Below are 70,686 nucleotides of genomic sequence, written 5' to 3'. Positions count from 1 at the left end.
GCATAAAACAAGAAAAGGGAAATCAATATTGTAACTGTCAGCCTGGCTTTCACCCACGAGACTGCTGTTTGTATAAAGTGTTCACTTGTTTATTTTGACTATTTAAATTGTCTAAATTTCCATGACATATAGTCATTTGACAGTTAGTTTGAACTTGAAACCAAGAGAGGATTGTTGTGGCTTGGTTTTTAGGTCCATTTTAAATTTACTGGAAATTCAAAGAACTGTTTTGGCTTTGTGGGGCATTCGGTGGTGAGCTTTGTCCATCCGTCAGATGATTGCTAGCTCACGCCTAAAGGTACTATCTGTTGAGCCAGATGACACAGAGACTGGGAGTCCATGACAGCGTTATCATATCACGGAAACAAGGAAGGGAGAGAGGGCAAGAGTGAGGGAGGAATGTAAGTAGGAGTAACTGTAAAATTAAAAAAGATGATTGGGAGAGAGTAGGACGATAGAAAAAGAAAGCAGAGGGCGAGAAAGGGTTAAAGAAAGGACACACATGAAAGAAGAAGTAGGAACGAAAAGAACAGACAAAACAAAACAAGCAAGAAGGGAGAGATGAAAAGAAGTGTGCCCGACTTGACTAAAAACAGGTAGGAGGTGAGGGAGGAGAGAAGAAGAGCTGCTGTATCTATGACGGATTGAGGAAGAAAGGATGAAGAAAGAAAAGATACGGTGGCAGGGAAGAGTGGGTAAGGAAAACCGAGGACGGGGAAAGTGGCGTTAAAATGAGAAAAGATTTGCTCGGCCGTGCTTTCCCATTCTCACAACTGTACACACACTACACACACTCACACACACACACAAACACACAGGGTGTAACTCTCTTTTCAATTACATGTGACAGCTGCTGTCCTCCTGATCCATGCAGTTACTGTGGCAATGGTGACAGGAATTATGGTGGAGCAGGCAGGTGCAAAGGTGGGGGTGTGGGGGGAGGGGGGGTGTAGACGTGGTAGAACGACATGGAAACGGAGCAGAGAGGATGAGCTGAGGAGGCTTTCGTTGGAGAGAAAGCATTTCTGAAAAACCCTTACAAATAATATCAATTGTAAATAATGCATTTTTTTAAATAGAAGGTGGGATAAAGAATCAAGTCAAATGAATTTTCAAAAAAAGAAGCATAGATTTAGAAGGTTGATGCAGAAGGCAAATTGGAGTTTGGTTTTCACATTTGAATATCAAAATCAAAAATCAGTTAGACTGGTGCAGATTTGGCAAACAAAACTACAAACTGTTACAAAAGAAATGTCAACACAATGATATGTCATTGTTTGGGTCCATGTCCTTGTTTTATTTGGTATTGTCACGTCTCTCGTGTCCCTGGGGTAACTTGTGATTGTCTGACCAGTCCGTGATTGTTTCCACCTGTGTCCAATCATCTGCACCTCCCCTGTTTATTTAAGCCATGTCAGTCTCTTGTCCCTGTGTGCGTCATTACATGTTATGTTCGTCTGCATGTTGTCAGAGCCATTGTGTCCTTAGGTTTTTTCCCCTTGATGGGATTTTGATTTCTTGGATTTTGGATTATTAATGTCCTGCCTCTGCCTACAACAGCCCTGACATGACATGCAAATATGTATTATGTGGGTACGCGTTGAATCATAAAAACTTCTTCTGCTTCTCAAATCCAAAATTCACGTTAGTACTTTAATTTTACTGTACTTTTATTATTCAAAGCCGTATTTGAAAAGGACCAGAATTTCCTTGGAACCTTTAATATTTTATCATTAGTGAGGTTGTCTCTGATCTTGAGCGGGCGCAAATATTCAATGTTCAAGATTGGTTCTTAATTAGAAATATGGAGGCCGTGTGACAATATTAGTCTTTCATGCAACTTTTATGATTCAGGCGTCTCATCTTATTAAACAACATGGAGACTCAAACTGTAATGAATGCCTTTATACATTGAAAGCTTCTATCAAGCTTTTAAAATGAAGCACACAAGGTCTTGTCATGTTATGTTCAAAAAATGAAGAAACACCAGACGGACGGTAGACATCTTGGAATGAACAATTTAAATTAAAAGTATTTAATAAAGGAAAAGGTGTTGTGCTAAAAAGAACATCTCAGCTGAGAGCCACTGGTCTCCACAAGCCAAAAGGCAACATGGCGTCCTTTGACCATCCTTAGTGCCTGTCTGTTGCCTTCACCATCGAACACGAGAACAATGGCTGCCTACAAGTATTTATACTGATCAGTAAAGGTGTGAAAGTCAGTGGCCACGCCCCCTGGGAGTGGTCTCCTGGTGAGTTCAATGTAGCTCGGATTTCAAAGGCCTCTCAGTCAATATCAGTTGTGGCGTTATCAAGTATTACATGAATGCATTTCGGTAGATTACTGTATATTACATTGAATACAATCATAACTGTACATTGGTATTATTCTTTTCGATTACAGTTTCAAAATTACAGTGGTTTTACAACATTCCCATTACTTTAATACATCACCAGAATCATGGTTGTATTTTGGTGTACACTTAATGCATTTTATTCATAGTTACTTCATGAACCTGGTCGTCAATTTATTTTTTAATATCCTACATGTTTCATGACATTATTCCCATAAAAGATGTAATTTTGTGTCTTTGTGACCACATGAATGGGATTTATGATGCTGTTAGATTGTTGACCTCCCCATTAATACAGGTGTGCACAGGAGTGTAAGTTGGTTCAGGCCGCAGCTAAAATGTTGTTTTTGAAGGGTTAATAGACTAACCCCATACATAAAGCACCAGTTACATGTTTGGACATGTTTTCTCATTGAATTGAATGAGAAATGTAGGAGTGCTACGTTGCTTGCTGTTGGTTGAATTGAGAGAGAAAGAGAAGGTGGAAGCAAATATTTGGTACAGCATTCAGTGTTTGACCGTTTCACTACTGCATAAAGTCCTTGGTGCTCACAAAATTAGTATTTTTCTATCTTCATAAAAATGTCCATGCGATCGACACTAAGGGCATATTATGAAGTGTTAGTAGCAGGTTACAAGGCTCAGAGTTGACATATTGCCTTTAACACAACAACCAAACATTCTACAATCTTTAGACCCGTATGATTTCTGACCGAGGGATTTACACTGGTTTGGTTTACCCTTAACCTTGTGTCAACGTTGTGATCGGTAAACTCAATCCCTAGATTGTAGGCTACTTCCCCTTTTAAAGAATGAGCATCCAGCTGCAGCACAGCTTTAAACCCTTTGTTCCATGTTGGATCATCCCCTCATCCTCAGCTCCAGATGTCCATCCCTCGAGTTACTGCTAACTAGTATCTGTTAGAGTAGTGTATCTGTATTGTCACATGGGAAGTGCATGGAACTGAAGACATGATTCGGTTCTGGTAATTCAATCAGTTGTGTTAGCGGTGCCACAGTGTTAATCCCCTATTATATCCAAAGAAGGCCCATCTTGCTCCTTGTTCCACATAACTTAGCTTTTACCTCACCGACACGTCGGCATCAGTGCTTTTTTTAAATCGTCTTTTCTCCCACACCGTAGCATGTAGTTTGGGGCATTTGCTAAACACATGACATTTGTCACCTCCTTCCGCAGCTGCTTTCTAGAGGTCATTAGAGAACACTGTGTTTGGGTTGCTTTGGTGCGCTTGACTTTGTTCCTGTGTTTCTGGCTGTTCCTGATTGGACCATCCAAGAGTCTTTGATTGGTTGCCTGGCTACCTTGCACCTTTGGATCGGTTTACCACTTCTTGACTCACTGCCTATTAAGAATTGTGAGCGAGCTGAGCTCTGAGAAAGCCTCATTTGACCAGTCTGCATTTGCATAGAGCGTTTTACTTTAGGGTCTAAGCCCTTTAGCACATAAACGTAAATGTGTCTGTGTGTGTGTGGTGTTCGTGTGTTTCAGGGAGAGCAATGTCCACAGTCACACAAAGGCTATAGCAGATTAATGATTCCTGAAAATCAATGAGGCATGTCAGTATCAGCAGAAAAAAAGCTGATACCGCATAGTTTTGGAAACCTTTAGGTAGTTAAATGAACATAAAATGAACAAGTTCGAAAGTGTATTCACCTCGATGATTTTGTCTTCAACAGCTCATTGAACAAACATGCTCTGCTGGTTGACATTAGAGAACCAGGTTGTGACGCTAGTTACCTTCTGTTAAATACAACTTAGGAATCACAGAAGAAAACATCCACATGTTCAATCTGTGCTGGATACAGAAGCAAGTGTTCAAAACACGGAGGGACAGACAGAGTGTGAGAGAAAAACGACACCTCTGCTTCAAACTTTGTTCGGCTCATAAACAACACAAAGTAAGCAGCGGGGAGGGTTGGCTGTCAGCTGTTTCTATTCTACGTTAGAGAAAACCCACATTGTGTATATGTGTGCACACATGTACACAATCATAAAGGGACTTGAAGAGGGTGAACAGTTTGCTCGTTAATGGAAAGTTTTCTGTCCACTTGGTGCATCAGAGTGTGTTCATCGTATGTTCAACCCACCAACCTCCAGGAGGCTTGTGTGGGGTTTTAGAAAGGGATGACAGGATCAAAAATAAGTGTGGCATACAAGAGCTGCACACCTAGATAAACACATGTTCATGAGCACACACACAAACCCTGAAAAATAAGTGACTGCTTGAACCTGCTCCCCGGGCTGCCTCTAGGCCCAACAGCATTGTCATCATTAGCAGGCTCTATTTTAAGGTCAAGCCACAAGAAATAACATTTTCTAAACTCCTGGTTTCCTTAAATTTGTACATGCTAAATACATTTCATTCTTCAAATGTAATAATAATAATACATAATAATTTATTCAATATTTACCAAAGAACTGCAAATGAAAAAATGAACAGCATTTAAAAAGACATTGGTCTGATATCTAGCATCACACCAGATAGGAAACTTTGAACATATCCATTAAAAGAAAATCGACTTGAAAATCGACTTTCTTGACTATGTGGTATTGAAATAAAGGTAAAAGAGTACTAAAAGTGGAGGTGCTTGTGGGGAATTTCACATTAATTTAAGTCTTCCTGCAATTCCAATGCATCCATCGCGCAGCATTACACACAATGAGGGTCACTGCAATATGTGGTTACAGCGATCAAACTCAAACTTGCTTCTGAAATGCTGCATTTGGTTGCATCCTCCAGCCTTTGGAGGTTTAATGGGTGAACAAAGTGAATTCATTGATTTAACTTTGTTACTGTGAAATTGCCAGCAATATGATTATGACAAAAAGATGGGTCAATTCAATCAATCGAACAAATGCCTTTATGATTAGGACAGCGAAGGCATGAAATCAAGCACAGTTTTTTCAGGTATCACATTTAGCTTGAATCTTCTCTTCATTTTGGTACATGCTGTTAAATATCAATATCATGCATGATTATACAATGATAGGAAATAATTTTCCACATGACTGTTTAACGTTAGGTGGCTCCAAAAAGACTTGCACTGTAGGATTTGGTTTTCTACTTGTACTATTGTACAAACTAAACCATTTTAAGGGTTCATTCCAGTGTGTTTTTATCAAGTATAATAATGACACTATGGCTACTTCATCCTTGCCAATACATTACCATCTTTTCCTGCATGGTAAATATATATCGTTAATGCATCCGGGAAAATATTCTATTAAATCTACTGTGTTGTGTGTTTTCTTGAAGAAGACACCGACAGGGGGTTTATCATATCGCAGATAGGATGGGAGGCAGGGCAAGAGGGAGGGATGGATTTAAGGACGAGTAATTGTAAAATAAAAAAGGATCATTGGGAGAGGGGATGAAGATAGAGGCTGTGCATGTACAGGATGATTTACATGATGAATATTTAAAATGTTACAGGTATTATGAAGTACTGCAAGATACCGGCATAAATCAACCGTTAATTTACAGTGTAATAATAGCTCATGTGTTCATATTTTCATATGCGCTGAATTAATATCCCTTGGTATACAGTTCCCTACACAGGTTGGCCACTGTTTTATTCTCATAAATCCTTTTTACAAATATTAGACCTCACACAGTAACGTCCAGGAGAGATAACAAAGTGTGCAGTGAGATGTTGTGACCTACCCTGTTTATGAGCAGATGTTATTAATTGTCACCTCTTGCAGGATTTAATCATTCACAAAGACACACTCCAAACTCACACACACACAGGAATGTACTCGCAGATTTTCTCCAGGTGGAGCAGGAGCAGCAGCATCCAGGAGGACTGGCTAAATGATCGCACCGTTGGCATGGCGATGGCCCGATGGAGAAAATAGCTACTCCTCCTCCCCAGCTGAGCTCCTCTGAGCTGCCAAGGACGAGATCCGAGTGAATGACGGAATCCCATAAAGAGAGCGACAACAGCTGAAAACCAGGTAGGCCCGGGTACTAGACAAGAAGCAGATGAGGAAGAGATCGAGCAGATGCCATGATGGATGAAAGTAGCAAAGATGAAGCAGCTGGGAATTTTTCATGAGCATCTGGGGCTCAGTGAGCTTCCGTAACGTGATGTGACTGAAAGAAAAAGAAAATAGTATTAAATGTTAGGTTATGTTTTATTCCTCATAGCAACAATTGATTCCACATTATTTTTGGTTGATTGATTTCACATAACATTCACCCTAACACCCCACTTAACAAATTCCGACGCTTCGTCACAGGCCCTAGGTTTCAAACTAAGACACTCTAGGAAAAAATCTTGGGTTGTTTCTCACTGGGACGGGCTCTTACAACTCAGAAGAACAAGTAACAAGAAAGGACAATTTTCATTAAATAAGCAGTTTCAAAACATGTTATAGAAAAGTGCCATTATAAGTAAAATTTTAGTGCTACCATTTGTTAGTGCTACGGTTTGCTAGTGTTTTAGTCAAGGTAGAGTCTAAAGAGGTGTGTCCTGAGTTTTCGGTGGAAGATGTAGAGGCTCTCTGCAGTCCTGATGTCATCAGAGAGCTCGTTCCACCATCTGGGAGCCAGGACAGCAAAGAGTCGCGATCTCGCCGAGTGCTTTTCTCTCAGTGATGGAGGAACAAGCAGCTTGGCAGATGCAGATCGGAGTGTGCGGGTTGGGATGTAGGGTTTCACCATGTCCTGGATGTAGACTGGACCCGATTCATTCACACTATGGTACGTGAGAACTAATGTCTTGAACTGGATGCGGGCAGCCACTGGTAACCAGTGAAGAGAACGGAGGAGTGGAGTAGTGTGGGAGAATTTCGGAAGGTTGAAGACCAGTCGAGCTGCTGCATTCTGAATGAGCTGCAGAGGTCGAATGGCGGCAGCAGGGAGACCTGCCAGGAGAGAGTTACAGTAGTCAAGAAGATGACAAGAGCCTGAATCAGTACCTGCGCTGCCTTCTGAATGAGAAGGGGTTGAATTCTCCTGATGCTGTAGAGCGTGGACCTACAGAATCGTGTTGTTGCTGTGATGTTGGCAGTCAGGGAGAGTTGGGAGTCAAGTGTCACACCAAGGGTGTGAAATAAACTAACGCAAGTTTACTTTTCAATTTACTTACACAAAAAACTACTTGGTTACTTTTATTAGGCATCAAAACTACTTGGTTATGCTGAGGCCAAGTTGGTGGTTTGGCTTAAAATGAATTTTAAAATGATTTAGACAAGTATGTGCAAATATTACTACTTGTCTCACGTAGCGTTTGTTAAATGTGAAACGTTAAAAAACTATTGTGTAAAATGACACAATATTGACTTTGTTTCAAACAGGACACAAACAACCATCTCCTTATTAAAAGTAATCTGTTAGTTTGACCCAGATTTGTGAGTTTTATTATCCTCTATACTGTTCTTATTATAGTATGCCGATATTCTAGGGAAAAAAACACATCCACACGTCTCACTTGACAGCCAGTGTCATTGTCTTCTTTCATTTTTGAACCACTTCCAAACGTTGAAATACTCATGTTTTTCAATATAAACATAGTCATAACATTGAATCAACAGTTTGCACAAAAATCCCAAAGAAAACAGTGGTACATAGGCACATTTATTAGGCAACAATTTAAATAACTAATTACTAATTTGTTACTAATCTCTTGTATGTGAATGCATTAAATAACATGCATTCAAAAATGCTAGAGATAGATATTATCAAATATTTGATTTCATTTATACATACAAAACATACTGTATCTACAGATGTAGGTGCGGTAGAAATTTCCGCCTGGAGCACAAGTGAAAAGGCTGAACGAGAGGACAGAAATAAACCGTACTCCAGTTGAGAGAAGTCAAATAAGCAGCACTGGGCCACAGGTGGGAAAATGCTTCAGGTTGGAACCTCAGAAGATTGTACCCATTTGATTTTGCTGTAATGCACATACATTATCTTGTGATTGAAATCTCCATGGATACAGGTAGGAGTATCTATGAAGCACTGGTATGTGTGTGTTTGTGTGTGTGTGTGTGTGTGTGTGTGTGTGTGTGTGTGTGTGTGTGTGTGTGTGTGTGTGTGTGTGTGTGAAATCAGGTTCTTTAAAAGGGTATTTTCTTGATTGGAAAGTGCTGTAAGAACAGTTGGTTCAATTACCCACCTATTACCTCACATTCAGACTGAGTGAGGCCTTTCTTTGATGTACTCTTAGTTCAGACTTCAACACTAGCCTGCCTAGGGAACCATTTAAGAGGAAAAACGACAAAGAAAAGGCCTGTACTCCTACCTCATCAAAGCCTCCACAGCAACCCCCCGCTTCTTCCGTTCCCAGGTTGCTGTTTCAAATAAACCAGTGTAGACTCTATGATTTGCCTTGTCTGTCTGTTGCTTTTGTAGATAACTTTGGACCAATCCACGAGAGGAACCTCATGTCTTCTTTGCCCCAGCAGCTCAAAAAAGTAAAAAGAAGTCCGCTCTGTGTCTCCTGTTCCCCCCCCATCAGGAGTCAACTTTGGTTTAGCCTTCCTAACTCCTTGCTTTACACTACTAATTGGGGAGCAAAATAACTGAAGGGTTGAAGCTAATTTTCACCTTTCGAGTGGGTGTGTGCAAATCCAAACATTAAGCGTCGTAAAGGCCCCGGAACACTGAACAGGAGGAACCTTTAATTGTTGACCATTGAATCAAAGCAGGGGGAGAATTAGGAGGCAATTAGGTTGTATCCGGACCATTTAATCAATGATTGCATCTGAGTTATCATCATGAAAGTCAGTTTATTATTTCTTACCTTGTTTACTCTTTGGATTTGCATTCTGATGACAAGACGCTCAGAGTCTTGTGTCTCAGATTTTAGAAAATATTCTTGTTCCATCCTTCAAATGTAAATGAAGGTCCGTGGAGACAGTGTCTTCAAACGGAGCCTTTTCTCCCTGCATGCATTTCCTGTTGTGACACAAAACAAAGACTCTATTTTCAATGCACTAAAGCAAAAATGTAGACTTTAGTCCTCTATAATTGCTCTTCAGAAGGGAAATTTCATTTTTTTAACTAAGAGAATTGTCTAAAACTCCACTAGCATCCCCTTCAGGACACAATGTTAATTACATCCCATGAATAATAAATTATTGGATAGATATAAAATAATCAACATACTGACCCTTTTGTTATCATTAGTGAACAATATACATGTTTTATTGAGCAGATATTGGAGCAAAACATTTAATATGTTTTACTCAAAAAAATGGTGGCCTTGAAAAACAATTTCAAGTATGGTGGGAAGAAGAAGGGTCAACAAGAGGAGAGCATTTAAGGGGGGACAGACTTGACCGACCGACGGGAAGGAAGACACGAGTTGCTAGACAATTAGCCGCCTCTTGACAAAAAAAGTACAATTGTTGTGAAAAGTCTGATTATTTCTTTCTTTCCTTCCACGTTTTTCATCCTCGTCTCTATTAAACCCCCTTCTCCCCTATCTCTGTGTCTCAGACTTGGTATCTTACACCTCTAATGGTGCAGAGACAGATTTGTTCAGTTTGCTTCATCTACACCGATGTGCCCTAACGACACAGAGATATGACAGTGCACTCGCATGTAACTGCTGCACACACACGCACATGCAAGCACACACACACACACAAACACACTGTCTGACAGCTCACGGATACGTGCGTGCCTATGTGAAAAGCATTTAACGCACACAAATGCTCAGTGGAAAACTGCATAGTGACTCATCGTGTCACACTCATGCATGCATTTCCCACACGTACACAAGGGCGAGTCATCTATATGGGCAGCCAAATGGACTACCAAGTGCTGCCTCACCTCCCGTAAAGCTGCCACGAGACCTCTGCGACTCTGACAATCGACCGATTGGTGTTATAACAAGGCAGGTACTGTATGTGTGTGTGTGTGGATGTGTGTTTTCTTTGCATGAACTGAGGTGGACAACTCACCTCAAACTGCCGCTGTTGGATACATAAAACCAAAATCAAATGTTCTGGAATCAAATATGCAATTATGCAATATTATCTTCACAGATTTCTCATTAAGACTTTTGTGTTGCTAGCTTTGGATTTTTTTAAATAAAGGTGTCCTCACTTTGGACTTAATCCCTCCCTTAAAAAGGGAAATACAGTTGTGTCTATAGCTGTCTCTACAGGATTTCAGAATTGGGGCTCATTCAATCGCCTGAGCATGCCGAACCCATGGTGATGGGCCTCGCCGTTCAGTCAGTAAACAAAAGGAAAATGACTAAACAGGTGACGCTAGGTCAGAACATGTGTCTAAACCACTGGGCTCCCTCCCGCGTAGCCCTGGAAAACCATTTATTTATGGACCCTTGCTTAAAATATCATAATCAATATTGCATCAGCAGATTTAAGTCCTGCAGACTTTTCAAAGGCTCACGTGTAGATCCCAAAATAAAGAGGATTTTGCACACAAAAAATATTAAAAGCTATTAATCATTTCAGCCTTTTTTTTTTTTAGCTGAAATATATTGGTCCTAGTCACCTAGCCTAACCACCGTCAGGATGGCCGAGCGGTCTAAGGCGCTGCGTTCAGGTCGCAGTCTCCCCTGGAGGCGTGGGTTCGAATCCCACTTCTGACACAGTTTTGCAGGCGACCGTGGCGCGTGGTTAGAGAATGTGCGCCCTCACCTGCTCCATGTCATGTGTCCCTGAGCAAATGGATCATTAAAGGTTACCTTCATATTCTTTAAACTTTGTCATAGATATGGACATTATTTACATGATCGTTAACAATGTTTTTTTTTATCTTTCGACCTGTTCTCACAATTTCTCACTGTTGTAATTGTGAAGGCTAGGTTTCTCCCCCAAGTTCATGTATCTGGTTACAAAGTATTGGACTGTTTACTAAAATATTCGACCCACTTACTAACCGCACAGGGGTCTGTAGAGTTTCTTTATTTGTGGTAAATGCCTTTGCATAACTGGACAAGCCGTTGCTGCCAAAATGCACTCTAACAAACTGTAATGAGATCAGGATATATTTTATACTATATTTTGGCATTAACTGACCAGTAGGTTGTTATTGGTCAGTTCATAGAGATTAAAAAGTTGTTGTTTGGGTGTAAAAGTTGTTGTTTTTGTACTGTAATTGTTTGGGTAAATGTACAGCAGTTTCAAAGGTCTTATGAGAACCTAGCTCCTTCACACACATCCACACACACACACACACACACACACACACATTAGCAACCTAGAGATGTAAATTTCCTTTGCTCATATTATAAATTGTTACACTCACTCTTACTGCCTGCCTTCCACTCTTTCTTTTAACAGCCTCTCTCAAGCAAAAAACTCAGAGACACACTCAATCGCAACGACCCACGGCAATTTCAGTGCTCCCCAGAGTGGACAGCTCCATCCATTGTGTGTGAATAATGTCCAAGGTCACCGTGTACTCAGAGGGTGATCATAAAAAACATACTGCTTCTAACCACAGGCCCAAGCACTGAATTAGACGGATGCTGGGAAAGACAGGAGCACAGAAGTAGGAGGTCTTTTGTGTGTGTGTGTGTGTGTGTGTGTGTGTGTGTGTGTGTGTGTGTGTGTGTGTGTGTGTGTGTGTGTGTGTGTGTGTGTGTGTGTGTGTGTGTGTGTGTGTGTGTGTGTGCGTGTGCGTGTGTGTGTATGTGTACCATGTAGACATGCATATCAATTAGAAGAAAACAGTTTGGTCTTAAACTGAGCTCCATTCACATGATGCTTTTTAGATCACCGTTGAATACCAAAATAACATTGACACTGTCTTCCTGTTGTTCGTCTCTCCCAAAGCAAAGAAAATAATATTGATATTATTCATATTATGCATTAAGACTTGATTTGCATAAAACTCCAAATGTCTCAGTGAGCTACCTCTGATAGCTACATAACTTATTTCTTTTGCCAGGCAAGTGTATGAAAATGCAATAGTAATTTGATTAATAGTCACTGATGATATCTGTTAAAAAAAGTCGTTGGACATTTTGGGAAATATGCTGTTTTGGTTTTCTTGCAGAATTATTCAAGAAGATTATCACATCCACTTCCATGTCTCATTTTGAATTCAACTCTTTTACCTGTCCATTTAAAATATAAAATATAAAGCTAGTCAGCAACCGACCTGGTGACCTGCTAACCACTGTAACTGTATCAATAAACATCATTCTATTCTATAACAAACAAGATAAATGTGCCACTAAGAAGGCAAATGTGTTTTTTGTTTACTCTTGCCATTTCCTTATGTCCAAGCTAAGTTAAAGTTGGGTATTGATCTTCTCATCTAAGACTCAAAATATAAATGCAGAGCAGAGTTGCTGTGGTGGCATTTCACAGGGCTTCAGCAGTCGACAGGTAAGTAACACAAGGAGCGAAAGGCAGTGTCTTGTAGTGTGGACCATGCATAGAAGAGGCTTAATAAAGGTTGACTTCCAGTACTTTCTCTGATTCTTTTGGAGCAGGAGCTGGATGCATGGTCAGATTAGTTTAACTAATATATTGAGTGTTTGTCAGTCAGCACCATTAGTGGCCTGAAGTTCATATACATGGTTTCTGGTACATACCTATACTGTATATATACATCATCCTCATCATTTATTTTTTTATTTATTTATAAATTCACATGTTTTCCAAAATTATAAATTGTTTCTTTAAAAAGGCATCAAAGTCTTTGTACACCAGACCACATGATTTATCAACATCGAACCTGAACATTGACTTAAGATTCATTTCAGCGTCTGTCTGAGAAACAGCTGGCTTACTGTCACACTCTCACCGGGCCTCCTGTTCTCTTCCTCTATGCCTTCTGTATCTGTGTGTGTGTGTGTGTGTGTGTGTGTGTGTGTGTGTGTGTGTGTGTGTGTGTGTGTGTGTGTGTGTGTGTGTCTGGTACCGGCATTGGGGCAGGGCCCCTGATCTCCTACAAGCCCTGTCCTGATTGCTGCTCATACCTACTTAGCAGCCTCCCATCTTCTCATCACTGCACATTATTATATCATCCCAGTCTCTCTGCCACTCTCTGCCATATCCTTGTGAAACCCTCAGTGTTAAACACTTTATAAACAATAAGAACCAGTATTTTCAACTGTGTTGCAACTATTTACTTGTCTCTACAGCTCTGGATCATTCTCTCAGTTCTCCCTGTCCGCCCTGCTCCAACCCGTCTGCTCTTCCACCTTTGCCCCCCTGCCCTTGTCACCCTGCCATTCATTACTATTTCCCCCTTTGTTGTGTGCTAAGAATAAAATCGTATTTTTCCCCTCACTTCGTGGCCTGTGTCCACACTTGGGTCCATCGCCACACCATGTGACACTAATAACTACCCCCACTAACTATTTCAGGACAAGAAATTGGCTAAGGGAGGTTGGATGGGTCAAGCCAAACACAGGATTTTTAATCAGGGTACAGGCGCAAAAATAGTTTTGTTTGCCTGACCATCGCGGTGTCTACATCAAGAAACTAGAGTAGTATAACGGTGTGGCATTACAAAGATCCACCCCTCTCTAAAGAGCTTCATTGTGACTATTGGCTATTTGGTTGACTCTCTCTGCCCTCGGAGTGTTGCCTTTGGCCTCAACACTTTCCACTCAGCACTAAACGACTGAGCGAAAGCAACTAGCTGGTGAACACAGTCGAGTGTTTAACAGCAGAAGCTGTTCAGCCATCTGCCGAAGCCACAGTTTTTGAATGGGTTAATGGATTCAGCGTGTCGTTTGAGCGAGATCAAATGCTTTAGTTAAACATGTCTCTTTAACAAGCTGTGTAGCTATGTGTCCACTACCATGGATTCAGTTCATGTTTTTGACAGGTGACCGACTCAGTGTTTACCTTGAAGCATCATTTCAGACTGATTTATATTTTCATGAGCCAACACATGCAGCAGCAAAATAATTCATTGGTGTTTTGGGATGTGTAAAAGAACTGGGTGAAAATAATACAAAATCAGTGATGATCAGTGATGTGTGTGTGTGGTCTGCTTCTCTTCGGTTCCCCATGCACCTAAACGTAATTAGTGTCTTCTTGGTAATGTCGTCTAATGGCTTCACAGGAACACTCTGAAATGCTGATGAACATCTGTTTGCCAGAAAACTCACACACACACACACACAGACACACACTGCCTCTCCATCTCTCTATTCCCAGGAAGTAACAAACTTCACTCAGCCTGTCGTCCAATCAACATTGTGTGTACTTAAAACGGTGTGAAGGATGATAATGTCATGTACCTAAGAGGATGAATTCAGTCCAAAAATTCAAAACACCTGTAATTACAGAAACATCTTTGCATAACATTTTGCATTGCACAGCAGCTTTAATTAGCATTTTAAACAGTCCCATGGTTCAGACACAGACTCACATACACACTCGGGACAAAATTCTGCCAGTTGTTTATCCCCAAAATGAGGACAAAAAGAGCTGGATGCTGGACTTTTTCCTTTTTAACATACAATAAAACACACACAAACAAACCAACCTGAGGAATTCATACAAGGTCAATGATAACATGCAGTACCATTTACATGGGAGCAGATGGCTTGTTAGGAGATGTGTGCGTGTGTCTGTGTGTGTGTGTGTCTGCTAAGGCTGTACAGTTTCCTGCCCCTACCAAGGTCATAGAACATCTCAGTGTGTGTGTCTGGCAGAGACCCAACCTGCTATCAGTGTCGCCCCTTCTCTTGGCAACGGATCTACTGACTAGTTGAGGAAGCAGTGAATTTGACCCCTCCTCGATCCCTTTCCTACCCCCCTCTTCCTGCTCTCGGTCTTGCCTCCATCACTCTCTCTCTCTCCCTCTTTTCTTGTCCTCCCATCTATCGTCGAAAATCCAACATATTCAGAGGCACCGGAACCGGCACCTATTGCTCAACTGACATTCATTTACCGTCCTCCTCTACCCCCAGATGAAGGGACGGTGGGATGGAGTGATGAAGAAGAAGAGAGGTGCCAAGAGAGGGAACCATCTGACGGCACAAGCTCCAACAAGCTGCCTAATTGGGCACGAGAGGCAGAAGTGAACTTTGGTGGCGAAACGCTTCAAAACAACTTCTAATACCGTGTAAACACATCCAGCAGAAAAACATACAAGGGTGTGAATAGTTTTACACACTCTTACAGAGACCCTTGTTCACAAATGCAGAACAGAGCCACAGAATGATGGAGTCATCAAGTTGAATACGGTGACAACTTAAAGAATTTACAAAAAGCAGCAGAAAACCCGGGCTATTGACGAAGTGCAGAGTGTTACAATGCAGTGAGTTGGGGGATTTGTGTCTTCCGATGACACATGTATTAGCCTCCTAGCACATTCACAGACACACAAAGAGACACACACAGACTTAATATAATAGGAGTCCCTCAGAACCCAAAGCAGTTGCATTATTTAACAGCAAGACAAGGATAGCCTCCAGAGCAAGTGTGTGTGTGTGTGTGTGTGTGTGTGTGTGTGTGTGACTCTCCTTTTACATCTATAAATACACCTGCATCTGAGAATCCCCCGGTTCTCTCCCTGTTCTCCCTCTTCACTGGAACTTTTGAACTATACAGCGTTTCATCCAACATTTTAAATATTTCCCAACTTCCATATAAATGTCACTTGGCATAAAAGCAGAATTCCGTATCATGGGACATTACAGAGAGAGAAAGTCTGGGTTACCGACTGCTGTTTCTTATTCAAAACCAGCCATCAAATGAACTGTATGGTTTCCTCACATGAGGAGAGAGGTGATTTTACCTCTGCCTCCTGTGAAGTGGCTTGTTACCTCGGCATCACAAATGATCGAGTGGCTTAAAGAGACCATACGAAACAGACTGCATTAAGCAAGAGGGTGAAGAAAGACAACTTTTTCCTCTGGTTCTTTCGCTAATGTTGTCGGACACACAATTTGAACCCTTCCAGGCAACTGCAAGCACTTTTGGTACATTGGCGGTGAGAAATATGAAATGATGTCAAATTAAATATATTCAAGATATTTCTGTCCAGCGTTTGAGGGCCCACATGAGTGTGTAATGCTGAGCCAAAAACAGCAGGGTGCGCAGCTAGTTCAGCTCGTCAAATACTGCCACTTTGTCACGCCCCTTGATTTTTGACGCCCAGACACAAGCATTACTTCCATGGTCACAGGGTCCATTTCAGCTGTGTCAGATGTAAAGAGGTCATATTTTACGGATGAGAAAGAGTTGCTACATTGCTGTCTGGTACTTTGTGTGTGGATGTTTTCCGGTCTTTCCCATGCTGCTCTTCTTCTCTACTGTGTGCAGAAGGCTGCTATGGGTATCTTAAATTAACGGACCATGGTGGTAAGCCACACACACAGCAGACAGGATGAAGCCTGTCCTTCAGCTGCATTTATTCATAATTTGGCTACGAAGCACCTTCCTTCCAACTTTGTCCAAGTGTTCAATTGTGCTTTCGCAACTGAACGTCTGTGAATCAGCAAATAATCTTTCGTTCATCTGATTTACTGCTTTGTTTTTGCTAAATCGACCCTTGATGTCCTCTCTCTCTTTATGTCCAATAAAGTGCCAAAAGCGTATTTTTTTCTGGGCAAGAGACCAGGCAGTGTACCTCAGACTTGCTCCTCGTATGTGGTCAGTATCTTTGTCTTAATTCTGGGCTCCACCATGCACAAATTTAAGCACTGACCCTATTAAGAGTTACAAAGGAAATTAATTAGCATATAAATGAAGATTGAAAAGTGATTGAAAAACTTTAGAAATAACCATAACATTCAAAAACATGGTTTAAAAACATTGTTTAAAGGTTTGAAAAGAATAAAATCTTTTCAAACCTTCTATGACGTTCCCTTCTTGACCAAAACAATCTAGTACACCGTCTGCACCAGTCTGATGACACAACTCACCCAATGCTATTTCATTTTTCGTTCAATTCTTTTTTAGAAGAATATGCACCGCAGAAGGGTCTTGGTTAAGGGTTAAGGAAATGTTAGGACAGGAGAACATCACCAGCGAAGAACAGAGATTCAATCAACGCCTCAATTGCACTTTCTATAAAAATCAGTAACAGAGAAGGTGTTAAATGGAGACTATTTATTGAATGTTTCACTGAATCGTTCTTGGGTATCTTTTCGTCAACTAAGTACATGAAAATCAATCTAAATGGAGTCAACATGGCTATAGTTAATGTGACACGAGGTACCCGAATTAATTTTCACTCAAGGGACAGAGACATCTTTACCGTACAAAACAATTTATTAAGACAATACTATAATTATGTACAATGGATATTTATAAAAGCTTGCTACCAGAAAATCTATATACTCGCCCGGTTCCCTAGCCACAGCGAGGGTAGGGCGGCCGTCTGTGTGGGGACAGCGAATCTCCCCGTACAGTAAAACACCCAGTGCCACCTGTAAACATGCAACAAACACACACACAAACACGGCACACTCACTACAAACCCACTCGCACAATGACAACAAGAAAAATTAGAAATAGTTCATGCAAAGTCAACCCGAATGTGCCCGCGCCACTCCTCCACACAGCGAGCACCCCCCGCTCGAAATCAATAAAATAAAATAAGGCGAGTACACAAAAAAACGGAGATCAACAGGAACAAGGAAACGCACAATATAGCAATACAATCACGGTTAACAACACTCAGTCGTTATTGTGCAACCGTGAAAGAAAACCTGGGGCAAAACAGCAGCTGTGCGCCACCTGAAAATTAAACAGATTCGGTCAAATAAATATTGTTTGTCTGCGGTGGTCCTATGATCCTTTTACCTGGAAAGGCTAAGGCGTCAGACCCTCCCCGACGAAGTTTAACGGGACTCCACTCCGCCGGCCAAACCTACAAAAATATTTAGCAAACTGACATTGCTGAAATAACACTAGACCCGCAAGTTAGCAACCTACCTACCGATCTCCCTTTCGCTCACGGTAAGGAACCGGGGGACAGCTGGGACAAAGTGGGTGTCGCCTGCTAGTTAAATAAGACGCTCCCTGATGACGTCAGTCTATCCCGCAGTGCTACCTGTCACAATCTACCCCCACCACTTTTATCCTCGTCCCGAGGGTAAAACTCACCTCCCTGGCCTAAGGGTACCTATTTTATGGCACACCCCGCCCACTCACGGTTGTCTCTGGCAAGCGATGGAGATTAGAATGTTTGCCCGCTGTTACTCGGGTTGTCCGTCGACACACTGGTTCTGGAGGGAGGTTTGGCTGGCCTGTCCCTTCCACTGCAAGGTGGCCTGGTGATCGCACTTGTGGGTTGGGAGTCACTCCAAACTGCACTTCCTCCGTTCTAGCAATGCTGCAAGGATGTTCCACTCCCGCTGGGTTGGCACCGTCTGGGGCAAGTGGCCTCTCCCTCAAAATCCAAACCTCTTCAGGTTCTTCCTCTTCCTCGGTATTTTCTACCGTGCTTTGCTCATCCCGGGGAGTTGGAACATGAAAAGCATTTCGGGGAACCAATCTAATCATTGTTCGATGCACCTGCTTAGTTTGGTCGGGTTTGTCGACGGGGGCCACAGTATATACCGACCCACCATTTGTGGGCGCCTTCAAAATTCTGTAGGGTCGTGGGTTCCAGTGATCCTGAATCTTGTTTCTTCCCCTCGCACTGTGGTCCCTCAGATACACCAACTGATCGACGGCCAGCCCCTCATCAACATTTCGGTCATGTCTCTCCTCTCTCCGTTGTGCAGCCCCCTGCATCCGATGTCTTGCCCCGTCGTAAGCTGTTCGCAGTCGCCTTTGATGTTCGCCAAGCCAGCCGTCCACCGTACCAGCAGCGGGCTCTTTAACTCTCCCTAACAAGAAGTCCACCGGCAACTGTGGATCTTGACCAAACATCAGCAGATACGGTGACTCACCAGTTGATTGGTGTGTGGTGGTGTTGTAGGCGAATGTAAGTTGTGGGAGGTACAACGTCCAGTCCCTCTTCTTCTCCACTGGCAACGTACGCAGCAGATTATGCAACGTGCGGTTGAACCGTTCACACTGCCCATTTCCTTGTGGCCTGTAAGGCGTGGTCCTGCTTTTCTGGACCCCGTACAACTCACATAGTTGCTGGATGAGTACCGCTTCAAAACTTCTCCCTTGGTCGGAATGGATCCTAGATGGAACCCCAAACCTGTAGAACCACTCATGTACTAGCAGTCGGGCCACCGTAGGTGCTCGTTGGTCTCTGGTGGGGATGGCCTGCGTATACTTAGAAAACACATCAGTCATAATCAGAACATGTTCTCTACCATCTCTAGAAGGTTCAAGCAGGGTGAAGTCAATGGCCAATATCTGATTCGGCCGGGAGGCCAATAAATGGCCCATGGAGGCACGAACTTTTGGTTGGACCGCTTTTGCCAATGTACATCGTTCACAGTTCTGGCAATACTCTTTAATCTCATTAATCATACCGGGCCAGTAGCATCTTTGTCTCACCAGGTCAGTTGTTCTTTCCACACCTTGGTGTCCTTGGCCCTGATGTAACTGATGCAATACTTCCTCTTTTAGTTTAGCAGGTAATACTAGCTGTTGTCCTTCTTCCCCGCCATCGGATCTAGATACACAGCGATACAAAACTCCCTCCTCCTTGGTCATCCTCTCCCATTGGCGAAGCATTTCCAAAACCGGTTTGGGGAGGGTCTGCCTCTCCTGCTGATCCGGGCCCCGTTTCCGATCCCAAAAAGCCAGGAAGCAACTGATGATTGGATCGGCTTCCTGTAACGCAGCCAGATCTGCAACAGAGTGGGTAGGGAACGCTGACACGGTTGATTGAGTTACCTCCATGTTTGGTTGTGTACTGAGTTGTGCTATCATCTGGGGGATGGCACTGCCCGGCATCAAGGCACCACATCCTTCGGCAGACGTATCCGTTTGATACTGCCGGGATAATCCGTCTGCGTTACCATTGACTCGGCCGGGTCTGTACTTAATGGTGAAATCAAAGTCAGATAGTTGAGCCGCCCACCGCTGCTCGAGGGCACCCAACTTAGCCGTGGATAGGTAGCTTAAAGGGTTATTATCTGTAAACACCACACACTTCTGACCCAGGAGATACTCCCTGAATTTCTCGGTCATGGCCCACTTGAGCGCCAGGAACTCCAATTTCATGGAACTGTAATTTGTCATGTTTCGTTCCGTTGGCTTCAATCCTCTGCTAGCGTAGGCCACTGGTCTCACCTTACCACCCTGTTCTTGCGAGAGCACTGCTCCGAGACCACTGTAGCTGGCATCGACCTCCAGGATAAAGGGCAGGGAGAAGTCAGCATAATTTAGTACTGGCGCAGATACCAACCTTGCCCTCAGATCGTGGAAGCTTTTGGCGCATTCGTCTGTCCAAACCTCATTGAATGGGCGGCTGGATGGTTTTTTCCTTTTGGATCCCGTCATTTCAGCTACTAGACGGTGCAGAGGGGCGGCAAGAGTAGCAAAGCCATTGACAAACCTTCGATAATAACTAGCGAAACCCAAAAAGGAACGTAATTCTGATGTGCGTTTGGGTGGGGCCCAATTAGCCACTGCGCTGATTTTCTCTGGGTCTGTGGACACTCCATCCTTTGAAATAACGTGGCCCAGATACTTCACTTCGGGCTGAAAGAAGTTGCATTTCTCCAATTTGACTTTCAGGCCTTCTTGGCGAAGCCGACGCAGTACTGCCTCCAGGCGTTTCACATGCTCCTCTATGGTAGAGGAAAACACCACCACATCGTCCAAATACAAAAGTAATGACTCAAAATGTTGGGCCCCAAACATTCGTTCCATCAAGCGTTGGAAAGTGCCTGGTGCATTACACAAACCGAAGGGCATACGGTTAAATTCAAACAACCCAAAGGGCGTACAAAAAGCTGTCTTGTTCTTGTCGGCCTCTGCCACGGCAACTTGATTGTACCCACTGGCCAGATCCATGGTACTGAACCAGCGGGCACCCGACAAGGCATCCAGCGACTCTTCGATGCGGGGCAAAGGGAAAGCATCTTTCCTTGTTTTGCCGTTAAGTTGGCGATAATCCACACAAAGACGTATGCTGCCATCTTTCTTTTTCACCAGGACAACCGGAGAGGCGTAGGGGCTGCTACTTTCCCTAATAACCTGGTTTTCCAGCAACTGGTGGATATGAGCTTTGACTGCCTCATAGTCCGACGGCGGGATACGTCGATAACGCTGCCTTACGGGCGTGTTATCCAGTAAAGGTATGTCATGAACAATGAGGTTTGTACAGCCTATGTCACCCTCACATGCGGAGAACACTGACTCATATTTATGCAAAAGGGACCTCACCTTGCCTTGTTCATGGGCGGGTAGACTGGACAAGTCGATGTCCCCGATGGCATTCTGTACTGATCTCCCCCCAGCAGCTTGGACCGAGGACGTTGCCACAACTCCTTGGTCCGACATCCCCTCAATTTCGGTAACACCTGCAGGTAGGCTCACAATCTCTACCTGGCACACTTCTCCCACCCTAATGCGGGGGGGAAGAAATATATCAACAGTGCTTACATTGACGAATGGCAGGTACACAGTACTTTGTGTGACCTTTACGATAGCTGGTGCCAGCAATAAGCCACCGGGGAGGTTGCTATTCTCCGGGGGTTGGAATAGTACCGAGCAGCGAGAATTAAAGGCTCCTTGGGAGCAAGTGGTTGCCACTAGCTTCATGGTGCCAGCCGGGACACATACTCTGGTCTTACCCCTAACTCTGACTGTCCCTACTTTCTCAGCCTGTGGTGTGAGGTGCACTTGATGACAGTACTGCAAGGCCTGGTGCCAGGTGCTATTCGCACCCTTAATAGCGGGAAGGTCGAACATACCCAGTCCGTGCTGACCAAACAGTTCTTCAAAACACTGACCAATAATGTTCATTCCCAAGACCCCTGGGTGATCTGGTTTGGGTAAGGATTGCGGGGGGTCTTTAACAATGAGAATGCCACGTTTTGGAATCACTTTGCCCAGCACAGTGACGTCTAGCTCTAAATAGCCAACATAGGGGATGTCTAGATGGTTAGCCGCTCTGAGCTGCAACCATCTGCATGACTGCAGCCTCTCCTGACCCCACGACTGGAAATGCTGAATAAAGAAGCTTTCAGTTATAGTGGACACCATTGATCCAGTGTCCAACAGACAGGGGACCCCCACCCCCGCTATATGGACAACAACGTGGGGGCATGGATGTACCAACTTAGAGATTGATTCAGGGTCGACCGGAACTATGCTATTCGAGCCTAGCATGACCCCATCTGATTGGCGGCTCTGCCCGTCAGAGGGTGTCAGTTTTCCGACGGTGGCTGCGTGAACCTTGACCCATCCTGTCCAGATCGATGGAAATGTCCAGGTTGGGGAGCTGCCCGTTCATTCTCACAGTCCCTAGCGAAATGACCTGGCAGTTGACACCGCCTACAGATGACTGCACCCCTAGATTGAAACTGAGGGCGCTTAGGGGCGCTTAAGGCCAACAATGTTTTGGAAAACTGCATAAACTGCTCCTGCTGACTTTTTAGCATTTCCCGCAGCTCAGCTACCTCAGACTTCAAAGTAGCATGGGGAACCATGCACTCTGGTCTACCTGAAGCACCCTGATGAATGCTATAAACAGACGGGACGGAATAGCTTCTCGGCCTCCCTTCCCACGGTCTACCTTCTCGCTCCCATCGGATGGCTGCATCACGGATGTCATGGAGATCATAGGCGGGGTTAGTGCGAACAAGTTCTTTTAGCGCACGGCTAAGGTTGCCATCTGACACAAACTCCACATATTGATCACGTAAGAGGCTAGCCGCCTGTGCAACCCCATCAGGAGATTGTTGTATAACAATATCCATTAGCGAGAATAGCGCATTTGCATACTCACGCAATGTCTCCCCTTCTTGCTGTTTCCTAGAGTGGAAATTCTGCAATAAAGCAATAGGTGAGTCTGCACAGCCATACTGAGTCTGAAGGATGGAAAAAATTAGTTTGGGATCTTCCCGAACCTGTCTAGGACGATACTTAATCTCATCTCTTGCTACTCCTCCTAAATGGTCATAAATGAAATGAGCCTGTTCTATCGTAGACATCCTACGTGTGCGTAATTTCGACTGCACCTCATCCACCCATTCCCTCACTGATACCTCCCCTTCCCCCGTAAATGTGGAACACTTATCTTTAGGGATGTAAACCACACGTTCAACTACTGGCATCGACCTAGTAGAGGTTTCCACACCAAGAGTTGGTGCATGGTCAGTATTACCACTGCTGGCAGAGGGAGGTGTGGTCGAGGGCCCCGGGACCGGGTTCAGGGCCTGTCTTTCTTGTGACAGCCGCTCATTATCTGCCTTTAACCGCTGCACCATTTCCCGAAGTTCTTGCATCTCCTCTTCCATGTTAACACCGTATCGTCTCCAAAAGCTGCTGGGAGCGCTGTTTCAGGGGCCCTCTGGCAGACAGACTGCTGTTTTGCTCCAAAATACACAAACAACAAAAAAAACACCATACAAAAAACAAGCTTATCGTCAAATGTATGATTCCTTTAGGGAACCAGCTTCACGGTATATACAAACATACAATAAAAAAAAATGACTGGCAATGACTGTCTCTGTCCTTGATCCTGCCAGCAACGCCAAATGTGACACGAGGTACCCGAATTAATTTTCACTCAAGGGACAGAGACATCTTTACCGTACAAAACAATTTATTAAGACAATACTATAATTATGTACAATGGATATTTATAAAAGCTTGCTACCAGAAAATCTATATACTCGCCCGGTTCCCTAGCCACAGCGAGGGTAGGGCGGCCGTCTGTGTGGGGACAGCGAATCTCCCCGTACAGTAAAACACCCAGTGCCACCTGTAAACATGCAACAAACACACACACAAACACGGCACACTCACTACAAACCCACTCGCACAATGACAACAAGAAAAATTAGAAATAGTTCATGCAAAGTCAACCCGAATGTGCCCGCGCCACTCCTCCACACAGCGAGCACCCCCCGCTCGAAATCAATAAAATAAAATAAGGCGAGTACACAAAAAAACGGAGATCAACAGGAACAAGGAAACGCACAATATAGCAATACAATCACGGTTAACAACACTCAGTCGTTATTGTGCAACCGTGAAAGAAAACCTGGGGCAAAACAGCAGCTGTGCGCCACCTGAAAATTAAACAGATTCGGTCAAATAAATATTGTTTGTCTGCGGTGGTCCTATGATCCTTTTACCTGGAAAGGCTAAGGCGTCAGACCCTCCCCGACGAAGTTTAACGGGACTCCACTCCGCCGGCCAAACCTACAAAAATATTTAGCAAACTGACATTGCTGAAATAACACTAGACCCGCAAGTTAGCAACCTACCTACCGATCTCCCTTTCGCTCACGGTAAGGAACCGGGGGACAGCTGGGACAAAGTGGGTGTCGCCTGCTAGTTAAATAAGACGCTCCCTGATGACGTCAGTCTATCCCGCAGTGCTACCTGTCACAATCAAGATAGAGATGAAAGAACCTCATCCAAATGTGTGTGTAAAATGGGATACTCACAGTAGGTTTTTAAGAAATCCTCAAAAGTAGGGACTCTGTGACCAGCGTCTGTCACCAGCATCTTGTTGAATCTAGAATATTTCAGGCCGTTCTTAACAGAAAAAAGGAGTCGTATTCTGGGCACAAGATGTACTTAATGAAATTGACTTTGAGTGCAGATGAATCGATGCTGATTATACTGATGAACGTGATGCTCAAGTCACATCGTTGCTGAAATTTCCTCCTTCACATGACCAACTATTTGTTAAGGCAATTAGAACAACATTAATTTAAAGTACTTTTTGTTTATAATCAAACCATAACGTTGACACAATGCAAACTAAAAACACCTACTTTACCTGGACTAGTTAGCACTTTGTTAGCATCACAATGGCCCTTAACTATGCACTTTGTAATTTGGCTTTCTTGATGAAATTGTGCTTGATATTTGTTGTTCTGGTTTAGTATCCTCTTGTCCCTTTGGACAAAATCGTCGGCTAAATGAAAAATGTCAATGTAATAACGTCTTTCAACGGAAAATTTCATCGAAAGAATATCCACACACGTCTGGAACACACAGTCAAATCAAGAACATTCTAGCGGAAGATCAGGGACACAAAGGACACATGCGATGTGAACAGCCTGTTTGATTAGGAAGCACACACAGCTGCACTTGAGAAATCTCATAGTCCAGCAGTGGGCAAAAAATGAAAAGATTGTCAACAAGGAAGGGAAGGGGTGTCTTATTGTCCTTTTCCTCCATTTATTTCTTTTGCTTCCAAATCTGACTCACCAAAGAGGTTGTATAAAGCATCAATAAATATCAAAAGAAAGTAAAATAAAGAGCCTTCCTTTTATAACATTGTACTTTGGAAGATTTGATAGCCTTAAGGTAGTCGTATACGACATGTCATGTCATTGCTGTCATGTCATACGTCATGTCATGTCATTGCTTTCATTCACGAATGAGGACGTGTATCTGAGCTGGAAACATATTCATGAAATAAACTAATTCCACATATCATAACATATACAGTCTGAGCTTATGTGTGATGAGCAGGCATCGTACATCACCAAGCTCACGGAAGAGTTTTCCCGGTGCCTTTACATGGTAGTTATTCGGGTCCAGCTGTTTCTCATAAAGACACTAAAGGCTGCCATGTGTGTCGGTATCAGAATCAGAACTCATTCAACATGCCAAAAAGTCTAATGGGCTATAAACATTTTTCATCTTTCATCTTGTCTATCCACACCTACGCAAACATGGCTGCATGTACTGTATAGCAACTGAACATTGCATATACCCCCACAGAGAGCCTGTGTTTTTTACAGGGCAGTCTGGTGTTTGTTAACAGACCCCCTTTGAAGCCTCCATTACAGCACAGTATGCATGAAGCCAAACAAACACCCCGGGAATACGTGAAGGAAACAGGAGCTGAGCGCCCTGCGACCATTTAAATCACAACATGGGCTCTGTGCTGTGTGTGTGTGTGTGTACGCATGTGTGTGTGTGTGTGTGCGTGTACGTTTGAAGGAATGGACTACTGGAGGTTAGCAGACAATAATTCGAAAAACTTGATTTAGCGTAAAAGCAGTGTATGTTTTGGTGTATCACAGGAGAATGTGGGTGAGTAAATGGATCTGAGGGAAAATTGCATTCATGACTTAAAGAGCATTTATTTTTCTACATTTTGCAGATGTGCTGCGGCCAAGTGATTCATCATCGTCCTGCAGCCGACGAGATGAGGCTCTGTCCGTCAGCTCCATTGTGTCAGGATAACACCCTTGTCTCCTGCTGATAATTATCTGCACGGCTGCTCTCCTCTACTCTTCTCGCCTCACGTCTGAGTGGCAAAGACAAAGAGCAAGTTTGTAAAAGAGCCTGAAAACTTAGTTAGGTAGTAAGGACGTGGAAAAAGGCGACATTCGGGGGGGGGGGGGGGGGGGGGGGGGCTAGGGGTGGGGGTTCAGGGGAGGGGCAGGCAGCCGAGCAGACGGAGGAAAAGAGAGGAAGGAGAAATGATGATGATGAGTGTGGATAGGCACGGAGAATTGAATCTTTTAATCTCCCAAAGTGGGAAGAAAGCGACCCGAGGCATTTGTGATTGGATTTACTTTAAGTCCACAAGTAGGTCAATAGAGCTAGCATTGCTCATTAGCAAAGAGGGAGGAGAGGCGTTGGGAGGAGAGCAAGGGAAAAGTTTTGTGTCGATACAGTGAGCATCGTTCATTTGCCCTTTCCTCAGAAGACGAGGGGGAGGGGTACGTTTTCCTTTGTGGATTTTTCTTTTTGTCAGTCTGAAAAGGGTAGAGGAGAAGTCGGAGAAGGCCGCAACTACAATATAGTGAAGTCTTGCAAAAGGGCATTTACAGTTAATATCAATCAAGATTCTGATATCTGAAACCGAGAGGCCTTGATAAGCCAAAAGAAAATGACCTGAGATCAGCAAAGCAGAAAATACATAAAACTGAGGCTGCATTTGAAAGTCTCAAATGTCTATCCTCTAAAATACTACCACCTCCGTTGCATATGAAAGCATCTGGTTTTGGCATAATAATAATAATAATAATGATAATATCAAGTGCTAAAAGCTTGGTTTAATTCATCTTTCCCAGATTTCTTTCTGCATAATTAGGTCATATTACTAAAGCACAATTAGCGAAAGGGTGCCACAGGCAATGGGAGAGAGGAAGTAACAAGGTGGCAGAGCTGCGGGAATCAATGAGAAGAAACTAAAAGGTTAAGTTGAGTGGGGCACAGTTTGTAGGGAAATGTCTGGCATAAATGCCAGGCAAAACAAATGTTTATAAAACATTAGTTGTGCCTGGCTGAGCATTGCTTCCTAAATTGCAAGGGCGTTATCGAAATGTTATTCTAATATTATTTTTTAGCTGACTAAAATATAAAGTTAAAGCCTCAAAGCCTCAAACCAATGAAGGAAGGACTAAAGCAGCAACACAAACCCGATCTTGTGCCCTAGAAAGTGAAACCCAAACACTGCCCCTTATTATTTTTTTAAAGGAGTAGGACAATATGTTTCCATGCCACATTGCATTCTGGGTATTTTGGAAACTAATTTGGCATTATCGCTGGCTACTTGCCGCAACAAGGAAACTAGTTAGTTTAGCATATGGATTGGACGCATTGGGAAGCAGCTATTCTCGCACTCTCCTAACAATATGCCCACCAACACTGACACATTTCACTTGGATTTAACGAACAAGATGTTGCGAGTGATCTTTTGAGGTGCTCAGGTGCGCATATTTTTTACCTTCTGGCCAGAGCAAGGCTAACCTTTTTCCCTGTTTCCAGTGTTTATGCTATCCTAAGCTCACCAGCTTCGGTCTTTAGCTTCCTATCGAACTCATAAATAAGAGAGTGACATTGATCTTCTCATCTAACTGCGAGCAAAAAGGCAAATTGGCCTGTTTGCCAAAATGTTGAAGATAACCAGAGAACGTTAGCCTGTCAACTGAGATGTGTGAATAGGTGCCTACATGTTGTGGCGTTGGGTTCCGTGTATTATGATGTATTTTATATCAGGACAACTTAATGTCACATTTATACCATGGTGGCATGGTATGAATAACAACACATCTGTCATCTAATTTTTTATTTTAACTTACAGTTGCGTGTTTGACCATTGCAAGTTAACCGGTAACCAAATGGAAGCATAGTTGCTATGGTTACATGTTGTTGTAACTTGTATAATACACCCACCGGGACTACTATATTTCACGAATAAAACACATGTTATTATATCAGCAGTAACTCACTGAACTGTAAAAAATAAAAGGTTCTTACATTTGCATTTGAGTTAATTGGTGGCGCTTTAATCTTAGTTTGTACGCGTGCTCGGCACCACAGATGGCACTCGGGCTCCGAGAGTGCCATGAGCCATTCATACTCAATGCACTGTTTGTTGCTTTATTGACCCAAAACGCGAGAGGGTGTATGAAACAAAATCAACAGTGAAGAATCAAAAAGACACTTGAGTGTAAACCACAGACTGGGTGTAACCGGCAAGAAGCCATAAACCAACCTCTTGCATGCAGGAAAGAGATTGTAGTCATCTATTTGTCACGGTTTGGGTCTGCTCTGTCTTATTTTGTAGTTTTCATGTCTCTGGTGTTCCTGGGTAACTTCACTTCCTGCCTTGTCCTGTCTTCCCCTGTAATTGTCTGCCGTGCCTGATCGTTTCCACCTGTGTTCAATCACCTGCACCTCCCTTGTGTATTTAAGCCCTGTGAGTCCCTTGTCTGGTGTGGCGTCATTACATGTCGACGTTCTTGTGTCCCGTCAAGTAAGTCAAGTCTATGTTTTCAAGTCCAGGTCCCTGTTTTTTTGTCTGTTTTGTTTTTGCCTCCTTCCTCCCCTTTTTTGGTTGGAGTGATTTTGAGTTTGAGTTTTTTGACAATTAAAGTCTTTTATTTTTCAAACTCCGCATCTGAGTCCTCCCTCCTTGCCCTCGACCGCGTCCCCCCTGACACTATTAACTTATATTTCACATTGATGATCTACTTCATTAACTTTGCACAAGCCTTGTAAATAATAACTTACGTATTACTTGCATCATAAATAAACAATTTGATTTGGCTGTGCTCAACGGTAGATAATCATCCTTTGGAAATGGTGCTTTTATCAGTGTAGATTTTATGACTGTCATGTGACTGCAGGCAAACCAATATGCAATTAAAACCATTTAGTTATCAAATGGTTTACTCTGATAAAAAAGAGGTTGTATCAGAGTATTGTTCTTGGTACAAAGCATAAATGTAGAAAATAACATTAATTTGGTCTTTTCACGAATTATTAATAAATGGATTAAAAGAAAAAGATTTTCCTCTTTTCCCTTCTAAAATCTGAGAGCTCTAACATTTCATAACGAATATCAAGCTTGATTTCACAGTTTAATCGATTTGTTTACATGTGTTACTTCCATGAAGCAAATTAAATAGTAAAATAATTTATTATATTTTTTAAAAAAGTACTCAAATACATGATTCAATGGATAAACCAAACCCAGTTGGGGAACTTAAGCACACACACACACACTTGTACACAATGCTCATCTACACATAATCCTGCACCCACTTTTTGGAACAAATATTCGTTAATGTACACAGACACACACACAATGTAGAAGGAGCTGATGCTGGAGAAGCAGTGGCAGCCTTTGGGCTGAGGAAAATGATTGATGGAAGGGAGTTGATGACTGTGTTGGGTGGCTGCTCCCTCGCTTTCATTCTCCTTCCTACCCCTCCCCATCACTCTCTATGTCCCCGTGTCTCTCTCTGTCTCTGTCCTTTCCCTCCGTCACATTTGTGTCCAAGTCTTCCCCCTTTTCTCCGGTGATGAGTGAGGGCAGGAGGATCTGCCATGCCATTCATGGTGTCAGCATCTCCTGCATCCTCCACTGTTTGGACCGAGTACACATTTTTCTTTTAACGAAAAGAACTGTGGGAAAGATGGGTGAGAGGGACACGCAGAGAGCATGTCAGGGACCAGCAAAAAGGGAACGTGTCTGCCGTCCTTTCTCATATCTGAAAATCCATTTTCTATTTGATTTCCTAAGCCACACCTTGAACCTAAACATGAGCACAAACTGAGCCAAAGGCCTCTCTTGTCAAAGAGCACAAGAAACCCATTAAAATGTTTCAGATGGTTATTAGGAGAGAAATGTAATGTTGATAACATAATGGATAATTGAACTGTCGCTTATTCTTATTAGCAAACAGTTGCTAATTTTTAACAAAGACACTACTGGAAGTATAGAGGGAATGGGGGAGGAAATAAAACAGATCAAGAGAGAAAAAAGTGAAAGGATTCAAGGAAGGAAACACAGGAATATCACGACTTAATTGTGATTTGGGGATTATGACAAATGACGGGCACTTCACCCAAAGTCAAACAGGCCTGCTTCCATATACGGCCTGACATTTTATACAGACCCAGGAGAGGGTTGTAGAGCTGTGCAGCTTCTCTGAGAGCACAAAACCTCTCTCATTTCCTGAAAGCGCCTTGAAATCTGAGACAGCACAGATAACAAAAGTAGTCTTCTCAAAAACAGGATTTTAATAGAGGGTTTGGTCCTGTTTCTTAGAAGCACACTTTTTTTGTGAATAACACATTTATTTATTTATTTATATATATATATAAAAAAGATTTCACCGGGTAGTCGTGAGGATGGTTTCTTTGGTATAACTAGAGCGCCCCCATAAGGTAAGAAGCCAGACCCGCTGACTGTCCACAGGGATGAGCGTCACTTCGGGGAACCTGCAGCAGTGCACTGGAGTAGATTAAGAGGGGAAATAATTTATAAATTTCTGTTCAATTATTTATTGAGCAATTCCTTCCAGTGTTTACTCAGGGGTTATTAAATATTATGCAGCTAAGCTACGCAAAAGACAGAATCGTCAGAGGACATCCCAGGATACTTTTAAGCCCAGCGTTCACTGAACTCTGAGCTTCTAGGACCAGCAACACTAAATGCAATTAAAGAAACGGCGGCTCAATCAATTTTCTCACCATTGCATTTTTTTCCTCTTTTCTATTTCATTTGTGTTCAGCAAGGAAAAATTGCAGTATCTGGCCGAAAACTGTGTGTGTGTGTGTGTGTGTGTGTGTGTGTGTGTGTGTGTGTGTGTGTGTGTGTGTGTGTGTGTGTGTGTGTGTGTGTGTGTGTGTGTGTGTGCATAAACAGACACCTGTGTAAGCGTGGCCGAGAGGTAATGGAATAACTGCGACTCAACTAATCCGATCGGTCTCTCTCCATCTCCCGCCCCTGTCTCCCTCTCTCTCTATTGCACTCCCCCAGTGCACTGAGAGACAGGCCTGCTGGCTCAGAGACCGCCAATAGTCGGTCCAGATAGTGGCAGCAGGCTTAGCCAGGGACATGAAATGTAGCCTTGGATTTTGTCCTTCTCGGCTCCCAGAAATCATCTAATAGGTTTTGGTAAGAGGGGGCGAGACAGAGAGAGAGAAAGGTAGGCAGTACCTTTAGCCCGACAGTAAATGAACGGTACGCGGCTAAAGCAAAATCATCCTGGCTGACACTGATAACGCACACAGACATGCTCTCACATATTTATTCTCCTGGAAATAGCCACTTGCGCACACACATTAACGCACACCCCTACTGCAAAAAAAAAGAGAGAGAAAATTAAAAAACACTTTGAATTCACATAGAGAAAAGCTCACAGGGAAGTGTGTGTGAAATGTCTTCAGGACTCTTACTGCTGATTTTCCCTTGTGGGAATTCATTACATCTGCTATATTCCCTCTCGAGGAAGTCCAGAAAATGCTGAGGGGTGTGCGTGTGAAGGGTGGCTCACTTTACCAAAAGAGAAATGGGAAACACACAAACCACGGCTATCATCCCTCTCAGCCACACTTGCTTCTCCTCCCTCACTTCACTGTGCTTTGGCAAATGTGTGTACGTGTGTGTGTGTGTGTGTGTGTGTGTGTGTGTGTGTGCGTGCGTGCGTGTGTGCGTGTGTGCGTGCGTGTGTGCGTGTGCGTGTGTGCGTGTGTGTGTGTGGTCACAAAGTAGAAAAAGACCATTCAAAGGCAGTTAGAATAAAGATAAATGTGGCATCTGCTTGATAGTTCTAATAATCACAGGCAGTGACACATGCATGTGTCTTTGTTGTGTAAGTGTGTGAGTGTGTGTGCGTGTGTGTGCGCGTGCGTGTGTGTGAATGACACATTTAGATGCACGCTCACACTGCTCAATCCAATGTGAAGTCTGGTGGTCTCACACATTTCAACGGAGCAACACTGACCCCTATTGAATGCAGCCATTTATCGAATGCTTTGTAGAACCATTATGCTGCAAATCACAGCATTTAAATCTTTGAAAGCCTGGGCTCAAAGGATAATAGGGTTTCAACAATATATTTTAGTTTGTATGGAGGACACTTCAGTTTCTTACTTTCTATCTAATTGGGTTTATAAGTGATCCTAGATACTGGTTAGTGTATCATTGAGATTGAGCAATAACAATTGGAAAGGGTTTTAATGAATAATAAATATTCTCTTCGAAGATTGCTCCTTCTTTATTTTTGCCTGTTATTTGCAACCTGTCACAAGACAGTTTTGATGACCTCTGTCGTTGGCTGCTCTCTTTAAAAGTAACCCTTGTGCAGGAGTCTGAGGTGTTGAATCCCAGGCACAGCGCTAAGGGAGTGCAGACAACATTTTCAAATGGCAGTGTAGGGATTCGGCGTTGGTCCTCAGCTGATAGAATCTCTAATGTCAGCAGGTGTTTGATTAGTGGCTCAGTGTGTCTGCAAGTTTGCTAAAATACCAATAAAAATGAACAGTTCATGGTGCCATGCTTTCAGTTTCAGAAATACAAAAACCCCAAATGTTTCCCCTTTTCATGTTTACTAGAAGTAAGGCTGTCCTTTAATGGTTTAATTAATACTTCTTGATAGAATTATTACATATTTATTTTATGAGTGTGATGAGGTTGACATATTTTTATTAAGTTCCACTTTGTAGTCCAAATACCAATCCGTCCAATTTAATTTCATGACCAAATTCCTCCAATGCAAATTGAATTGCCAACCACTGTACTTTGATTTTAAATGAACAAAAACTCTGAAGAAGAAATGGAAATACACATAAAAACACTGTGCGAAGAGACACATACTTAATCACTGGAGGGAAAAAAACGGTCATTATATCCACTCTCCAAAAGTGTAAATCTATTCTATTATTTTCAAAAACACTGTGTCCATTATAAATGTAGACATACGAGTAGCATATTCAGCTGTTTGACAGGGAGGCAGTGAAGGTAGTTGAACAAAATAATACAAAAACGCTGCTTGATGACAGTGGCGACAGGAGCCGTTGTCTTTTGGGAGTGTGGGTGGCATCGAGCCTGCAGCTAAACGCAGGGAAATGACAAGTCAGAGGAGCAATTTTCAATGTTCCGGATCCTCGTATTGCTGTCGCCACCAGCACACACAACCAGTGTGCTTGTACGTTGCTATGACAATGAAGGCATTGATTCACCACAAGCAATGATTGTTCGCACAAAGAACGAGGACTAAGACAAGGTTGCAAACCTGCAAACTGTCTGAACCCAAATTTGACTTTATTCCCTATTATACTGTCAAACATATTCAAGGACGAAATGAAATCGGATTACTACGGAGAGGAAACACTGCAGCCCATCAGATTCATTTCAAAGGCCTTCTTAACAAGGATCCTGCCTGACCCTCTGCTGCTCAGCGCCATACCAAGAAGTCCTTTAAGGAGTAGTGTATAATTAATCACACATGCAAAGCATTTAAAATTACCGGAACAATATGTTCTTAACCATTATGTGATTGGAGTGCAAACATAATAATGTTTTGTGTGTTTTTGGACCAGGATCAAATGCTTTCAAGTGAAGGATCTTTCATTATACACCACTCTATAGTATCAAAAGGGGTTATGCACCAACTTGAAGCAACTTTGTTTTGTAATGATGGAAAAACACAAAGATTTCAATAGTCCTGTATATGCATTACAAAATAATAGTCTTGAACAACCTAATGAGTCCACATTCTTGCTGAGATATGTGTCCTTAAACAGTCTGATAATGGCCAAGAAAGGCTAAGAGAGGAGCTAATTTCGGGCCTTGTCTAAAATCTCAGGACAAACAGAGAGCGGACGTCCTTGCTGCACTAATTATTTCTACTCAATAAAGAGACGGTGAAGCACAATGACTTAAAACCCTAGTCAATTTAATTGGCTTGCAGAAATGGGAAGAATTGTCAGAATGAAAACGTCATAGTTCAATTTCTTCTGTCGGCGCTGCTTTTATGAAATATGGAGGTAATATGAATAACGCATACACGCTTTGCAACATCGGACATGAATCTTCCACAGTGCAGCCCTTATGCACTGAACTTCATTTCTTTAATGCTTTGACACTGAAAACAGAGTATAGCTATCATAGCTATCAGGAAGATACATTATTTTTCCAAGTTCATTCATGCATTGCTACAACTATTGATTGCCCTGTAAATTTGAAAAAAATAGGATGTAAGTGTGAGGTTATGATTCCATGTGATATCAGGAAATTGAGATGGGAATTATCCAACAACTGTAATTATCTCGTCTTCTTGTTCCAAGTACCATTATCTCTTGACACATTATCTCTGCTTCCTTTCTTATCTTCCATTTTTCCCATTTTCCTTTGTCCCTCCCAGCTCAGGCTCCAGCTCTGTAATAAATGACAGTAAAAAAAAACACTAAACAGTGCTGAGCTTATCATTTTAAACATAGAAAAAAGGGGTTGGGAGGGATCTGAAGCCAGAATATGTCTTAATAGTAAATACATAGGCATAGTTCTGGTTAGGGACATCACCATGTACTACATTTAGGTAATTTAGGGACTATACAAAAATGGGTTAGGGGTTTTCTTTTTGGTGGAGGGAAAGTAGTGTCCCTTTTTTAATGAAAACTTGAGAGCATATTTTCTGACCCCATTTTTCTATTTAGTTTCATATCTTGTATTTCGCATCACACATGAAGAATGTTCACATGTGCACTATGTGCAGAGGATATCTTCGGGTGACAATATTGCTTTGCACTGAGTTTACTGTTCCCGGTTCACATGTTGTGTGATAACCTCATATTGTTTCCCATTAAAACTTAAGACATATTTCTCCAGGCTCTCTACAACCATACAAAGAAGCATTTTCTTATCCCACATCACTGTCGGCAGGACATGAACCGTACCTTTCAGAAGCTTTATAAAGACTTGGTTGGTTTAAAATAAGGTCTTTGTTGAAGTCTGTGAAACATTGAGGATTGGGTTAAAGTACTTAGGTTGCAATTATAAGCTTGTGGTTAGTTATTTAGGGGAGAATTGAGAATGTGTTCTGAAATGGAAAACAGTGTATTTTTCAGTTGTTAGAGGATGTTTAGTTAAATAATGTATCCCACCTGACCTCCTCAATATATTTACTATGCAGATATACAGTATACCACCAACCCCTGACATCCGTGCACAAGGAGAGATGTACACACTTAGCCACATTCTGTCATCCCCTGATTTTCTTCTTTTCTTGAGACGTAATTCTTTCATCTGCTTTTGGGCTTTGTTACTTAAATGTGAACAAATCTTGTTTTTGGCATGTTTTAAACAGCTAAGCAGCAGAACTACCTTTTTGACATTGCCAAAAGAAAAGCCAAACAGACCCACGTAGTACAAAGTGTGTCTCTTATTCTTCATGACATAGCATCATAGTTGTGGATTATGATTCATTGAAGGGCTTAGAAAGAAAAAGTCAGTACAAAAAACAGGACTCTACACCAAATGTGGAGGGTTAGGAGAAGAGGTAGAATGCAAAATAAATCCGGGTTAAGGTTTTTTCTTTAATTAGGTAACAAACATTTTCAGGAGAAACTTCACAGTGCTCCAATTAGAAGAAACAGCGATTCCCATGAGGTTTACACATTTTGCAGCTCATGTTTTAGTACTGACATACGTTCTATGTTGGCTAACACATAGGAAGGTGGATATGTTATACTGTGCACTCCAACACTCAACTCACCCTCGTCCACTGCAGATTTAGCTAAATGGATATTTCTCAATTGCTCTTCATAGATAACTTTTCATTATTGTGTTCAAAGATTTCATCTAAGACAGAATTGCTTTAATCCACGTTCTCTCTCTCTCTCTCTTTTTGAAGAAGTTGAGCCTTGGCAAGTTTTTTCCTCAAATTGAAAATGTTATCTGTTGGACCAGCTGCACGTTGATGCTTTGACTAACTACAGATACAATAAAGCATGAGATATGTAACCAGCACAAACACAAGCTTGGAAACTGAGTGACTAAAACAGTGTCTACAGACTTTACAGAAAGTGTAAATGGTTTTCTTTAAGATAATCTCTTTTCAAAATAGTACAATAGCAGCCCAACAAAAGGACAAAAATGTCATGTGACAATATCTGCTATTGTGATATTTAGGTGGAAAAGTGGTGTAAAAAAACATTGAGTTAGTTGTTTTTGGACACACTTTCTGTTAAACATCAGAAAAGTGGTGTTTCCGTCATAATGTAAATTCAGACACAACAGTTAACTGTAATTCTAACAGAGGCAAATCATACTTAAGTTTTAAGAAAATAACTTTCATTGGAAAAAAATGTCAAAACAATTTTTTAATTTCTGATATTTAATTTATTGTTACGTTCTAGTCACAGGACATGTGCTCTTATTAGCCAGACTATTGAGAATTACACTGTGGAGCTTATTAAGGAGCAAGAAACAAGTTAAACTATGTTTAAGAGGATCATGTGACTTTCCTATGAAACAATCATATGTGTTCAGATTGTAAAATGTATAAAATAAATATGAATCAAAAAGAAAGGAATAACGTTCATTTGTCATGCTTAAAAAAACATGAGTTCTTTTTTTATCCAGTAAAAGGTAGCATAAGGAAAACAGCAATCTACTTCATTTATAACATGAAAACACATGGTTAGGGATAAATAATAATTGGACACAAATTGAAAACCAAATAAAGATAAACTGAAAAGCAGTGAAAGATCCTTTTAAAGCAGTAGAATGCTAAAACTACACATTTCTAAACTCTTGCAGTTCCTATAAATATTATTCATCATAGGTCAGGGCCAATGAGAAGATATCTTAGAGAGTGTGTGTTTTTTTATGTATGAGCCAGCTAAGATCTTCTCAAAACCAAATTTGGAGACCTTTGGTGACTCTATTGTATTTCATTAAGTATTTTTAAGACAGTCAATTTAATGAATTTCTTTCATATAACTTTGTGAGCATGACTGAAGAGCAGGTTAATAAAATAATAAAGGCCCTGATCAGTTAAACAGTAAGTTTGGTTCTGCTACAATACACAGCGCAATTTAGTAGACTGATTTTCTGGACTTGAATTCACAAAATAAATATTTATTGACCCAGTGACAAATGTCAATCTCAGCATGACTCACAACACACTGCCTGTCATCCTTTGATAGCCTCACAGCAAGTTACTGGTTGAACAGTTCTGAAATGCACAGGATAACGTGGTACAATCACTAGAGAGATAAGTACGCATGAAGAACATTGCAACATAATCTACAAGAAACACACCCTCTTAACTCTGGCTTTCCACCATCATACATCCAGGTGGATTCTCTGGTGGCGCTTCAGGTTGCATTTCTGGGTAAAGCGTTTGCCACAGGCCGAGCAGCAGTACGGTCTCTCCCCTGTGTGGACCCGTCTGTGGGCCTTGAGGTTGCTCAGCTTGGTGAAGCTGCGACCACAGAGGGAGCAGCAAAAAGGCCGCTCACCTGTGTGCGTCTGCAAATGGGCCTTCAGGTTGCTGGGGTGGGGAAAGCACTTCCCGCACAGGCCGCAGCGCAGGAGATGCCTGGCAACGGTGTGAGGGTCAGAGTCCGGTTGGAGCAGCGGGTCGCTGCAAAGGGAGTTTGCGGACTGGTGGGTTTTGATGCTGACCCAAGGGACCCCCGTTCGATTATGTGCTGCGGTCTGTTTATCGCCCAGGTGAACTCGCTGCAGCGAGAGAGGAGGTGGAGCAAACACTTTAGATGTGGATGAAGTTCTGTTGAGGGGATTTGCGTTTGCAACGGGAGTGTGAGCTATAGACAGTGCTGTGTTAGCGGCCCTTTTCATCGGCCTGTGGAGGGGCTGAATAGCAGCTTGCAATCGGAGACCAGCGCCCACTTTGGAATGCAGCTTCCTGACGTCCTGCACTGAGGCTTTGTGGGAAATGCGGTTTTGCTTAAATGCATCTGAACTCCCTCTGTGATGTTTAACCGAGCATGAGAAAGATGCCATCCTGGACATTTTTGTCTTCTTTTTTTTAGGCTCGCTTTCCACACATCCATCCGAATCGACAAGGACCTCCTGCTTGATAGTGACACCCAGCGCATCGATGTTTTGCAGTCTCGACGTAGGGAACGCTGAGGATGAAATCTGATCTTTACGCGGGGCAATCAGAACATCGGCATGTGCTGTGACAGAGTTGGACATCTCTTGTTCGGTTAGCTTTAGAGAATCGATGGTTTTGACTGGATCACCGTCCGGTTCTGATGAGAATCTGTCATTCGGCAGTAAAGCAGCTGTTGGGACAGCCATACCAGTCCAGCTTCGGTCCACCGCTAAACACGGATCTGTGGCCACGTGCGCTTGCTCCTGGTCTTCAGGAAAGACATGCAGGTCTTGTGTAATAACATCCCTCAATAGTTTTTCACTGCTCACTTGAGCTTGTTTTGGTAGTGCCTCGGTCTTCTCAGTAGCAATGTGGGACTCAGGTTCCACCTCATCTAGACAAATGGATAAGATTGGTGGTAGACAGTTACTGAGAAGGCAATTTGGTTGCTACCACAAATATACAGACATAGTAGATGCCAACTTGTATGCATGTTGGTGATGGGGTTTCAATGTACTATAAGAATATAAGTGACAGCTTAGAGTTTTGAATCGTCTTTTATCATTTGTAAGGACACCATGACATAAAATCAACATTCCTCTTCAAATGCACGATCATTAGGCTTTCGTTTAATTTTCAACTTTGTCAAACATTTTAAAACGACATTGCTGAGTCCAATTTAGATTTTTTTTCATAGTAGCAGTACCACTAGACATCAAATGCTTAAGATATTATGTTTATATAGATACATATAGTATAGATTTTCAAACAAAAGAAAACAATGGATAACGCACAATACTCACAATCAAGAGCACTCCTCCAATGCACAGAAAAACAAGACGGGTTATTTGCATCTTCATCCTTCACATCCACTACCGGCAGCACATCCTCCTCCTCGGTCTACAGCACAGAGAACATATTACAGAATCACATTGGTTTTGTTGTTCACTCAGAGGAATTTTCCTGCCAGAGAGGATGTGCAAAACGCTTCTAGGAACAACGCAGATGTACAATCAGTGACTTAAACTGCAATCAGATAGTCCTGTGACCCACCAGGCACTTCCTCTCAGGACTAAAAGTGCATCTAGGATTGTCTTCTGACTGTGGCATGACTTCCTGTGTGCAGCACATTGACCACCTTTCCACAGAGTCACCTTCTTCTTTGACCACACAGCCCCTGAAGCCATCTGGAAAACAGAGTAGTGCAACATGATACAACGTGCAGTACACTTATGCGCCTATCAGAATAGCTCTCCTTATACTTACCAGCTTGCTGTTCTGAGGGGCTTCCTTCTACAGCATCACCGCGCAGTGGCACATCCTCCTTTGAACAACCAACACACCTCCCGGTTGTTCTCGCCGCTTTCCCCACTTGATCACTTAGTTTCGTCTCAGCCCGTCGCAGCTGCATCCTCAGGGACTCCACCTCCTGGTTCCTGCGCTGCATCTCCTCCAAGAAGCCTTCCTCCACCAACCTCGTGACCTCGTACATGGCCGTCTTTGTTACAGTCTCCATTACATCCGACAGCTGGGTCTGAAAGGTTACGATGAGGGTGTCCAGGTCCGACATGATGGACTTTCGCGTGTTTGTGGGAAAATCAGACTCGAATACAACGTTAATACTTCTCGGAAGATGCAACCGCAGGTTGTGACGCTTCAACGTAACACCATTGCTCAACGTTTACCTCTTGGAGAGGATCTATCGGGCAGTTGATGGACGGATGCACTAGATGAGCTAACGATGCACAACGAGCTATTTACTAATACGGGTTTGTCTTGGTCATAGTCATCTATTGGGAGGCTAATGGGGCTCCTTAGCTCAACGGTAGCATTTGTATGCTATCCAACGGTGACAGCGTAAAAAAGTCCACAAACCGCAACGTTACGCAACAGCTCGTGGAAACCATTGTCGAGCCTCAAGTGTTAAACTATTTTTACTTGTGTTAGTGAATCCCAAACAAATGCATGTGTAAGTCAATAAGCATTCAACCCAGTTAGCATTTCAACAACCGCTTGTGTTGCCCCTTGTTATTGCTCGTGACGTCATTTACAACGCAGTACGGTGGCCTTACCTGAAGACAAAACGCGTTTTGATAAAGTGAAACCCACAGGATGCGCCGAGCAGTCAAATTTATATTGAGCTCATTGTTTGAGAGGAATATGCCTTTTTAAAATCTTGCCAGGCTCTTTTGTAAATGCTTCATCGAAAGGAGGCACAAACTGAGATTCAAAATGATTAACTATATTTAAAATGCCTATTACATGTAATTTAGCTGACACTATTATCCTGCATTTCAACCATAATGATACAAATTCAAAAGAACAAGAAATAAGTAACAATTGTGGCCTACTGAATTCCTCCCTGGAATGGATGTGAAAAACGTAATAGCACGCAACAATATTTCATTTGATTGACTCCTCCGCTGTTTACTATGACAGCAGGTGGCTGCTGTGAACTAGGCCTCTTGTCAGACACATTTACCATTTATTACATTTAGACAAGGCAAGGCAAGTGTATAGCACATTTTGAAAACATGTAATTCCAAGTGCTTCACATAAACCCATTAAAAACAGCCAAACATAAAGCAAGAATATAAAAAACTTAAGAACATAAAAATAGGACATAATTTGTCTACCAAAACTCCAAAATGGTCACATTAAGGCAGGAGGCAACAGAAGCATCTTTAATTTGGATTTAAAGCAGCAGATTCTCTGGGACTTTGTTCCAGATATGTGGACCAGAAAAACAGATTTTCAATTGTTCCTCCTTGTTACCAAAAACAATTTAGGCAAATGATTACTTTTTTATTTAACGTTACTGGCCAAATATCAGAAGTTATGTTTTGAATCATGCACACCATGCAAACCTTTGGGAAAAAAATGTGACTCTACACTGTTAAACCCCAGCTACAGAAGTTCAAGTCCTGAACAGTTTTTTGGATGAGGCATCACACTTACAAGTCTAGAATGTTTTAAACATCAATGAAAACTTTTGTGGTTTTCTGATATGAGGGCAGAGATACTACCTCTCTGACACCCGTTAGAGCCACCGTTGAAAACTATCCACGGCCTTCGCTCTTGCTTGAATGGTTGAGTAAAGGGGGGTCCCGTTATAAATAGGAAGAAACCACTACCATGTCACTTGGATGATTGATTCCAGGATTTGCCTTGTTATGTGTCTCCACTGCCACACTCATCATTTACATCAACAGGGTTTTTTCTATTCCCTTTGCACAATACATCTTGTCCCTCTCACCTTAACTCTATGCTACCCTGTTTACAGTAGCATGTTATTGGAGTAAAATTTCTCAGTTTCATTGAATAAAGGAACAGAGTATGATTAAAAAAGATTGAATGGCAGATATGGATTATAAAGAGAGCCCTTTTTTTAGAAAAATGGTGAGCTGGGGGGTTTTAAGTTGCAAACCGCTAAAATCCCAACAAGATACCACTAAATCTTACACACGACTTGGCTATAAAAATGTAATTCTTAAAGACAACAAACAGATATACTTTTGGGAATTTTATTTAAAATTTGAAATGTAGTCACAAGGACAGGGGGAAATGTATGACATCTTTGTCTTGTATAAATAGAAACAATGTTTTTTTGAGAAAAAAAACAAGGGGTTTGGAAGAAAAGTAACATTAAAGAATCAGGAATTAAAACGTTAAATGTTTTTATCCAAAACTCTTCTCCCCAAAAACGTCCCTAGCTTTATAGATCTGTCATGTGTTTGCGTTGATGCGATTTCAGATGATCCAGGCGTTTGAAGCTGAGTCCACAAACAGTGCAGCAGTATGGTCTTTCCCCAGTGTGGGTACGCTGGTGAACTTTCAATATGTCCGCCCTTGTGAAGCTCTTATCACACATAGTGCACCGATGAGGTTTTTCTTGAGTGTGAATTCTCCGGTGCAACTTAAGATTCCAGAGACGGCTGAACTTATTCCCGCATACAGTGCAACAGTATGGTTTGTCACCTGTTTGGCCACACTTGTGTGTCTTTAGGTCAGAGAAAGAAGAGAAACCTTTCCCACAATGGCTGCAGAGGTGGAGACCCTGCCCCGAATGGATCCTCTGGTGGACTTTGAGGTTGCAGGCTTGAGTGAAAGTCTTTCCGCACTGGGTGCAGGAGTACGGTGGCACTTGTCCGGTGCTCTTATGTGTCTGCTTGTGGGCCTTTAGTGAGGCTGAATCAGGGAACGACATGGAGCACTGGTTACAGTTTTGTCTCCTCCCTCCTCTCCCTGCTGCCTGATGCTGAAGCCTCTCTCCCAGGTTTAAGGTGTCACTGTACGCATCCGACTGTCTATACATGTCCTCCGTGCTGTCTAAAGATGGGTCAACGCGAATGCCTGGGCCCCTGAAGTTCTCCCTGCCGCCTGTATCACCAGACACATTTTCAGGGTACAACATATTCGGGTCCTGTAGATACCCTTCTTCATTGATCAATAGACAGCTGAGCTCTCCGCTAACATCAATGTTTGTCCTTGTGGGAGAGCCGGCAGGTGAACCAACCGCAGCCCCTCTATTTCGTGAAGCACCTGTTTGATAATCTTGATGCTCGGCTCCTTCTGGAGCTTCCAGGTCTCCCTCGTAATGCCCCATGTAGCTCAGATCCTCACCCAGTTGGGATGGTGATCCTTGCAACCCATCCAAGGTATCCATGTCTATCATATGGGAGTCTCCATAGCCAGTCTTGCCAAAGCCACCCAATTCTTCCATACCATACCTGCTCTGGAAAAGGGGTTCAGATGCGTCACCAGAGTGTTCATCTTGGCCTGAGTTTGGCCTCTGGCCATAGCCAGCTTCCCAATTCAAATTACTCTTTGGGATTTTCTGGTCAATGGAACGTTTACTGGGCCCCGGAAGAGCTGATGCCTCTGTTTCTCGTCAATGAAAAAAGAAAATACATTCTACAGTTAGGGACACAGGTAGTATTACCATATACACAATGAAAATAAATAACTTTGGAGCAAGTGTACAGGAATGTTGTCATCTGGTGTATGATTTTCCAATATCCCGGTGCTGTAGAAATGATTAAATTACTATGGTAATGTGTTTGGTAATGAACAGGATATTAATATGCTGTACGTAGCTTTGCTGAATATGTGTGTACATACTATGAGACCAACCATCCAAATTGACTCCCCATCTCTCATGGGACTCAGTTTCTGGTGTGATCTGAAGAGCTTCCTCCTTGAGCAGCCTATTCAGCTTGTCACCCTGTGCACCTGGAGACTGGGAGATGAGTAAAACAACAACTTTTAAACAAGAGGCTTTAACTCTAATCACCTCAAAAAAAATCATAGGCTCAGCATTACAGGCAGGTCTCATGAATTTGAGTTACACAAAAAAAGTAAATAGTGAAAAATAAAGTTTCAATTCTCTAATGACTTGTAAAAATCAATACAATTTTAACTGGGCTTAACCACCTTCAAAAAAGAAAGAAAACTAAAACCTTTTTGAGCATTTCACTGTATTCAAGGCAAAAAAGCCCTCTACCTGTGTTGTCATCATGGCCCTGTGCGCCACTGGTCTGGCCTCTTTCGCTGCACGACTGGGCGTCCCTCCGTCAGCGCTTTGGGAGTCATTTACCTCTTGCAACACGCTCTCCTGTTTAAGACTTTTCTCTGTGGCAGATGATAGAAATTAAATGCAAGATCAGAGGAGACTTGAGAAGCACATTTTTCTGTGGGTTTGTCATAACACTCACAGTTTCAAAAATATTAATTGGTTCCACTTTGAAAGCTTTTCCAGGGTACATTGTATAAATAATCACATTTTATATTCCCATGTTTCCCATTCCCATAGCATGGAACGCGATCACCTGTGATTTCTCAAAAACATTACACTCAAAAAGCGCTCATGCAGGTAATAACGTTTGGTCCCACATGGGACAAAATCAATGTTGGTGATTAATAGCAACTAAATGTATATAATTCTAAAACCAGACAGGCTTACCTGTCGCGATGGGATTGTCCTCATCGGACACCCCTACTCTTCCACAGTCGAGACATTTTCCTCTCCTGTCTCCCTCTCGGTCTTTACGGCGACTCTCCGACCACTTCAGTCGCCTCTTGAGGGACTCGACCTGCTCCCTGCACCTTGTTACCTCTTCCAAAAAACTGTCCTCCACCAGCCGCGTGATCTCATACATGGCAGCTTTGAAGACTGTTTCCATGACACCAGAGAGTTGGGACTGAAACGTTACTATTGTTTCGGCCATTATGGCAAAGATGTTGAATTACCGTGGGAAAAGAAACGATTTCCGACTGTATAAGAATGCAGCGGATGGCCAGAGGATGAGCAAAGCTAACGGCGGTCTCCTACAGTTGGACGTGCCCTCGTCGTTCCCAGTAGTTTTCAGTCCAGGTAGCGATAACCCAGTCTTGCGCGTATGTTGGTCGGTCCACATTTACCGTTGGTTTACTTCCACTAAACAAAGCCCAATGTTGGGGAGGCTTGAAATGTCAGCATTAACGTTAGCCAACTAGCTTACCGCACTAGTTAAGAATCCGAGTTAAAGCCTGGTTCCAACTCATGCGATAAGCCATCATCGGAAACATAATGTGATCACCGTTAACCTTCATTTAATGTATCTTTAGTTGGCGGTTGTTTTGGCAGCTAATAAACAATTCAACATCAAGCTCTAATGTAACGTGCCAAATGACGTTGGGCTATCGCTTCCTGTTGATTCCGCGAACAGTAGACGCTTCCGAGATACAACATACGGGAAGTCAATTGGGACAATCTTAAGCGTTTCGGCTGCTTGGGTGTTGAGAAAAAGACAGCGCCTCTTGATAAAGAAATTGCAATTGTTAGTGAATATGTTACACTTGTGTCAGATTACAGCTACACAATTCCTCAATTCCATAATTCCTTCCAATATTCACGAGAGAAATAACGATCATGACCGAGAAACCGAGATCATGTAAGTGACCGTAAGAATAACTCATTTAAATTGCAACCTTGTCAATAAAGTACTTTTTGTCTTATTCCGTCTGCATGACACAACACTGTAACAACACGGACGAAGGCATTTAAGAAGCGCTTCATTGCAGTCCATCTTTTGGGAAATAAAAGTTTCCGCAAACTTACGTCACTAACATGCGTCTCCCGTCGCATCATAAACACGTAGATTTTTGAATGGAGTCGGATTTCTTTAAACACCGCGGTTTTCTTTTCGTAAATACAGGATTTCTCCGATTATATATTTCCTTTATCTCCTGGCGTGTTCGACAGAGGAGAAGGAATAGTGGGTAGGAATAGACGTTTCGACTATTCGAATCCAGACACAGTTCAGCGTTTGTTTGGAACACCGGATATAACATTACGCTCAACTATCTCCTTCCGTCGAAGTGCGTCACACAAAGCGGGCACCGCATCTGGCTGCAATGGTAAGAAGCCATGTTGAGTCAGCGCATAAAGCCACGATTCCAATAACGCTAGAGTACACGTACTCTTAATTAAGTGCACCATTAACTTTCCTCGGACGAGCGGGAAACCACACCAAGATGTCGGCGGACGATTTTCAGACAAAATACTCCTCCGTCATGGAGGGAATGCTCAAGGGTGCAATCGCCGAGACCACAAAACTTTTCGAAACTATGGTAGACGAGTTGAAGGCAGAAATATCACGAATGAAGCAGGAGAACGAGGACCTCAAAATGAGATGTAGCCAATTTGAGAATGCGAGAAACCAACCTTCTGTTCGAACCAGAGAAGCTGATCCGGTTCAAGGGCCTAGCGACGGCTCTGGGAAACGTGACCGAGCCGTTCAATGCGGTGAGTTCCGTGATATCTGTGGCCGACAAAATATATATGTCATGTTAATGGTCTGATAATGCTACTTGCTGTGTTGTCGCAAATGGGCAGGGTATTCGTGTCATATTAAATCACACACCTACAGCAGCTTCTAACCGTGTCCGTGACGTCAGCTGAGCCTAGTGTGGGCTCTGAAACAGGAGGGAAACCATACAATGATGTCTGGGCTAGAGTGAAACATAATTAAACTAACCGAGCGAGCATTTTTTGAAAATACGTCTATTCCCGACGTTGCAAATTGATTTAAAAGTTTACGTATATGTTTAGACCATATTTAAACGTACTTTTTAACATATTATTCTAAATCACTAGTGATGTGTCGCTTCCTCAAAGAGAGATTCGTTCATTTTCTCGTGGCCGCGCACCGGGATTGTTGCATAGGTTCAGTCAAGGAAACTGAAATGATTCGTTTATTTCCCGACTGGGTCTTTGTACCAATATTTGGATCCTTTTTTTTACGTGACCTGCATTGGTTTAGTAGAGGAACCGGTTACCTCAATCCGCTTTCGCGTGACTGCTGAAAAGACGTGAATTATAATCGTTCTCAAGTCATTTTGACTGTTTTTTGTTATTTTCACTTTACATTTACACTTACAGTGTAGTGCAGTATAATTATCAGCCCCAAATCAAAAATAAGCCTGTGGGAACTTTACAATCTGTAAATCTGCAAAATCCTGTCCCAAAACCCTCACATCGTCATAGGAAAATCTCTCCTCAAAATGAAAAAAAAACTTCAATTTGGAGAAACCTGACTAATGATGACGGCAGGTGATAACGTCAGAACTTGTTCTCTGTACTAAACTCACAGAAGCACACATTCCATGTTCACTTGAAACTTATTCATACAAATATATTTGTATAATAATAATAACCAAATAATACCAATAATAACCAATATGGGACGAAGCACGAAACGTATAATACAAGACAACAGAATTAAAAATAAATGGTCCTAAAAAGGCGAGTAAATAAAACGTGTCTTTTGTCTTTACTGTTGTTATTAGCGAGCTTACGTTATTCACGTCAAAATGGGACAACATGGTGCTCTCGCGTTGACTTTGCATATTTTGTCATTGACACTTTTTAGTTTATTCAATGTGAAATGCTCCCAACCGTCTTTGCCTTTTAATAATCGATTTCATCAATTGCTGCAGCCCTAACATTAACTATTCAGAACGAACGAAAAGACGGGCTCCAATAATTCACTGATTTACTACGCTCCATTTAACATAACAGCGTTAGCAAGCATCCTCCCAAAGACGTTCTGTTCTCCAACAATGCTGAATGAGAAATTCCCGTAGCTAACACACAAAACAGAGAGGAAACGGACTTGAGCTTTCTGTAAGATTTATTTGGGTTTTAAATTAGCCTCTAATTGCATTTGTAATTAAAAATCTGCATATAGTTACACTCCTACATGCAAGACACTAATGTGGTAGGTTAATTAAGCAATACAGTAAGAGAGGCTGTACTTTATCCAATAATGTTACAATTTTAAAAGCTTGCTTTGCCTGAAACTGGCCATTTGCGTGTATCCGGTCTTTTGCGCAGTGATATTGAACGCTCACGTCAATCTAAACAGGTACTGTACATTATGGCTCAAAATACACTCACTCTCAACCAATCAGAATGCTGCGGTTGAGAGTGAGTTTGTATAACGGTTAGTAAACAATTAACGTGGGTAGGCTATTGGTTGGAACAAGTATTCCACATTAGCATCCCATATCCAACAATGATGTACTTTGGTCAGTGCTGAATAAATCCTTTAATCCAATGGCAGCAATCAAATCGGTATTTGTAAGGAGAATCGTGACACCCCTATCATACGTACCATCTCACTTCACTCTGCTTTTATTAATAAAATGGTCACTGCATGTTTTTATTTTGTTTTTTTTAGGTATTCTGTATGTCACTAGTTTTTCTTATTTATTTTTTTTACAGACCTTGTACCGGTCTGCACAATGCTGGTTGAGCAATGTGAACCGCTGAGGCCTTCATCACGGCAAAACCAAGAGCAACAAAGCACCTATAAGAAGATGGAGTACAGTTTACAGGACCACACCTATGGAGCGGGAACAACTCAAATGGCCTTGATGTTTGTCAAACAGGTGTGTGTGTGTGTGTGTGTGTGTGTGTGTGTGTGTGTGTGTGTGTGTGTGTGTGTGTGTGTGTGTGTGTGTGTGTGTGTGTGTGTGTGTGTGTGTGTGTGTGTGTGTGTGTGTGTGTGTGTGTGTGTGTGTGTGTGTGTGTGTGTGTGTGCGTGTGTGCGCGCTACCAATTTTCTCTTTTGCCGTTTGGGTTTTGTGTGTGTGTGTGTGAGAAAAAGAAGGAAAAAAAACCACGCATTTCCCTATAGTCTCTGGAAAAATATATATTTTTTCCGTCCTTGCAGGAGTCAAATGATTCTTCTCAGTTGGTCCTGAAGCAGGAGGAAACTGGGCCCCCGGTCAGTGGGCTAGTCTTGGGTGACAAAGCAGGTGAGGTGTTAAAGAAGATGTTACTCAATATTATCACCCATTCATTCATTCTGATACTTCTTTCTAACTGCCGTGCCTAGGTACACCACAAGCCTCTGCTTTTGCAGCTGAAAATGAAGGCATCCTGGAATTACCCCATTTAGGAAGGGATAAAGGTCTACAAGAAGCCCAGAAGCAATCGTCGGAATTGGGGCATTCATTAGTCCTCTCAATCGTTGAAACAAAAGGCAATCTTGAAGATTCCGAGTTCCTACAGATGGATAAACTCATAACTTCTGAAAAACATCCATTGGTAGTTGCTCGTCAGCAGGCTGGTGTTTCTCAGCAACATTGTGTAGGTGGTAAATCTACAGAACAACTGTCACTGCCTACGCCGCTCAAGAAAGGAGAAACATGTGAACAATTAAAAAGTGGTGTGGCACAAATTGGGGGCAGTCTTGAGCAAAGCAGAACAAGACGACCATCAAAAAAAGCTAATCTTATGCAGTATCCAGTGAAAGAAATTGGTTCTCTCATTGTGTCAGAAAAAATGTTAAGTAAAACATGTTGCTCTGAAAAAGAGAAACCATTTGAACATAATTCCATGGCAATGGAAGAAGGGGCAGTTAAGGCCGGATTCAATGAACTTATATCTGCAAATGAAACTTTAAACCCTTCAACTGTTCATCCCAAAGAACGCAGCACCTCTGTCACCCTTCAGGACGCGATACTATTAGTTGAAGCCATGAATCAGTCAACAGAGGAAGCCACATTGACCACCACACAACAAATGGCAGCACCACCTCAGACCCAGTTTGCCCCCTGTGCGAGTACTTTGGACGAGATTCGGGCAGAAACAACCCAAACGGCAAAAGAGAAAATTGGTAGCGCTCCTGTGGCATCAGATGCCACTAATGAAGCTCCAGGCCACATCAACGTTGTTGTGCCAAAACAATCGCACACTGTCACCCCATCCAATACCATCGCGCCATCAAATACTGCGGTTGAAAGAAGTGGACTGTCGCAGCAGCAGCACCTTCCCCGTCCTCTGACAACGTCGTCGGTACCCAGCAAACATGATCAGGCGGTGTCTTGTGAAATAGTTTCCCAGCCAAGATCAGTGTCCTCGTTAATTTGCCATAAAATAGAGGCACTGTTGCCAGCCCAGCTTCCTTCTCTTGTTTCAGCAGTTGTCGCTGCACAGAAAAGTGCTACGCTGCCGCACTTCCCAACAGCAAAACCATCAATTTCCTCCGTTCCTAAGAAATCGACACAAATTCCGTCCGTCCCTTCTGTCCTTTCGCAGTCAACCACCACCTCGACTCACCTGCAGTCAAAGACTCTAGTTCCAAAAATAAGAATTGTTATTCCGAGACCGATGTCAAAGACAATTGTTCAGACATCCAAGCAAGATTCCACAAAATCAGATGCTTTTATGGTTTCCTCGCCGCAGTTGATTCCTTCATCGAAGGACGTAAGCATTTCTGTTGATACTCAAGCTGTTTTAGAGGAAGTAGCCGCAATATCGTCTAAGAAAAAGTATCAAATATTGTGCAACTCAGAAGTTCCAAAACAAACTTCCCCGGTTACTGAACTGGTAAATGCAGTTACACAAACCTGTTCCATTTCAAACACTGTTAAGCTAACGCCAACCTCTGTGTCACTTGGAAACGACCTCTCTGCAGTGGTCAGATTGACCAGGCTGCCATTTCCCATATCGGCCAACGAAGCAGTCCTAGTCTCAAGACTTGGTATATATGGATCTAGTGGAAGTCAATCGATTTTGAAGGACGATGACACACAAGGGAAAGAGTCGCCCGTTGTCATATCAACACAGACATCTCAAACGCCTGGTCTAGCCGCCGGCGACTGTACCAATTTGAAAGAAACGTCTTTTGCTATGCTGGTAAATACCTCGCAGGTGTCTGAAGAGCCGGATGAAATTCAAGAAACGGCATCATTATCCTTTGAAAACTGCACCTATTTGGAAGAAGACCCAGGTGACAGCAGGCCATCGACAGCAATCAAGCCTGAACAATCGGCAAAAAATTGTACGGCAGTTGAAACTGCTTCTTATTCTGATGGAGAGATGATGAGCATTTCAATGCAAGATTGTGCATCATCTAATGACGCAGCTATGGCTGCAAAGGGATCCGCTGCTGTTGTGCATCTAACCCCCATCACCAGCAAGAACATAGCGGATCTTCATTCGAAGATGACTAAAACCCAGTTCCTGGCACAGCTGGCAGTGACACCTGCACCGGAATACCCCAAAAAGGTAATCTACTGGTAAACTTTTATTTGTCCAAAAAGCAATATAAGGCTTTGGGGATACACTCAAATTTACACTGGGCCAACACTAGTGGAAAGAAATAACATTTTTTAACTATTTATTCTTATAAACAATGTTGTGCTCTACCTTTAATACTTTATTAAACATAAACTTATTCCTTGTATATAGTTATCTAAGGTTAATTTGTCATTATGCTTCTTTTTATAGGTTTCCTCTGATGACTCCGTAAAAGCCAGAGATGCAGAAACAAGCACTAGTGAAACAAAGGAATTACAGAAACAATCCCTTGTGGCCCGACTTCGAAGTCATCTCAAAACTCACCCGCAAACTAGAAGAACTGACACTAATTCAGCGACAGAGTCTCCGAATAAGGATGTCATCGAGAACGGAAATCCAAAAAGTAACGACGCCGCGCCTTTTCCCATGAGCACAAAAGACCCAGGAGTCGTTGAAATGATTACATTTCCCGAAAGAATTAGACTAACTTCTATTAATCCATGGAGATCTAGAGACCGCGAAGCAGGAGTTGGACCCAAGAAGGCTGTTGGTGAACCGTCTTTAATCAGTCCTAGGATATTTAAGGCTACTAGGAAATCTGCTCCTGTGACTCCCAGGAGGTCTAGTTCAGGTTTACGCCTGAAAGCAAGACAATCCACTCGCAGGGAGGCTACAGCAATGGGAGAATGTGTTAGTCCTAAAAAGTCAAAACCCACTTCAGTAAGTCCAAGGAGGTATAGCTCATCTAAAGAAAGTCCTAGCTTTCAAAAGACAAAGTCCACTTCAGTGAGCCCTAAGAAGTGTAGCTCAATTAAAGAAAGGGAAAGCCCCAAAAAGACAAGATCCACTCCGAGCCCCAGGAGTTCTTGCTCTAAAATTACCAAAAACATTTCTGCGTCTCCGAGAAGGATTAACTCAACGACTAAAAGTTCTATAGCCACTTCTTTGGGCCCTAAGAGGACAAGTTCGAGCAGAGATGTTGCTATTCCAAAAAAAGCCAAATCTATTGTTAGTCAAGAGAAGTCAAGTTTAAGTGAAAATGGTACCGGCCCAAAAGGGTCTTTTTATGAATCGACTACTTTCTGCCGCAGGAGATGCACCTTACCGAAAGATGGTTCAAGCAGTAATCAGAAAAACGGAGAATCCATTTCCTTCAGTCCTAGTTATAACACAACTCCAGACAGGTCTAGCAATACAGACGCTAAAAGTGTAACAAGCGTTGGGTGGCCTAAATCCGTTAAGAGTGTCAGCCCTAGAAAGACGAGGGAGACCGCTACTGCTAAGAAATCCAGATTAATGCTTGATGGTACTGGTCCAAAACAGAAATTAATGTTTGATGCAGAGGAGTTGGCTAATGCAGGAAAAGCCCAAAGGATGGCCAATTTGAAAAATGGAATGAATGGAACAAAACCTGGCCAATCAGCAGAGAGTCGTGCAAGCTGTGGGGCGGGGAGAAAAATTACAGCTAAAGCTGTGTGGACTCCTCCAAGAGCGCCGGACAGTAAGACGCCTCTGGTGGGGGTGAATAAAGAGCCGTCTTCACCCAGATTGGAGAGTCCCACGTTAGTTTACCCCCCTAGTGTTTCTCTCCTCCCCATACCTGTCAGTGCGCCACCGGTGGTTTCGCCATTACAGCCGTTATCCGTCATCGGTAGGCGGCTGCTTAAGAACCAGTGTGGCGAGTGCGGCCGGGTCCTCAGCAGCGCTGCTTCCCTGGAAAGCCACGTCAGTCTCCACGCTGGTCGCCGGCCCTTCTCGTGCACGCTGTGTGGGAAGAGGTTTCCAGACTCGAGTGGTCTTAAACGGCATGGCAGGGTGCATCGCAATGGGAGGATCCATATCTGTCATCAGTGCGGGAAGGGCTTTGTCTACAGCTTTGGCCTCACCAAGCACCTCCAGATGGTGCACAAGAAGATTAAACCTTTCACCTGCCAGATTTGCAACAAATGTTTCTTCTCAAAACGAGATCTGGAAGCCCACATGCGGATTCACACGGGAGAGAAACCATTCCATTGCACCCTCTGTGAAAAAAAATTTGCTAGGAGGGTGGAACTAAATGTGCATTTAAGGTGGCATAATGGGGAGAAGAGACACTGGTGCCCATTCTGTGGGAAAGGATTTTTAGACTTCAACAACATGAAAAGGCACAAGTATACCCACACAGGTGAGAAACCACATGCCTGCCCCCACTGTCCCAAGAGGTTCTCACAGTCAGGCCATCTGAAAAAGCATGTCAAGAATGTACATAAAATGCAATGAAAAAATACCACTGTTCCAGTGAGAATATGAATGTATTCAAGAAGAGAGATATTCGGTGTGTAATACTTGTAAGAATCTGATATACAGTACCTGTCAAAAGACACACTTTCTCTGAATTGAATGAGGAAAAACTATTTGTATGTGTATATCGATACAAAGACCATTTATAGCGGTATATCTTTTGTTATATATTAGTATTTTTTTATTTCTATAGCGTTCTGTAAGCTCATTGACTGGTATAGAAAAGTGGAGACGTGAATGACTTTCTGACCATCTGGTATGTAAAAAAACATTTTGCCGTTAGGGGATCACTCTAAATTATTAATATATTGTAATTTGTCAACTCTACAACGCATACCTAATAGGGTCGCACATAACTTATCAAAAGGGACCCCCGCTTCACCCTTTTTATACGATAGGACATTTTGACACCTTCACCATGCAGTGAATGCATTTAAAGAATATTCATATGTTGTTAATTACTTGTTAAAATGTCAATTTTATGAGTGCAGTTGAGTTGCATTATATTTTCATAGCATTGCCATTAATTTCTTGAAACAAAAAGCATGAAGGGTTATTTGTACCGTACCGCATTCATCGAACACCTCAAACAAGAATGATTAAAGTTTACACTGGACCACACCAATTGGACTGTTTGACGTGCTTAATCCCCAGGAAGCTAATGAATGTAACTGCAGTCGTCATACCGCTTGGAACAAAACTTTAAAAACGTTTATAGAGCTTCACTGTGAGCAGGCACATCTTGACTTCAGTTGATCTGTTCACTTTTTTACTTTCATTTTCCTTTTGAAATGGCTTTAAGTCACCTGTGATGTTTAAAGAGCGGAGCCAGAGGGCTCTAAAATTCAACCTCTTATGTTGTCATTGTTCTGGTGAGACCAATTCAATTTTGTTGCTTTGGTAAATCCTGTTTCCAGCTTTATCTTTTTCTCAAAAGACGTACTCTGTTTAAACAATTGTTAGTGAATGACAATACATTGTTGAGGACAAGTTGTGAGGCAAGTGCAACCATTTATTATAATACTTGGGAAATGTATTTCTGATTTTTGGCTGAGACTTAGATTTGCCATTGAGCTGTAATTAGTTTTACATTAATGTAGAATCATTTCATTCAGTGTGACAAGTCAATCAAAAAATTCTGAAAGCAGTTGACAAAACTAGTCTTGCTTAATGCTTATTTTCAACACCAGAAGTTTTCTTACAAAGACAACACATTGCAAGCACTAGAAAATTATTATTTATCAGGTATACATCTTAGCATTAGATAGCCATCACCAAAGTTAATGGTAACCTAACCTCTTTAAAACCACGTAACAAAGGCAGACACCAGAAGGCACAACCACAGCGGCAGCAACGCAGGTAAGGTGGGAGGGCCTGCAGAACGTACAATGGAGTGATAGCACTTGCCCACATTTCCAACTTTATCTACAGCTATAAACTCAACAATCTGTGAGCAGCAGGATGCTGTGTAGTTGGCCTGAATGATGGGATCACTCAGCAAGCTGGTTGTGAGGTTCCCACCGCCCTGGCGTAGGGAGACGCTCGCTACTCCGGTGTCATTTCCGTCTGAAATGGTGGCTGCAAGTTTCCACTGGAAAGGTTTACACTGAGACACATCGTGAGGGCAATCGTCCGCCTGCACAGTAACCACCTCACACACAGGTGCAACAAAATCTGTAATCTGGGCAGAGAAGAAGAAAAAGATTATGTCATTTGTGAATTACAGCAAATTTCAATACAGATCTTGTGGATACTTTTTCAGGAGAAGGGCATTTGTCTTTGTGACAATGTTTAAATGAAGTGTGCTGTGGGGAGACTGTATTTTGGTAGATAAACCCAGAAGGTTCGTTCCCTCAACAAAAGCCAATGGGATTTTTCAATTGGATTTAGGATTATTTTAGAAAAGAAAACTGCACATATAAAAGATTCAAATTTCATTTTTTATGTAGTTGGACAAAAAGGTGGAAATTTCTTAGCCACATGCCTTGTTCCAGGCATCTCTCTAAAACTGTTCAAAACAAAAAGAAGAACCAAGAGATGGATAAAGCTGTCTCATCCCTGGGTTTTAAGGTCTTGACCCTGCACAACTCTATTGACTAAAATTTGTTCCCTGTTTCCATCAGTATATCAAGGAGGTAGAGGTTTTCATCTGAGTAACAATGAGGTGTATGCTTACTTTGGTAACAACAGAGAACCTCAACACGATGTAGTTGGAGTCAGCACCACTGGACGACTTGGCTTCCAGAGTCACAGTGACATCACTGCCTGATGGTGTGTCGGCAGGTGGCGTGATGGTTACAGAAGAGTTAGCATATTGTCCAGTTATCAAGTTGAGACTGTCAACAGAAAACATAAAAATGTGATTATTGAGCTATTGTGAATAAGCCAGGCATTCAATTATGATTAAGATATTTAAAGGCGAAATCCAGGTCAGAAGAAGTTCAAATCCAGCTTTGATTTCCTCACCATCATCATATGACCAGTTATTGATTTGGGGTAAATTACAGCAATTTTTGGACACAGCACCCACTAATGTGAGCAGGTGTAACAGAGAAAACTACTGCGAAGGAGGAATATTTTAGGAATATACAGCTTCCCCTCACCTGGGTGGTTTGGACATGGGGAAGTTTTTGTCGTTTCTGGCGCTGATGGAGTACAGACCACCAGAGCCCTGGGTCATGACACTGAAGGGGAGATTGAAGGTTTTTCCTGGCTGCATACTGCTGTCCACCACAGCCTAGTGGTGAAATGGAAGTAGAAGAATAAAAAAGGGTTATTGTTCTTTTATAGCACTAAACAATCTATGTTCACGTGTGTTTAATAAAACAAGAAGCGAGAAAACCAACCTTGATATTCACTTTGGAGACGGACATCTGGGTGGTGGACTGTCTCTGAAAAACGCTCCCTGACACTTTGTCAGTTCCTTTAAGGCTGACCACGAACTCCCCCTCCGGGACGGCGTCCACAGTCACCAGGATGTCCCCGTTGCCCATGTCAGTGGTTGTGCTATTTCTTACAGTCTCAGGACCAGATACAGTTACTAGAGAAACGTCTCCTACTGTCACTGAGGATGGACCTTTCCTACCAATCACTGAGAGCATCAGAATGGCCGGCTGGCCTGGGTTTCAGAGGGGAGAAGTGAAGGGGACAGGTGAGGACAAAAACAAGAGGACCATTCGTATTCTCTGCAAAAAGTCACATGAGACCGTTTGAGGTCAAATCCTGCATTCAATATTTTATTTTTCTTGCTGTTGTGGCTGTAATGCGACATGTCACTGCCTTAAAAATGTGTTCATGAATGGTTACCATATCTTTATAAACACCTCAAAAGGGACCCCACTTTATACATATCCACAGGAATGTTAGGTAACATTCATGTGGAAATATATAAAGTAATAGACGTCTTGTGTTTGGTCGCCTTAATAGGATTTTTAATATGATAATTTCCAGAGTCTGTGATGATAATAGTACTGATGAAAACCATAAGCATCAGAGCTTTTCAACATGACCTAAACATTACAAAACGAGATGTTTGTCCCCGACCAGATGGTGGTATTCTTCTATGAGAGAACACAGATTTTGCTAGAAAGTAGCCTATAAAAACTCTTCATTACGCCACAACATTTATGATTGATTACGTCATTTCTTTAAACCTGTGCAATACAAAGTTTATGATATGCTGCTGTTGTGAAAGAATCTTATTGCTTGGTAAAAATGTACCTGCTTGTGGGTGACCACTGAGGACTGCGTAACCTGGGTGAGGTCCCCCGAATCTCTCCACAAAGTCATAGATAAAGGTAATGGTACTTTGACCTGTAAATACAGATAAAACACATTTTTGGTTATCATTATGTTTGAACAAGAACTGTGATTTCATTTTTGTTAAATGTTTTTGACATATGTCATACGGAAAGGGAATATTCCCTTCAAGTCACAATTTTAAAACATTTCAGGAAATACATTTATTTGTGAAACTTTGTCGCCCAAATGTTAAAGATCAACATGATCACGTCTGTTTAGTAAATTCCACCCTTATCTCTGATTAGTTTAGCACATAGTCTGAAAAGAGGTGGAAACGGCTACATAATCTCTGACTAAAGGTAGCAAAGGTGTGTTTGTTTGATCTTTAAAAAAAAAGTGTTACTGTGACTTATTCTTTGCAGCAAACCTCATTGGTCAGCCAGCAAACTAAGGGTTCTCTACAAATTTCTTTTACAAGTAGAAACACTTTCAACTGCATTTCTGTGCAGAAAGGACACCTGTAATGGACCGAGTATCTCACCTGTGACTTTAAGTGTGTATGGCTGGTTAGAAATGATGTTGATCTTCCAGGTCCCTTTCATGTTGTCATCGTTGAGACGAACTCTCCACAGGTTGCCCACAGTGTTTACGGACCCCAGTTTACCGCTGGCCTCATTATGGTTCTGGATCACACCTGGAAATTGATGGCATGCATTCATTATTCTTAAATATTCTTCTCAGCAGAGGAAAAAAAGGAAACCCAATGGTTGTCAACATATTAGTTTGTCTTAAACCAGGGCAAACACTGCAAATTGGAATAGTTTCTTACCTGCCGGGTTGGTCAGCGTGAAAGTAATTGATTGTCCTGTGATGTAGATTGTGATATTTTTCTGAGATTCATCCAACATGAAGGGAAATGTCTCCTGCTTCCCAGGGTTCCTTGCTCGCTGAAGAACTGTCACCTGAGAGAGACGGGGGCCTAATGATTTGCACCTTCTCTTTTTTACCAAGAACCCAACGCTACATTCTTCGGACAGTACACAATTTATAACGAGAGGTGCACAGTTTTACCAGAGCTGAAGTGGAGGTGTCAAGGATGATGTCTGTGGCCTGAGGCAGCTGACTCTTGGACACCTGGATGGCCTGGCCTCCAGAGGCCAAAGCCAGGTTCTTGTAGTCTTCAAAGGAACTAGCACGGAGAGAACGACGGCGCCTACCGGACCCAGTTAGAAAGAATGACACCTGAGGAAATGATTTAATGTGGAAATTATGTCCCCAGCATTTCAAGTAAAATTATTTTTTTGAAAAACAAATGAACACAGGACGTCTCTTGGAGTAAGTCAGTATTTACCGTTGATTTAGTGCTACTGATTAGAGCCAGAATAGTGTCCTTGAGGTGAATGTCTTTGGCTACAGCATCAGTGAAAACGTAGATGTCGGAGGAGTCAGGAGCACCGGTGAGAGCCAACTGGAGAAATACAACAACTAAACTTGTCAGTGTTTACCCTAACACAGAGTTCATAAAATATATCTGTAGCATCAGCAACATGAAGATTATAGTATAAGTACCTGAAGTCCTGACAGGCACATCTCAGGGGTATCACCACCTCCAGTCGCTCTCAGCAGAGAGATTTCTCTTTTCATTTTAGCAGGGTCCGTTGTCCTGATCATAGGTCCAAACTCTAAATATAAAGCATGAAAAGTATTTTGCCTAAATGTATTTGGTTTATATTACCTTTCATCCTTCAGAACCACCGTGGGTCTGGACAGATTAAAAGTATTCCCCAGTTTGCAATCACTTTATATGAAATGTCACACACTAATTTGTAACTAGTGTGTATATATACAAATGGCCAAGCCTTACATGTACTGTATAACATTCTGTTGCATCACCAAACCGGTATAGGGGGTTGAAGACTTCCTATAATTGGCATAATCAGTAAGTTAGAAGAATTCATACCGGGGTCATTGAATGGCACCAGAATGTATTCTGATGGCTCGTCCTGCGTTCCTTTTTTTCCATCAATTATTTTGTAAACAGCCTCCCTGGCCGCCTCGATGTCATCTGACATACTGCCAGTGGTGTCAATAACAAAACAAACGACAGATGAGCGAGCAATCCCCATCATTCTGTAAGAAGGAGAAAGAGCGGTGACAATTAAAGGTCATGTAACCCCAGTGGACAGTGAAAGTACAACTTTGAGAGGATAGATCATTTTGAGATTGTTGAGTTTTCTCCATCTGAACTTCATACCTCAGGAAGTCATTGTCCCCTGCAGCTAACCGGAGGTCGTCCAGCAGCTGGAGGCTGGCGGCTGTTGCTGCATTCACTGCAGCGTTGTGGAAGTCCACATTGTCTGAGCGCCGCTCATCTTTGCTGATGCCTCCACGAGGTTCTGCTGAGCTCGTCAGGTCACCTGCACCTCCATGGCTACATTTACCTGGCAAAGGGGCAGAAGGGACCAGCAGTTAAACTGTGGCAGCTACGCTGGCTCTGTCTAAAGATAATCCATTAGCACCAATAAAGTAAAAATGTTAAAAGAAAATTTTTTAATTCATTTCTCATTGGTTGAATTCGTACAGAAACAACGTGTGACAAAGATGTTTTATAGGAAGTTTTGTGCAGAGCCACTTGTCGGCAAGGAGCAGTGACTTGAAACAGTCTCTGTTGGTTGCCTGGAAACCAGGAGAACCTGGGAAGTGACTGTCACGACCCTGGCCGAAGGAAGAGTGGTATCAATCGCTTCATCTGATTACTTTTACTACCATTACTTCAGGGTGTTGGACTCGACTGGTCCTCTTTCTGTTTGTAGATAAATCAATGATCTGATTTAAAATTCTAGTAATATCAAACATTATTTTCCTAAAGATGCAATTCAGGAAATTTGGTTCTGTTTACATTTTTTCCCTTTGCACAAAAGCAGGTCACAGTTAAGAAACCTACATTTTTACAGTAGTAGTGTCTTCTCCACTTCTACATCACTTGGTTCTCAAGCAGCGTTTTCACTCACAGACATACGGAGCAATGAGGAAGTGCTCCTCTCCTGGCAGGAGAAGGAGATGCTGCTGCACTAAGCCCCCCTCCTGCCGCTGTAACTTCCCACTGCAGGTTAATAAACGCAGTGGCAAAGCCGGATACGGGTCTGTCTATTTAAATATGGTTCGGACACATGTTTTTCACTGATACCTTTGGGCTTGGCAGCTGAGGAGATTCCCATGTAACCTGATGTGAGTTTCTTTTCTTTTAGGATGTTGGGCAGGATGGGATTGGGACACTTTCCACTTGCACAGTCACTACAGGTGGCAGTGCTGAAATCTACACAAAAGGTACACAAAATCCACAATTATCAATCTTTTGGGTTAACTACTGCAAACTAAAAACAGCTATAGTAATGTTATATCAGAGCTGTTTTTTTTTTGAAAGTGTAAACACACCAGCAAATTAAAATGAAGTATTTTCTTAAACATAACATGGCAGGACAAAACAACATACTCTTTGGCCTGTAGATTTTCTCCCAATTGGAACATTATCTAGAAGTATGTGGAAAGTCTACTTTGTGAAATGTTACACAATCCACAGAAATGTTTGTATTGGTTAATGTGTACGAGTCATAGAAACACACCTGCTAGGTTTTCCAGAGGAAGGTCCAGGCGTATGAGGTTAATGTATGGCTCGGTATATCCCAGCTCCACCCAGTTACTGTGGCTGTAGAAGTCCTGATAGGTAATGGAATGACACACATTGGCACTTTTTATACATAGACAGTTATTTCTTTATTATTTCTTTCTCATTCTCATCTCATTCTCATGTAACGTCACCATTCTGTCATCAGATATTTATCTGTCCTCTACTGCGTTTCCTCCTGACTCTGCCCTTTAACCTTTCCATGCACAGCTGTTTCTTTCCACCTGTCTTACCTGTAGTGTATGAAGGACACGGCCCAGTGTTTCTCTGGCTGCTTGGAAGTTCTCTTCGCGAATGTTAGCCTTAATGGCCACGAGACCCTCAATGATTAGGCCACGTCCCTCTGCAAAGGCCTCTGAGTTGAAGTGGGGTGGAGCACTGAAAGAGATTTAGCCAAAGAATGAATGTAAAAGTAAATCATTTTTAAAGCTGAGCTATATGTGATTTCCCTGCATAACGTTTGTTCTGTTTGTTTTTTCTCCAACCTGTTGACAAAGTTGCGGTCTACCAGTCCATTCTGGGTGTAGATCTCCTGAAGAGCAGACTTAAATTTGGCACCAGATACGTCTCCTGTTGCTGTGGGACCTAGACATGCTTGGACCAGCTCCTCAGCAGACGAACCCTGTAGCCAGAGGTTAAAGGCTAGAGATTACAGTACTTAGCTCCAGAAAGAAGAACTTTTTTTTACCACAAAGGACACAGTTTAGTACTCACAAGCGCTAAAATGGCCCTTCGGTAAACGGATTGAGCAAGAGTCTTATGGGGCCAGTGTTTAGATTCCAACAATGCGTTTGCACATTGTAACCAACTAAAATTTCCCCTTTAAACCAGAAAACTTATAAACTACCGAGGCCTACACAAAATTGCAAATGTCCGTATCTAGAACCATTCTTGGTTATTGCATGGTAATTCATCCATAGTTATTATAATATATATAATATATAGGCTGAACTGAACGGTCTCTGAAATGGGTTCAGGTGAGGGGGCAGTCTGGGTCAAGGGCTGTATGGGGGCCGCATGACGGAGTTAACATTATAACTTAGAGCAGTTTGTTCTAAAGTCTTATGTGAATTGAATAACACAACATAGGTTACCAATGTCACTTCACTTAAGCAATTTCATAAACTAATATGTGATGTTATACATTATATAATATTATAACATTTATATCGGTAGTTATTCGAGTGATTCTATTCAATTTAATCGTCATCAATCCGCACTGCATGCTGGGATGCAAAGGATCGATCCGACGTGTCCTCCAAATCGGCTCCTGGAAGGATACGTGCCTCGACCGCGTCCGGAGGAGCCGACGGAATGGGACAGTCAAGTCCTACCCGAGTCGCAGCGGAAGTGACGTATACGGTGGACGAATGCGTCCTTAAGGGTGCAGCCTAGCGATTTAAGGACACAGCTTGAGTAGGAATCTCACTAGCATACGGAAGGCATTTCCGTTGCACCGGAAGATGGGAGCAAAGACCGCAGGTTTTAAACCGCGAAACACGTACTATAGTGTTTCATTAGTGCGTGTCTCAATAGTAAGTGCGAGGACAAGGTAAAATATACCCAGTGTATGTGACTTTGTGTGTTTAAACACACAAATATATTGAAATAAAGTTCAACGTGAGTATTCATGTGGTCTGTCTGTGAGGGTTTTTTCAAGTACGAAAACTTCCTCCCTACCGTGGGGTTGAACTCGTGACCGGCTTCCTCAGCCACCGCCCGGCACGTCTCCGTCACTTTCTGCAGGAGAGCCGTTCCGGTGATGCTGACATGAGTTGATGACCCACCGCCGATCGGTACAAAGGCCACTGTGGGTCCAGATAGGAGTAAAGTCAGCAGGGCGACGCCCAGCACTAATGTCGCCCTCATCTACGGGAAGAAGGAAATGAGATAAATTACCCGTTATTAGGTCAGTAAAATGACTGTACGGCATTGTGTTCTAACGTTGACTTACTTATATTTATACATTATGCTGAAAGATTTGTTAATATGTTAGAATCGGATATTCAAAATGCCCTTCTGTAAAACAAAAAGAAATAAAAATGCTCTGTGTAACGGATCCCGGGTTAATTAGGTAGAAAACTTACTGCTGGTGAAAGTACTCCTTTATTTTCTTCCTTTGAGTCAAAGGATATTCAATAAACTAGTAAACTATCACCACCGTAAGAGCTTTAGCCCCATACGGGTCCATTAAACTATTGCACTTTTTTAAAAGGTATAACTCAAATGTGCATCCATCCGTAACAAGATCTGTAGCCGTACTGTCAAGTTCACATTCACACATAATACAAATCTGCGATTCCTTTTTATCTTTTCAAAATAAAGTTCCTATCTATCTGTTACAGAGAAAATAGCATGTACATTTTTCAAACAATACGATATCATCTAGGCATACATAAAAAAAACAATAATGCAAATACAACCCAAAACAATAAATCTTCAATAGGATTACTTTAACCCTTAAACCGAGATACGACAAATTTATTGTTAAAAACAGTATTAAAATATTATATATAACCAAAAGTAAATGGTATTTATTGGTACATGATAAATGGTACAACAACAATGGAATATGGTTCTATAAGCATCGTGGGTAATCAACTCTTACAGTTCTATTCAATTTAAAAACAGTAGAAAATATGGCTTTGATTTTGAATATTTGCATGCAATTATTTTCCCTATAAGAAATTACCAATATGATACATTGTAGAGAAAATCCTAGAATTAAGTTAAAATCATTATGAAAATGTCTGACTGTTAACGTTGTTAAATTATCAAAACTTATCTTAAACTTAATCTTCAAAAATACAACCTTACCATTCAGTGATGACTCCAATAATCCTAAATAAGTGTGTCATTATTCTCAACACAGCTATATATGTAGTACTTTTTTATGATTGAGGGTGGAGATGTAAAACTGGGTGTGTTATCCTGCTTATCTTGCTTGTGATATCTTCATTGTCCGTACAATGGTGTTGGATTTTACTGCCGTGATTTCCATCATATATACCTGGCTGTGAAACTTAAAATAATTCTAGATAGAAGAGTCTCCAAAATACTGCCATGTGGAAGTTCAGAAAAAGGTGGGGCGAGTGGAAAAATTAATTTATACATCCTATAGCCTTGCTCTCCTCAATACTCTTAAATTCACAAAATGAGTAATGAAATACAGTTTGTCCACCACGACATTTGTTAAGACTCCCAATATGTTCTCATCTCTTTCTAGGTCCCAGTAACACCATAACAAAAGCTGAACAGTCTCAGCACAGAATCAAAAATCTCAACTAGGTTCACATCGAGACATGGCAGGAAGGGTTTGAGTCCAAAGGTGTAGTTCCTAAGAACATTACTGGACGACGCCGATGGTGCCCTACCTTGGAAAGCCAACACCCTGCTCTGTTCAGAATTAGTTGGTATAACTACTCCTGTGTTCGAAAAATATGTAAGACAATATGATTGGAGGGGACAGAATGGAATGGGATTACCTTGTTTTGACATCTGACGAGGAAAAAGCTTTCACAAATAGAAGGGAAAGCAGAGATAATAGCCAAGGAAATTGTGAAGATTCATGGTTAAGATTATTTGTCAGAAGGGAAAAAAAGAACAAATCATTACCTAGGTGAGTCAGACATTTAGGAGGAAACACATTCATTCATTAAGCGTTGACAGAAATGGTTATAGCAACAAATGAATCAAGACCCACATCACAGGTATGTTATGCTGTGGGATTTGGGAAAAGGAGCACATCAGGTTCATGTCTTGCAGGAGCAAAAGTCTGGACGCTTTGGTCCTAATGTGCGGCCCGAAAGTGACGATAATGATGGTAAATTAGGGTTGTAGCTGGTTGTCATCTACGATTACAGAGAGGTGTCGTTTGTGTTTTTGATAGGTATTTCTGCTACCTTACCGAGAGGTGAGAACAAACCAAAGACGAGTAACGGATATTTCACTTTGCAAAGGGGAAGCCCAGTGTAAGGTGTGTCGACTTCCGACGAACTTTCCTTTACAACAGCCTTTTATTCCTATCCTTCACACATACACATGGGGGCGGGGGCTTCCTCTGTTCTACAAGGGTGCCGAGTTTATATGTATTGATATCTACTCCTGTGTCAGGGGTGCAGAGTTCACATGCACGCGCTTATGTGTACAACATCCTGTCTTACAGTCAGCTGGTGCTGTACCACTCCTTAGCTGCACATGATAAATTTGTATAAGATGTTCCAAAAGCATAATGATCATCCACCGTGCCCTATCAGTTTTGACAACGTTTTATCTCATAATTACGATTTTCTATTCTATTATTTAGTGCGGAAATGGGCTTCTATAGTTCTGTGAATGCGTAACTCCAGCCAATCCAAAGACAGGGTTTGTAACCAATTAGATGTAGAGATACCATGGTGACTGGCCCCGCCCCTTTACTGTCAAAAAGAACAACAGCGAGCACACCTTCGAGCGCGAGCAGAAATCAGCTTTGCCAGCAAGGAAGTTCACGTTCCGCGAGCGCATGAACCTGATTGGCGCTCTCGAATTTTGACAGTGATTTGCCGCCATAGGCAAGTGTCCATTGTTTGTGAGAGGCGTCTCATTTTTTCTTCCAAACATTACAGTACCGCTTTAAGTCTCTTACCAATGTGATTGTATTTAAATAACAAGTGTCGATCCATTATGCATGTATTATGTGTTGCAGGCTTTGTTTCCATGGAGCAGTAGTTCTACCGCTGGGGCCTGCACCATGATGGTAGTTCAACAAACTCAGGGTTCCAGGATTGGTGCAGAATTGACAAAACCAAACCGAAGCAATCAGCCTTTATTGGTACCATGATGCCACTTATCAACTCACTTTGTCAACCCAGGCTTTTGATCCTGATATCACGTTCGATATGGCGAGAGAGAGAACAATAGGAGCAAGAAATTATTCTTCATAAATATGAAGAATATAAAAAAAAATTCAAGAACGCAGTAACACCGTCGCTGCTGCCAAAGCAAGAGAACAATCTTGGAGGAACATTGCTGATAGTGTTAATGCGTAAGTTAGAGAAATATATTTTATAGGCGATTCATGTAAAATAAGGATTTTAGGCTAAGCAAAAAGGTATTAAATAAAAAATGAAAGTGTTCTTGGCAGCAGATCAAAAATAAAATATATAATTCAAAGTGGTGAGTATTTAACACAATCTTTTATTATTTTGGTGAACATTTTATCACAAACACTTCATTGCAGCAATTTCATAAAATCCTACTTTTATGGACATGATCGACAAATGTCCAGGGAACACAATGAAGCTGTTTATGTATCCCTGCAGTGCGAGGACCACCTTGCGAATTGTTCGACAAACCGTGTTTTTCCCTAGGTTCTCCGCATCACCGACCGCATACAAGTATGTACCACTTGTGAAGAAACGCAAAACTCCCTAAAAACTCTGTCTCTACGAAGTGCTCTTCTAACAATTTGCACTGAGATGTCCACAGGATTTGGAAGAAAAGGTGAAGCCATTGCAATGATTGCAACAGAGAACTGAAACGGAATTAATTACGTCACCTATATGTTTCTTTGCTCACCGCTTATTGGTCAAACTTCTGACTGAGATCTCGAATACAGAACATAACCTGCCCCGGAGCAGGTTAGCCGTGCAGCATAAGATACCATGGCAACGAATACCGATTGAAGCTGAGCTACTTTCATAGTACCTAAAACCCAGGGTTGGTGGAAACTAAACTGAAACATAACTGGCTAGCCACCTAAACCAGCTTCATGGTACAGGCCCCTGACCTACTTTTCGTTTACGAAATGTAACCCCTGTACTGAATAGAGAACTCTCTGACCAAGTCAAAGGTGACTTATCAAAGCGGCTGCAGGAGAGCTCTAACGGTTCTTCTCTCAGTTTTGTATTTCAAAGACTCCAGGGGGGTTGTCTTTTGTTGCATTCGAATGTCATTGGCTTCTTCTTCAAAGTATCTCCTCCTGGTTCATCCTCTTCACATCCAAGTGTGAAACTGCTGCAGTAACATAAAACCTCTCTGTCTTATCTCTCCCTCACATTCCAATACATTCTATGTAGAAACATCTGGCTTTATGCCTCAATGAGTGAATATAATATTGCATACATAGTTTGTCTTCATCTTAAGTACACTTCAATTACAACACAACATATGAGATCACAGTTCTTCATGGTTTAACAGTTTATGTTGTGCAGTACTTTACCTCACTCGGCTGTCTTGCATCCAGTTGCTTATCTAATACCTGACAGGAGAAAAAACTCCCCAAAAAAACCCTCGTTGGAGAAAGTTGAGAGAAATCCATAAAGAACGGCAATAAGCTTCCGTCCCCAGGTTTTAACATCACATCATGACAGGATGTTAATGTGTACAGTATTTATATAATTTACATGACTATAAATTGTTATTATATGCATTCACTTCATTTAACATACAAATGTAATATCTACTATCTAACATCACACAAACTACAATTCTACACTAAACATTACTACATGTAATATACTTTCCACCGCTAGGGGTGCATTTCTTAAATCCCTAACAACTGTCCTCAGGAATGTTCATCCTGCCTATCAGCATTCCTTAACACATTCAGGTAAGATGATGTAAAACATCACCTGTGAGTTTGTGATCCGGGCTTATAAGCGCATTCATCATTGAACTTGATGAGAGTAGCGCACAAATGGAGGATGTCTTGCATTTCTCCAAGCTCTGTCACTTTGCAATGTTGTGAAGAGGAACTGGGGGTCGACAGATGAATAAGTCGCTTTATGCTGCCATTCGTGACCAAAATCCAGAGGAATGGAACTGCCCTTTACCAGGCGATCTCTGTGGTTTACATTGCCCAACTCAGATCAGAGCTCTCCGGACCCCAGCCAGCTGATAAGCATTTTGTAAGCTGCTCTTCCTGTTCTTTTGGAATTCTCATCATTATCATTATGGAAAAAGTTTATGTTGAGGATACTAAACCAATGCATGTTACATCTTTCTGAATATGTCAGTCTGATCTTCAGTGTATTAGTAGCTGTGATCGCAGGAGCAGAGGGGATCCCATCTACATGGTCCAACCTAATTTGTTTTGAGGGCGGTCGGTTTTCCAGCAGAGGGCACCGCCTTTCTTATTGTTATCGATTGCCTCAGTTGGCCTCAGTTGAGCTTGTGTCCTTTCTGACCTCTATTAGCTAGTTTCTAGCTTGTGGTTCACCAAATTGCTGATATACATTAAGGATTAAGGATGACACATGAAGCCCCGTCCAATCAAAAGCATTCAGTGGAGCAAACTGGAAGTCACTGTATCATCACAAAGTGGCACAACTTTCAGTGATCTAAAAGTGTACTAACATAACAATTTGCAATTTGAGGCAAATATTGTAATTGTTGTTATATGTGATATAAACTATTAAAATCAAAGTTATTAACAACATTTAAGTGTCACGTCGGATAAGTAATACTTCCCTTTGTACTGGTTAGGAGTATTTATTAATGCTAAATTAGTCATATATTAGCAAGTTAAGAAAGAGCTTGTCGATGTGTTCAGTCAGCTATACAACAGCGACTTATAATATTAGTTTAGTTTTGAAAGAATTAATATAATGCAACTACATCTGTGTAAAGCAGCATATATCTTATGCTGCCATAGTCTGATGTTGTCTCATTCTTTCAGAGACCGTTGCAACGCGGTTGTTAATGTCTTTGCAAACTGCATCGGTGTGGCGCTTATTCATGAAGTGTCAAAACATAATCTGGAAGAGGTGATGGAGTCCGGAGAGGAAATGGGAAGGTATAACTCCTGATGGTGGCATGCTTATTATCCATGTTTACACCCAATTCATTTGAATTAAATTAGTTAATTAACAAATTAATAAAACAAAATATCCCTCACTAAGACATCAATGACTTTGAAATCATTTTTGGGGATTCCTAACGAAGTTGCCCACAGATTAATGTACAATTTCATATCAATCAATGAATCAAATTTTATTTGTAGAGCGCCTTACAACAGCCAAAAGGTGCACAAGGCGCTTTCCAGTTGAAACAACAAAACAGCAGACGAATGACTGTTTCATATTCTCATCAGATCTGATCTAAAAAGAGACTTACTAGTGCTGTGACTTTGCATATTTTCAAGAAATTGTTATACTGCAACTTTAAATCTTTGTACTATGAGCTCAGTTGTTGGTGATAAGTGGCTTTTCAGGAGGCTGTGTGTTGTTCTGGCCTCCACTGTTGGCCTCGCTGAGTTGGTGAAGGTCCTTCAGCAGGACTGCAAACTGCTCCTCCTGTGGAAAAAGAAAAGAGACTTTAATATATATTCACCCAGTATGCAATTGGACCACTGTATCCTGTCAAATAAGGGGTTTCTCCTAACAATACTTCTTATTATGAAAAAAAAGATGCATTCATTATTATTTATTCAACTGCAGGTGAAATATTTAAAAGAGCACCAACACACTGCGCTCTCTTCATTTGCATTCAAAGAATCATAACTAGTGTTGAATCAAAAAAGTATTGGAATTCGGCTAAAAACTCAATGCTTTTCACTTTTAAACAGCAGAAATAAAAAAATAAAACTCAGTATTACCTGTGTTTAGCAGTGCATGTACATGTACAATAAGTTCATTGCAGTTCTGACTGACATGTGTATACGTGAATGTATAAAGAGAGAAACCGATGAAGCGGTACTGGGCAGCTGATCTTCTCGGACAGCCAGTTGATCCTGGATCTCGGTTACCTCTTTCTGCAGCATTGCATTCTGGTCCTGGCTTTGGATAATGAAGTCATCCAGGCGCTTTGCCATGTCCAGCTCACGCTCTGTTACCTGCTCTATCCCCAGACGGAGCTCTGACAGCTTCTCAGCATGCTACGATGTGAAAGACATTAAATTAAACTCCATTCCATTCGAGTCATGGGCGCCGATCCCAACTGACATTGTCACGGTTTGGGTCTTCTTCCTGTTTTATTTTGTAGTTTCATGTATCTGGTTCCAGGGGTTACCTTCACTTCCTGCCTTGTCCTATGATTGTCTGCAGTGTCTGATTGTTTCCACCTGTGTCCAATCACCTGCACCTTCCCAGTGTATTTAAGCCCTGTGTGTCCTCTGTCATGTCATCGCATATTGTTGCGTGTTGCATGTGGTGCACGTTTCGGTTCCTGTCGGCGTTAGGCACCGTTCTGCTTAATAAAAGACTTCTCCTGCAGCTCTGCGTATGAGTCCTCCCTTCCGGTTCCTGCACCAGCTCCCCGATGTGACAGACATTAGTCGACAGGTGTGGTACACCCTGAACAAGTTGCCAATCGATCACAAGGATCACAACCATTAAACTAAAGGGAAAGTTAGAAATGGGATTTCTAGTTTTTACATTTTAAAAGCAACATCGGCTGAGACCAGTAATATACAACTGTCATACCCATCTCGTATAGATTTGCAGTCCAAAGGAAGCTGCTGGAGGGGTGATTGGTGAGGGCTGTACTTTGCCAGGTCTTTTGGAGGAACGTACATTGGCTTGGTCCCATTTGGCTGCAAGGAGCAGACAGATATGGAACATTCAACAACCCAATGTCTAATTTCATTTAAAAGTTTTTTCTTCAACATTCCTGCTAATCATGATCCGATGTGGGTCTGGACCAAGTGACTCTGTAATCTGATTCAGAACTAAAGGCAGAGGGTTGAAGCAAGCTTCATGTTAGGTCCCATTTAGTTAAACATCC

General features: G+C 42.1%; 5 protein-coding genes and 1 non-coding gene across 12 annotated transcripts in view; 3 read left to right on the top strand and 3 right to left on the bottom strand.

Moving 5' to 3' along the window:
* The first annotated feature begins 10,865 nt into the window (after nucleotides 1-10,865).
* Nucleotides 10,866-10,948, top strand: trnal-cag (transfer RNA leucine (anticodon CAG)). The gene has a single exon. It is a non-coding gene; the product is annotated as a tRNA-Leu (tRNA).
* A 25,205-nt stretch (nucleotides 10,949-36,153) lies between these two features.
* LOC119217718 (zinc finger protein 34-like) lies at nucleotides 36,154-40,774 on the bottom strand. Of its 2 annotated transcripts, XM_037471588.2 has the most exons (5): nucleotides 39,971-40,774; nucleotides 39,758-39,891; nucleotides 39,508-39,604; nucleotides 37,903-39,098; nucleotides 36,154-37,816 (listed from the first exon to the last, which is right to left on the bottom strand). In XM_037471588.2, the coding sequence occupies exons 1-4, from the start codon at nucleotides 40,272-40,274 to the stop codon at nucleotides 37,927-37,929; spliced, it is 1,707 nt and encodes a 568-aa protein (XP_037327485.2). In that variant the 5' UTR covers nucleotides 40,275-40,774; the 3' UTR covers nucleotides 36,154-37,816; nucleotides 37,903-37,926. The 2 variants fall into 2 exon arrangements, with proteins under 2 accessions (XP_037327485.2, XP_037327484.2); XM_037471587.2 differs by having other exon boundaries at nucleotides 36,154-39,098.
* A 519-nt stretch (nucleotides 40,775-41,293) lies between these two features.
* Nucleotides 41,294-45,881, bottom strand: si:ch73-109d9.2 (uncharacterized protein LOC565042 homolog). Of its 2 annotated transcripts, none has more exons than XM_037471591.2 (4): nucleotides 44,667-45,881; nucleotides 44,208-44,335; nucleotides 43,826-43,943; nucleotides 41,294-43,585 (listed from the first exon to the last, which is right to left on the bottom strand). In XM_037471591.2, exons 1-4 carry the CDS (start codon nucleotides 44,929-44,931, stop codon nucleotides 42,420-42,422), a joined length of 1,677 nt encoding a protein of 558 aa, XP_037327488.2. In that variant the 5' UTR covers nucleotides 44,932-45,881; the 3' UTR covers nucleotides 41,294-42,419. The 2 variants fall into 2 exon arrangements, with proteins under 2 accessions (XP_037327488.2, XP_037327489.2); XM_037471592.2 differs by having other exon boundaries at nucleotides 41,295-43,585; nucleotides 43,838-43,943.
* Nucleotides 45,882-45,911: 30 nt separating this feature from the next.
* LOC119217697 (uncharacterized) lies at nucleotides 45,912-54,176 on the top strand. The gene is made up of 5 exons (XM_037471552.2): nucleotides 45,912-46,490; nucleotides 48,471-48,637; nucleotides 48,922-49,006; nucleotides 49,087-51,263; nucleotides 51,486-54,176. The coding sequence occupies exons 1-5, from the start codon at nucleotides 46,220-46,222 to the stop codon at nucleotides 53,532-53,534; spliced, it is 4,749 nt and encodes a 1,582-aa protein (XP_037327449.2). The 5' UTR covers nucleotides 45,912-46,219; the 3' UTR covers nucleotides 53,535-54,176.
* Nucleotides 54,177-54,524: 348 nt separating this feature from the next.
* On the bottom strand, nucleotides 54,525-63,823 carry LOC119217703 (von Willebrand factor A domain-containing protein 7-like). Of its 2 annotated transcripts, none has more exons than XM_037471563.2 (18): nucleotides 63,799-63,823; nucleotides 62,662-62,850; nucleotides 61,467-61,603; nucleotides 61,215-61,359; nucleotides 60,920-61,013; nucleotides 60,484-60,612; nucleotides 59,551-59,737; nucleotides 59,257-59,426; nucleotides 58,866-58,978; nucleotides 58,648-58,764; nucleotides 58,368-58,538; nucleotides 58,126-58,258; nucleotides 57,838-57,990; nucleotides 57,276-57,368; nucleotides 56,402-56,673; nucleotides 56,159-56,292; nucleotides 55,732-55,891; nucleotides 54,525-55,236 (listed from the first exon to the last, which is right to left on the bottom strand). In XM_037471563.2, exons 1-18 carry the CDS (start codon nucleotides 63,799-63,801, stop codon nucleotides 54,856-54,858), a joined length of 2,781 nt encoding a protein of 926 aa, XP_037327460.2. In that variant the 5' UTR covers nucleotides 63,802-63,823; the 3' UTR covers nucleotides 54,525-54,855. The 2 variants fall into 2 exon arrangements, with proteins under 2 accessions (XP_037327460.2, XP_037327461.2); XM_037471564.2 differs by lacking the exon at nucleotides 63,799-63,823 and adding an exon at nucleotides 63,069-63,248.
* Nucleotides 63,824-70,490: 6,667 nt separating this feature from the next.
* LOC119217722 (target of Myb1 membrane trafficking protein-like) overlaps nucleotides 70,491-70,686 on the top strand; it is a 7,854-nt gene continuing 7,658 nt past the window's right edge. For 2 of the 4 annotated variants that reach the window (XM_037471597.2, XM_037471600.2), the window contains exon 1: nucleotides 70,492-70,686. This exon is cut by the window's right edge and continues 964 nt beyond it. The gene's annotated coding sequence lies outside the window, so the exon portion shown is untranslated. The other 2 variants (XM_037471598.2, XM_037471599.2) reach the window with 2 other exon arrangements.

This window comes from Pungitius pungitius, chromosome 9, assembly GCF_949316345.1.
Source record: "Pungitius pungitius chromosome 9, fPunPun2.1, whole genome shotgun sequence".
Lineage (NCBI taxonomy): Eukaryota > Metazoa > Chordata > Actinopteri > Perciformes > Gasterosteidae > Pungitius > Pungitius pungitius.
This window is presented reverse-complemented; position numbering and strand designations above follow the sequence as displayed.

Excerpts from the sequence above, each read along its gene's own strand:
- LOC119217718 (XM_037471587.2), bottom strand. The coding sequence starts at position 40,274 with ATGTCGGACCTGGACACCCTCATCGTAACCTTTCAGACCCAGCTGTCG. Across the intron at positions 39,605-39,757 it reads GTCCTGAGAGGAAGTGCCTG|ACCGAGGAGGAGGATGTGCT; the intron begins GTGGGTCACAGG and ends TCTGTGCTGTAG. Across the intron at positions 39,099-39,507 it reads TTGGAGGAGTGCTCTTGATT|ATGAGGTGGAACCTGAGTCC; the intron begins GTGAGTATTGTG and ends CCATTTGTCTAG.
- si:ch73-109d9.2 (XM_037471591.2), bottom strand. The coding sequence starts at position 44,931 with ATGGCCGAAACAATAGTAACGTTTCAGTCCCAACTCTCTGGTGTCATG. Across the intron at positions 44,336-44,666 it reads GGACAATCCCATCGCGACAG|AGAAAAGTCTTAAACAGGAG; the intron begins GTAAGCCTGTCT and ends CATCTGCCACAG. Across the intron at positions 43,586-43,825 it reads TTTGGATGGTTGGTCTCATA|AGGCATCAGCTCTTCCGGGG; the intron begins GTATGTACACAC and ends GACGAGAAACAG.
- LOC119217697 (XM_037471552.2), top strand. The coding sequence starts at position 46,220 with ATGTCGGCGGACGATTTTCAGACAAAATACTCCTCCGTCATGGAGGGA. Across the intron at positions 48,638-48,921 it reads CCTTGATGTTTGTCAAACAG|GAGTCAAATGATTCTTCTCA; the intron begins GTGTGTGTGTGT and ends CCGTCCTTGCAG. Across the intron at positions 51,264-51,485 it reads CACCGGAATACCCCAAAAAG|GTTTCCTCTGATGACTCCGT; the intron begins GTAATCTACTGG and ends TTCTTTTTATAG.
- LOC119217703 (XM_037471563.2), bottom strand. Across the intron at positions 58,979-59,256 it reads GGTGCCATTCAATGACCCCG|AGTTTGGACCTATGATCAGG; the intron begins GTATGAATTCTT and ends CTTTATATTTAG. Across the intron at positions 58,539-58,647 it reads TCAGTAGCACTAAATCAACG|GTGTCATTCTTTCTAACTGG; the intron begins GTAAATACTGAC and ends TCATTTCCTCAG.